This window comes from Garra rufa, chromosome 9 (assembly GCF_049309525.1).
Source record: "Garra rufa chromosome 9, GarRuf1.0, whole genome shotgun sequence".
NCBI lineage: Eukaryota > Metazoa > Chordata > Actinopteri > Cypriniformes > Cyprinidae > Garra > Garra rufa.
The window spans coordinates 4,407,298-4,460,400 of NC_133369.1; the positions used below are offsets into that span (position 1 = coordinate 4,407,298).

General features: G+C 35.0%; 2 protein-coding genes across 2 annotated transcripts in view; one reads left to right on the forward strand and one right to left on the reverse strand.

The window, feature by feature from the left end:
- LOC141342492 (protein argonaute-3-like) overlaps positions 1 to 7,255 on the forward strand; it is a 9,727-nt gene extending 2,472 nt beyond the window's left edge. The window contains exons 3-5 of the mRNA XM_073846951.1: positions 2,483 to 2,584; positions 4,806 to 5,005; positions 7,120 to 7,255. Coding sequence (XP_073703052.1) covers positions 2,483 to 2,584; positions 4,806 to 5,005; positions 7,120 to 7,228 — 411 coding nt within the window. The 3' untranslated portion in view covers positions 7,229 to 7,255. The remainder of the gene's footprint in view (positions 1 to 2,482; positions 2,585 to 4,805; positions 5,006 to 7,119) is intronic.
- A 6,255-nt stretch (positions 7,256 to 13,510) lies between these two features.
- On the reverse strand, positions 13,511 to 31,901 carry LOC141342496 (uncharacterized). The gene is made up of 8 exons (XM_073846954.1): positions 31,477 to 31,901; positions 31,315 to 31,374; positions 28,570 to 28,908; positions 26,166 to 26,402; positions 25,959 to 26,058; positions 22,171 to 22,230; positions 13,767 to 13,857; positions 13,511 to 13,681 (listed from the first exon to the last, which is right to left on the reverse strand). Exons 1-8 carry the CDS (start codon positions 31,481 to 31,483, stop codon positions 13,511 to 13,513), a joined length of 1,065 nt encoding a protein of 354 aa, XP_073703055.1. The 5' UTR covers positions 31,484 to 31,901.
- Positions 31,902 to 53,103: the final 21,202 nt, after the last annotated feature.

Consider the following 53,103-nt stretch of genomic DNA (forward strand, 5'->3'; position numbering starts at 1 on the left):
AGCACTTTATTGTGTATTTCTGTACACAATGTAATGTTAAAAGATACTAATTCACCTTTAAACAATATATGAATACTTTTTTTAGCTTAATATTAATTAACATTAATAAATGCTGTTTAATTATTGTTCATGTTAACTAATATAGTTAATGTTAACAAATGAAACTGGATGGCAAAATTGTATATATTGTGTGTATGTGTCTGTGTGTTGATTTTAAAGTTTAACCCTTTCAATTCTGTAAACTTTAAATCCAAACTGGCTGAGGGTTACTGTGAATGCATGTGCCAACTGGGCACCGTTTTCCTAATTGATTCTTTGTTAGTTACATAGCGCTTAAAAGTGATGTCTTATAACAGGAGTCACCTGCAAAGCAATATCCACACACAAATTGAACAGATAGGTAACGATGACATTTAAGCAGAAGTGGTGGACGTAAAGCAAGCAATAATAACATTTTGTTATCATCATAAATTACATGTTATCATCATCATCAGAATATAGTGAAAATGTTCCCTATATTGTGAACGGCTTTGTGATATCTTGAAAGATGTTGATGTGGTGATTTGTTGGAGACACTCCATAGCGCCACCTTTTGACAAAAGTTGGAGGGTTAGTTGTAGCTACAGACATCAAACTTGGTCGGTATATTGGTCTCATCAAGCCGGACAACTTTCTAATTTACACCCATTAGCTACGACCAACAGGAAGTCGACTATTTTGATTTGAATGTGGATTTTTGGAAAAATATAGCTGCGAATGAATTCATATCACTCATAGCAGAATCAGACATCTCACACCAAACTTTGTCAACATGATGCCAAAATACTCAAGATGTTAAATTGTGAATGGTTTGGGATATCTTGAACGGTGTTGATGTGGTGATTTATGAAAGTAACAATAAAAAAGATGAAGAGATATTTTCATTTATCTTTAAATTGCATTATTCTAACTCATAAAAACTTTTTACATATAAAGAACAAGAAATTATTAGGATATACGTGTAGTTTCAAAATGTTATCATGCTCAGAGGCCCCAAAAACATTAAAAGTGTCATTTAAATTTGTCAAATTAAAGCTCTAATACCAGGGATGAACACTAGAGGTCCTCATAAGATAAAGAATCGTTTGACCTCTAATGCTATTTAGCTCATTCTCAGTGTATAAGAATGAAAATAATCCATAGAATCAGTTGATATAGACTGTACTGTCAGTGTACTTTTACATAATTATTTTGTATAGGTGCTTAAAGAGCATTAAAATCTTTTTTTATCTTTTAAGGGAAAATTATATGATTTAAATACACATATATACACTCTCACTGGTAGAACAAAAAATCTTATAAGTATGACACTATACTGCTCAGTTCACTTAATTAGAATGAGAAACAAATACAAAAAGGCCAAAAAAAAAGAACTAAGTTAATATGTATTTATTTTTAATATATTTGTTTATAATTATCTCACAGATGCTTATAGATTATTAAAATAATATTTAAAAATGCTTGTAGACCATAAAACATGGTAACTATTTAAAATAGGGTCTCTTTTGTTAACAATGGTTAATGAACTAACAAACACGAACAAACAACGAACAATATATTTGTACTCGATTTTCTTCAAACTTCATCAGAATAATGTAAAAGCCCTGATGCATCAAATGCTGTTGCCATGGCAAATAAAAAAAATAAAAAATACATTAAAATATTTGTTTCCTGTGATATTTAAGGCAGATAGCGTGCTTAGAATTTCATTTTCCATTTTCAATTTTCAATGATTTTTATTCAATTTTCAATGATTTTATTTTCAATGATATTTAAAGTGCAGCATCCTAACTCGAAGCTTTTTTCATACAAATAACTATTCATTCTGATCAAACACAGTTCATTTCATAATTATACAAAACTCCACGAATGAAAGAAAAAAAAAAACATATCTGATCTCACTCTGCTCTGCAGGAGGAGAGACAGTAAGGGTTAGTCCAAAGGGTTACTGTGTATGCATGTGCCAACTGGGCACCGTTTTCTTGATGCTATCGGGATGGCGACTGCACAGACGGCGAGGGCCCGGTCATCGCTGCTTGCAGCTTTAATTTAGATTTTTTTTTTGTTTTTGCAACCTCAGATTCTGGATTTTCAAATAAGTTGTATTTCGACCAAATAGTGTCCTATCCTAACATCAATGGAAAGCCTGTTTATTCAGCTTTCAGATGATGTATACATCTTAATTTTAAAAAATTACTCTTATCACTGGTTTTGTGTTCCAGGCCCACATTTTAGTATTATTTATGTAGTATTTTTTATTATTTTGAATTTGCGTTTATTTTTATGTGTTCAGTTTTCATTCATTTTAGTTTAGTGCTTTTGTCATTTTTATTTTTTTTCAATACATTAGCTCAGCTTTTCAGTTAATTTTTCTGTCAAAAGCTAAAGGTTTTTTTTTTTTTTAAATGTTTAATGGTTTTTTTTCTGTTTATTTCCCACACAGGTGGGTCGCAGCGGAAACATTCCTGCTGGTACGACAGTCGACACGGATATCACACACCCCTACGAGTTTGACTTTTACCTCTGCAGTCATGCTGGAATACAGGTACAGACAAACACATTTTCACGGCCTGAAATGTCACTTTCAAGCCACCCGCTGGTCTGGTGTTGTGTGTAAAATGGCTCCTTGTTTGCTTGACAAATGATTTTGCACGCAGATTAAGATTTAGCAGCGAGAATAACCATTATGTAATCCAGTACAGGCGTCCAGTCAGAGTATAAAAGGGTGAATGTCACATAATTATACTAAAAAAACTCGAAAGAAAAATTTCTGGACACATCATAAAAATAATTAAAGAAAAGAAAAAGTTAAAGTATATGGAAGCTAATTTCCACCACAAATTAAAATAAGATAATTGCAACTGACCATATCCACAGAGCGTTCTTTAGAACTTCTGCATAATGATAAACCAGCTCTTAAACTTCCGCTGAAGCTCATTTTATATGTGCTATATATAGGTGGACGCTCTTGAGACTCCTCTACTGCCTTGTTCTTATCAGAAACTGAGAAAAATAATAATTGCAACATCGTAAATAATGATAACGGCATGAACATTCAGTTTCATATTATTTAACAACATATCATTTAAATGCCGAGCCTGTAATCCCAGGAGAGTACCTGCATAGTTGAACATTTAAATGCTGACAGCTAAACACTATCATAACGTGTTTAGGCTAACGTTAGCTAGCTAGCGATACTTCTCTTCAAGGATATCTTAATCGTATTCATTTTTTTTCTTTCTTTCTTTTTTAGTGAGCACAATAAAACATATATAGACAGCAACATAATGACATAGGCTGAGAACAGTCACAGATATATACACACATATGCAAATGAGGGAAGAACAAAAAACAAGCTGTAAATGTATGGATGTGGTAGTTTAAATGGGTACAGAGATAAGTTAAATCCATATTTTCATGAGTTGTAATGGTAACCATTATTATTATCATGATTAATTATTGAATAGGGAGCAATACAATATACAATAATAGTGATATTATAATACAATGTTAAACAGCAAAAGGAGCAGTAGATGTTAACCTCAATATAATGAGACAGATCCAGGATCCAATAATGGCAATGACAGATGATATCCTACTTTTTAAGTGACAGAAAAAATAACTAAGTGGAACCCTAGTAGAAATATAATAATATAATGAAACCAGTTGTGGACACAGGGGTGGAAGCAGTGGGAGCATCAATGATTGTAATAGTAATAGTACAATAGTATGAAATAGAATTCTTGATAATCAGTAACTTGCCTTCATAGTCATTGAACACATTTTTAAAATCTTGTAATGTTTTAAAGCCTTTGTTATTTTTCAACTCTACAGCTGTGCAATAAAATTCACTTCAAAGATTCACTTCTCATTCATAAAGACTATGTGTCTTCCGTGTCTTTTCATGGAAAACAATGTCTTTTTAAGATGAAAATGACATGAAATTACCCATATGACCAGAAGATGGCAGCAGAGGATCAATCATTGGCTGCAGCTGCCATTTCAACTCTCTAGTTTTTTCAAGACGTCTTGCTTTTCGATTTATTATAAAATTACTATTATAATAAATTGTAGTACTTTTACCGCACTCAAGTATGTAGTATAGCAAGAGCAGAAAGTCATTAAAATAATTAAATAAATAAGCTCAGACACAAACAGCCTATAAGGGTGAATTATTTAAATACTTTAAATAGTTCACTACAAATTAAATAAGTTAAATATTAATGGTAAAATAATTAAATAATGCTATCTATATGAATTTGAAATATTTTATATAATCTTTTAAGCTTCATCTTGAACTGTAAAAGCTATTAAATAGCCAATATTTAACCAACCCAAACTTGTTACTGCTGTAGTTTTGTTACTCTGAATTTAGTCTGAATCATTTAATGCACAGCTGTTTTTTTGACATCAGCTTGTCAGATGTTTCGTCCGGTTATTACTGTCAATCATAGCAATGACTCGCGTGTATTTAGCCGATTTACTCGCATATATATATATATATATATATGTTTTTTTTTTTTCCTTCTTAAAATGGACCTTTGGTCCTCTTAGACTAGCAAAACTCAGAAAAAAAAGTCAGAATTTTAAGATGTAAATAGAATTGTGAGGGGAAAAAAGTCGCAATTATTTTTATTTTTTATTCTGTGGTGGAAACAGAGTTAATATTATCTCACAGTTTTCTTCTCAGAATTGCAGTCTGAATTGCAAGATTCTGCCTTTAGCGTGAATTTGACTCCTCTTTCTCTTTGTTTTCCTCTCCTCAGGGCACTAGCCGACCCTCCCACTACCATGTCCTGTGGGACGACAACTGCTTCACTGCTGATGAGTTCCAGCTGCTCACTTACCAGTTGTGCCACACGTACGTGCGCTGTACCCGCTCCGTCTCCATCCCCGCGCCAGCCTACTACGCCCACCTGGTGGCCTTCCGTGCGCGATACCACTTGGTGGACAAAGAACACGACAGGTGTGTGTGCACTGCTGTCTTACAATACCACTGTTACTGGTGATATAGCTTAAATTATGTATTCATTGTACAATATATGTGACCCTGGACCACAAAACCAGTCATAAGGTTAAATTTTACAAAACTGAGATATATACATCGTATGAAAGCTCAATAAATAAGCTTTCTATTGATGTATGGTTTGTTAGGATAGGACAATATTTAGCCGAGATACTTCTATTTGAAAATCTGGAATCTGAGGATGCAAAAAAATCAAAATACTGTGAAAATCACCTTTAAAGTTGTCCAAATTAAGTTCTTAACAATGCATATTACTAATCAAAAATTACATTTTGATATATTTATAGTAGGACTTTTACAAAAAATCTTCATGGAACATGATCTTTACTTAATTTCCTAATGATTTTTGACATAAAAGAAAAATCAATAATTTTGACCCATACAATGTATTTTTGGCTATTGCTACAAATATACCCCAGCGACTTAACACTGGTTTTGTGGTCCAGGGTCACATGTGACAGGGACCTCAAAAGTAGCACGGGTATATTTGTAGCAATAGCCAAAAATATGTTGTATGGGTCAAAATCATCGATGCCAAAAATCATTAGGATATGAATTAAAGATCATGTTCCATGAAGATATTTTATAAATTTCCTACTGTAAATATATCAAAACCTTATTATTGATTAGTAAAATATGCATTGCTAAGGTTTTAATTTGGACAACTTTAAATACGATTTTCTCTATTTAGATTTTTTTTTTGTACCCTCAGATTGCAGATTTTTAAATAGTTGTGTCTCGACCATATATTATCCTGTCCTTTCCTAACAAACCATTCATCAATGGAAAGCTTATTCAGCTTAAAATCTTTGACCCTTATGACTGGTTTTGTGGTCCAGGGTAAAGAATTTTCAATATATTTCTCAGTTCCTACTTTAGCTTTGGCTGTCCCACCAGCATTTCATAATTAATAGATTGGTTTTGCAGTCTAAACGAATGATTTTGTGATGGTAATTTCCTGAGTTTTTTTTTTAATAATTAGGATACCAAATTTTATCATATTATATATGATATTATATGTACAATATTTATAAATGACAGAAAAAAAATTACTAAATGCTGAAAGCTTGTACCAAATTCTACACACTTTTAAACCGTAAGATATAGTTATTTTAATTTGACTTCTTTTTAGTGAAGCAAATAACCAACTGAAGTACAAAGATACAACTGAAATAAAAATTAAATTATAATAAAAAAATATAAAAAAAATAATAAAAAAGGAGAATGAAATAAAGTTTCTCATTAGGTCTGTCTAATCTTCTAGTAAGAAACTGAATAATTAAATGTAAAATAAAACACTGCAGTCTTCACTGTTTGGGGAAAAAACAGACAAAAAAAAAATTGTATAAAATAAAATATGAAATGTTGTATTGGCATCTAGCTAAAAAAGAAAATGTATTTATTTTATTTTTATATTAATTTTTAGGTACCGATTATTTTACTTCAAGAAAAGAATATAGTTTTTTCTGTTTTTAATTTTAGTTACAGTTTTAGTTTGTTAATTGTAATAACCCTGGTTTAAAATTAAGCTGATTTTTTTCAGAGCAATACATTTTAGTTTTTTTTGTTTTCATCCTAAATTGCAGATTATGCAGGATTGTAACTTTAGTTGAAGTTTTAGTAACCATGTTGAGTTTTGTCATTTTTTTTCATTTGTTTTTAAATTAAGTATGTCTATATAGTTTGTATTCATTTTGTTTCAGTTTTTAGTTTGTCAAATGAAACTGAATAAACATGAGAAATGTTCCCTTGGTTACTAACTGAAAAAAAAAAAAAAAAAAAAAACTGTAATCTGAGGGTGCAAAATAAAATCTAAACACTTTAAAAATCAATGTCCAAATGAAGTTCTTATCAAAAAAATGTACAAAATTAAATGTACAAAATATTTTCATGGAACATAATCTTTACTTAATATCCTAATGATTTTTGGCATAAAAGAAAAATCAATAATTTTCACCCAAACAATGTATTTTTGGCTATTTCTACAAATATACAAGCGCTGCTTAAGGGTCACACACATTTATAACAACCTGGCTCGCTCTCTTCTCTTTCAGCGCTGAGGGAAGCCACGTCTCCGGACAGAGTAACGGCCGGGATCCCCAGGCGCTGGCCAAAGCTGTGCAGATTCACCACGACACCCTGAGGACCATGTACTTTGCCTAAGCCAGCTCACATCCATCCCACGTTCGACTAGTCACGCACACCAACCCGACAACCGCACACACCCGCCGTCACACCTCCCAAAAGCCTGCGTCCCGAAGGGTCGATCTCTGTGGCGACGGAAGCGCGGCCCGCCCCGACACTGTGCAGCAGGATGAGGAAGGCCTGCTTTAATTCCACAAGTGGACCTCGGCACTATTATGCAATATTAAACCAGCCGGCTGAGGCCGTTCTGTCACATCCCCTCCAAAACCCTCGACGACAACCAAAAGGGAAGCCCGTCTATGTCCCCGCTCCTCTTCCCTGCCGTCTGTAGACGTACCGTTTAATTACTTCCCCTGCCTGGCCTGTCACGCCTTGTACCTCAACGTTTTCTAACAGCACTTTGTCCCCCGTTTGTCCTTCCCCCAAAATGAGATTCGAATGGAAGCGGATGGAAAGACTGAGTCTGGAAGAGCGAAAGGAAAGAAAGTTTTGGGGAACGCCTGCGCACAGAGGCGCTCACACTAGCAATGTACTTTCCTCCCGTTCTCAATTATTTTTGTAGCCAATGGTGACTTAACTACGTGTTAAAGTGTCAGTCGTGAAGAACCAACTGTGCGTTAGCGTTTTAAAAACAGAAGCTTTTATTGTTAGAGAAGTGCCATTGCAGAGCGTAAAAAGTCCTTTATGACGAACCCCGCCGGGGGGCAGAAAGATGAGTTTTAGTTTAAGCAAATTTACGCTCTTTCGTGTACTACAACGCAAAGTGATCATGTTTTGATGCTTTTTCTTCCTTTTAACACCCAAATTCCCTCCAATATTTATTCGTCTCGATCAAACGCAGCCCCTCCCGCACTTTGTCTCGATTTAGTCCGTGTTGTGTGACAGATCATAGTTTAGTGCAATAATCCGTTAGCAGGATGAGAATACCTCCTGTGTGCGATCGGGGGAACAAAAAGGCATCCGAAAGCGGTTGGTTTTTAAGATGGAGGTGTGCATGTTTGGCACTTTTAGAGTTTGTTTTTGCTGAAAGTGCAGCAGCGTTACCTGACGATTGACCTTGGTGCGTTAACAAGTGCCTGCGAGAAATGCAAGACGTCGGGAGGTCGGAAACGGAGCAAACGCACCTCATTTAGTCCAACCCAAGGGCACAGTTGTGGCCACTCTCAACTGTACGGCCTTAATAAAATCTCACGGTTTCAACGTCTCGATTTTCACTGCCCTGCCTGTTCAAAGGATTTCGCTGCTGTTGTGCTTGTTCAAGTCCGACCGGCGGGTTCATGCTTCAGTTTGCCTAAGCACAAGGGACCGTTTGAGCATCTGATTTGTTCTCTTTCACTGGAGGGCCACCAGGGGTCAGTATGGTATTCTACTTGAAGGGTGCAGTGAGCGTCGGGTGCCTCACCGTCTCTCCGTGCGCCATCTGAAGCATGTCCCGCTGTTTAAAGGTGATAATCTGCACTAAATAATGCGTAATGCATGGTGCTATTAGGTGCGGCCCGTGGCGGCATCAGCAATTGGCAGAGACTTAATGTGTAAGATGGAACATGGGATGCATAAACGGTGCTGGTTGCATGTATTTCTCACACTCTGAGGAGAAACCTTCTCATCAGGACAGACTTTTGGTCGTTTTGTATGTTTGTTTGTTTGTTAGATTTGCGTTTGATTTTATTGCATAGAAAGGTACAGCACTGTGGCCAGTCAGAATACGATTGTGGTCAAGCACTAGAAAAATAACCTTAATTTCAGTCCCTTTAAAATCCACAACTGCAGTTTATGCAATCAGATCAGTATAAGTAACGCAGTAGGCTGCTGTGATGGGTTTTCTCCGTTTTGTTTTAGAAAGTGTGCATTAGAGCCTGTTGAAGAAGGTACAGCATGTTTCATGCCCATCAAAAGTGGTTTAAGCGACAGCAGCTACTGAAATTGCCATCTTTTTTATTTCACCTTCCCGAATGAAACCGCTTATCGGTGCTTCAGAGCCTCGGAAGTAAAAGCGTCTGTGTGTGGATGCCAAACAGCTATCAGTTTCAGAAGCAATCTTAATGAGGTGTCATGCAAGTTTATTTTTATGTAGTTTTAACTTTAAATATATATATTTTACTAACCCTTGCCTCTAATTTAGGCAAGAAATGTGTCTTTAAAGGAATAGTTTGGTTATAAATAAATCTAAAAGTCTTTTTTTTTTTTTTTTTTTTCTCCATGCAACAAAAGTGAACGGATCTCAGTGAATATTAAAGTGAGAAAACGTTTAAAATTTTTGGCCAAGCGATTCCTTTAAAGCTGCCTCAGTATGTTTTAGCCGAAGATTGTAACGAGTGTTTGTCTTGTATTCGCAAGTAACTGTGGTAGCAGATGTTGTGGGTTTCGTAGCACACTTTTTGAGATTGAGTTCGTTGCCTGTCGTGGCTTCCGTTATCCAGAAAGCTAGAAAGAGTCGCTCGACGTGTTTTCTCCTCTCCTCTCCTCTCTCTCGTCTCGTCTTTTATTTTAGAGCTTTTGGGAGGGTCTTCTTTTAGGGTCTAAAACCTAACACGAGTTCAAAGTTCCTAGAAAGTGCCTTTCCTCTTGATGGTGCTGAATAATCTGAGACTAAAGTGAGAAATCAAAGAGCATATTAGTCTTACTCTTACCTTGAAGAAGGTGTTGCACACATGCGAACACACACACACGTTTTTGTCTCGATCGGGAGGCTCGTAACGGTGCCTCTTTGTATATTCAGATGTTCTAACGACGATGATATATGCCAAGTATACGAGCAAACGGTTGAGATACTGTATTAGGAGTCCGGACCAATGCAATGGAAGCGTTCATATAGGTGAATGTGCTATCTTTAGATAGATAGGGGGCAGAGCGGACACTCATTTGACACGGCCTGACCCTGGACAGGAAAGCCTAGCACAGCACTTTAAAGACTGCCACCCAAACAAGGAAACAAAGTCTCCTTTTTCTTTCCCCTCCCCTTCATAATGCTCTTTTTTCACGTACTCCAGCGAAAGACGGTCTCTAGTGCTTGAAATCTGCTGAGGTTAGGTTAATCGCGTTTTGAAAGGTTTACACGGGGCCTCTGTGACGTCTCTTTCTGGACTTCACTATGGCTGCTTAAAAATGTCATTGTTTGTCTTGCGGTGGTGGCTGATCGATCCCTCTCAATGTGCAATGGCCCGTAGAAACCTAGACACGTACAGTATGCGTTTTGACCCCCGTGGCCTGTTTATTTTGTCACATGGGTGCCCGTTGGTCCAGGAGGATATACCTCGAAGAGAGATCTCAAAACACTGCACCTCACTTACCTTGGTATGCTGCATATGTTATAGTGAAACTGCAAATGGGTGAATCTCATGGAAGAACATGTTCACGTTTCATGCCAACATCATGAGACGTTATGTTTCGCATAAAGAAAATCAAACCTATTTTTTGACCATTTTGACAGACAATTAAATGCGCTGCCCTACCCAAATTCTCATTATATATATAGTGAGTATCGTCTCCATTTAGATGATAAATTACAGTTGAAGGCAAAAGTTTATATACACCCTGCAGAATCTGCAAAATGTTAATTATTTGACCAAAATAAGAGGGATCGCACAAAATGCATGTTATTTTTACTTGCCTGAATGAAATATTTCACATAAAAGACATTTACATATAGTCCACATAAGAAAATAACAGATTAATTTATAATAATGACCCTGTTCAAAAGTTTACATACACTTGATTCATAATACTGTGTTGTTTTGTTTAGTGATAGCTGTTTATGAGTCCCTTGTTTGTTCTGAACAGTTAAACTGCCTGCTGTTCTTCAGAAAAATCCTTCAGCTACTACAGATTCTTTGGTTTTTCTGCTTTTTTGTGGAGGGACTCATATGCAACTATTACAGACAGTTCTAGAAGGAAAAAGGATGCATTGAGCCGGGGGTGAAAACTTTTGGAATTTGAAGATCAGGGTAAATTTAAGTTATTTTTGTCTTCTGGGAAACATGTAACTATCATCTGTATCTTCTGAAAGCCAGTACTAAATGAAAACAAATATGATCTTTAGGCAAAATAAGAAAAATATACACATCTTCATTCTGTTCAAAAGTTGCATCTTAATGCGTTGTTTTTTCTTCTGGAGCATCAGTGAGTGTTTGAACCTTGTGTAATAGTTGCATATGAGTCCCTCAGTTGTCCTCAGTGTAAAAAGATGGATTTCAAAATCATACAGTAATTTTTGGAAAGGGTTCAAATACATACACAAAAAAAACAATTTGTTGGACCTGAAGGATTTTTCTGAAGAACAGCAGGCAGTTTAACTTTTGAAACGGGGTAATTTTGATAAATTCATCTATTATTTTCTCTTGTGGACTATATGTAAACATATTTTATGTGAAATATCTTATTCAGGTCAGTACTAAATAAAAAAACAACATGCATTTTTTATGATCACTCTTATTTTGGTCAAATAATTAACAAGGTGTATGTAAACCTTTGACTCAACTTGTAGCTCAAAACTTTGAGGAAAATGTGTTAATTGTTGTGAAAATAATGCAAAAAGTCTGTTTTGTTAAATTAAGCTTCATTTTTCACATGTAGTTGTACTACACTCCAACAAAATTATAGAAATAAGCAGTTTAGTTTTGCATAAAGGAACAAAGCCTTTTTTTTTTTTTTTAGATTTTTTGTAGCTTTTTTTGACAATTTAACACATTCCAAAATCTCTAAATTCAATGTGAAAAATTATTCTAGTATTAAAACAGTTATAGTTTTATACATCCCAGTTGCACTGTATTTGTTGCATTGCCTTGCCTTCATGCATATTTAATTATTATTAGGAAAAATTATTCTATAATCACTGTAAATGATTGGGATTACAAAAAAGCTGTGCTTAATTGTCATGAAAACAATAATTGATAATGTTACGATAATTGCATTGGTTATTAAAATAGGCTACATTTTTCTCATGCAAAAAGAAATCTAGTTGTACTACACTCCAACAAAATGATAGAAAGTAGCACTTATGTTTTGCATAAAGAAAACAAAGCTTTTTTGTAGCTTTTTATGACAATTTAACACGTCTCAGTTGCACGGTATTTGATGCATTGCTATTCCTTCATGCATATTTAATTATTATTAGGAAATATCATTCTATAATCACTGAAAATTATGGAAATGAAAAAAAAAAAAAGCTGTGCTTAATTGTCAGTAAAAAATTGCATTGGTTATTAAAATAGACTTCATTTTTGTCTTGCAGATTCAAAAATGAAAATGAAGCCTGTTATTATTTTTTAGGCATCGTGGCCATATTTTAATGACATTTACAACACAAGCTCCTCTCTAAATTCTGATTAGTGTATTGCAAAAAAAATAATATATTAAAATACATAAACACAAAATAATGGTTGTTAAAAAAGGAGTGATTTTTCTCATGCAAAATATTATTTCACATTTGTCTTTTGATGTCGGAGGTGGATACGTTTTCTTGAGATTCGCCCTGATATTACTTGGATTACAGTATAATGCTTGACTAATGCCTGACGACAATATCCTTAACAATTTTAGAGTCTAATTGTAAGAGAAAAACCAAGTTGTTTTTAAATCATAACACGTATCTTTTTCTTCTTTTATTGAGCCAACTTTTATTTTGTTGTCCTATTTAAATGTGTTTTGTTTTGTTTTTTTCTTTTAATATATTGGAAATATATATGGGAAATATTTAACGGTGTATTTATTGAGGGAGTGCTTACGCGGCTGGAGTCTCCGCAGAGTTACGGGGGGCGAGTTTGGGGGTCGAACGGACGCCCTCGACATCCTCTTTCTCACACACACACACACACACACACACACACACACACTTACACAAGCACAACCACAGAGTGGGCCGAAGTGTTCGATGAAGTCACTTCCAACTTGATGGTCCACGTCTCCAGCGAAGAGGCTCGTCGCATCCCACTCGCCGCATCTCATCTCATCTCGTTACGGGACGGGACGGAGAACCACACTGACTTTGTTATTCCAAAAAGAAGATTTGAAAAGCTGATTGTTTTTCCATCCAGAGCTGCTAAACTCTTAGTCATACACGTTTTTTCCCCCTGGAAGGATGTGTCCGGTGCTTTACAGAAGCAGATGGTGGTGTTTGTCCTTCGTCATTTGCTTGAGTTCAATTGTCTTCGTGCCAGAGAGGGTCCCATTCCACTCAGATATTATATATATTCGAAATATATGAGCCTCAGCCTTAACTGTACTCTCGTTTCTTTCCGAGCGGACTTGAGACGTCTGTCGAAAGGCCTTCGTTGTGCGTAGAGAAGCATACTTACTAACTCCCTAGGCGGCATCTCGGTTCTCTTTCAAACCACTAACTGTCGCGAAGCGCTTGGAGATTCGGAGAAGAGGCCGCCGTCTGTATTTCAAAACGGTCACGTCGCCGTTTTCCAGGAGGACAGAGGCATCGGGCGCCGGACGAAGTTGCACCCAAATCGCCGAACGAGTCGATTCCTAAAAATGTTTACAAAACGGTTTACTGCAACGCAAAGCTCCAGCATTCCAAAAACGGACTGTGAACCATCCGATGCAACCGTACGGCGAGTCTGTCCATCCTCCGTTTCTGTCGCTCACGTCTCACGTCTCTTGGTACCGGAGGACGGCGCCGATGGCGGCGGCTTTCATCGACGCTTAGCGAAAGAGCCAAAGTTCGAGCCGTTGCGAGTCGGGATCTCCGTGGCTCTGTCCTCCCATCTCTCTCTCTCTCTCTCTCTCTCTCCGTGTTCGCAAAGAGTCTCTCTAATGTACCAAGGGATGTTTCTTTTCCTTTGAAATGTCTTTCTTTGTTTAATAATACTCTTTGTAGATCAATGGCCTTTTAGTGTTGCTTTGCTTCAGTTTGGAGTGTATCTTTCACTAATACTTGCAATAAAAAGCTTTGCTTTTGAAACACAGACCTGGCGTTTATTCATCCCTGCCGATTGAATCACAGAATTGATTTTGTGTCTTGCTTCGGATGTAATGTTTGCTGATGTACAGCTGTGTACAGTTCTACATCCACAGAACGGACCAGAGGAGGAGTTCACTTCCAGAACAACAATGTAGAGATGGTTGACTCACCCCCTTGTCATCCAAGATGCTCATGTCTTTCTTTTAGTTTTGAGGAGAACATTTTAGGATATCTTTTCATATAGTGGAGTTTAAACTTCCAAAATGCAGTTTTAAACACCGCTTTGAAGAGCTCTAAAAGGGTCTTATCTAGAGAAACAATTGGTTATTTTCTAACTTCAATTTTGAAGTTGGAGGGGAAAATGATAGAGTTTTTTGACATACCCTAACTGTCTTGAAGCGGAATACACAGAGTAGATGCAGAGCTAGACAAGACGAGCATTTGAGGTTAAAAAGTATATAAATTGTAATATTTTCACTAGAACTAGACTTTTTTTTTTAATTATTATTATTATTATTTTTTCAGCTGGGATCATTTAGAGCCCTTTAAAGCTGCATTTAAAGGTTGTATCAGTGATTTCTAGCCTAAAACATAAAGTGTAAATTCAGCTGACCTTTCTTCACGATCCGCTCGCTGCCTGCCCCATAAATTGTCTGTGAAAAAATGCGTCTCTCTGGTCAGCCTAGGGTCTGAGATATGCCAAAAAAACAATCGGCACTACCAACCTTTCCACACATAAACAAACAGTGTTCCAACCAATCAGCGTCAGGGGTTTGGTGTTGTGGACTTTCGCTCCGCCTCCCTCACATCCCTGCACCAGTAGGAAAGTCCACAACACCAAACCCCTGATGCTGATTGGTTGGAACACTGTTTGTTTATCTGTGGAAAGGTTGGTAGTGCCGATTGTTTTTTTTGGCATATCTCAGACCCTAGGCTGACCAGAGAGACGCGTTTTTTTCACAGACAATTTATGGGGCAGACAGCGAGCGGATCGTGAAGAAAGGTCAGCTGAAATTGACACTTTATGTTTCAGGCTAGAAATCGCTGATACAACCTTTAAGCTACATTTTGGAAGTTCAAACTCTGGGGCTCCATTGAAGTCCACTATATAGGGAGAAATCCTGAAATGTTTTCCTCAAAAGACATAATTTCTTTACGACTGAAGAAAGATGAACATCTTGGATGACAAGAGGGTGAGTAAATTATCTGTACATTTTTGTTCTTAAACTTCTCCTTTAACACACATTAAGGCATTTAGACTTAAAAATGAATATGTCTGTCCAATCAAATAATGGCTGTGTTTAGAAGTAAACACTACACTCTTAAAAATAGAGGTGCTTCCAAAGGTTCTTCAAGCGATGCCATAAGAACCATTCAGTCAAAGTTTCTTTAAAGAAACATCTCTTTCTTACCTTTTTATAATCTGAAGAACCTTATTTGCCACAAAGAACCTTTTGTGAAAGGTTCTTCAGATGTGAAAGGTTCTTTATGGAACCATTTAGGCAAAAAGGTTCTTCTATGGCATCGTGAAGCACCTTCATTTTTAAGAGTGTACATTCTGCCTCTTCAGTAAATGGTACAACAGTTTATAAAAACAACGTTATCACTTGACCTCACTTTGTTTAATTCAGTGAGTGTTATGCAGGTGTTTTATATTTATATAATCTTTTGGCTGCATTAAAGTAAAACGGCAAGGTCCGGTCAAGTGCATTGCGAAATACAGAGAATTTAGTTGGGTAAATAATCAGTGCATATAATAACCAGTGTTATTTTAGAATTATCATTATTTTAGTGTTTTCTTTATTTTTATATTCATTATTTAAATTTGAATATGTTTCTTTCATTCACTTTTAGTAATTTTTTTAAATGAACTTTTAGGGATTAAAAAAAAGTTTAAATAATGTTTTTATGTTTATTTTTTATATATGTTTATATTTTTTATTTAGATTTTGAGTTTTAGTAATTTTAGCACTTCAACTTGTTTTATTTCAGTTTTTGCCTGTTGCAAAATTGCATGACAATTTTGGTTTCTAATTAGAATTTTTTGTTAATTTTTATATGTATATGTTTTTTTTAAGTAATTTCTTCAACTTCCTTTATTATACTTAGTTGGCAAGCCAATATTTCTATTTTTTGTTTAAGTTTTCAAAGTTTAATCTCATATATTTATAATTTATTTCAGATTGCTGAGAAATTACTCAATTTGCATTTAGGTTTTCCAATGTTTCATTTGATTTTAGCTTCATTTCAATAACCAAAAATGATTTTTAATAGTTTTAGTTAAGATAACTGATAATAAAAATAGAAAATCAAATTTTTAAATATGTGAGCCAGGACCGTAAAGCCCAAAAAATCTGGAAATTGCCTTCAAAGTTGTCCAAATGAAGTTCTTAGCAATGCATAATACTAATCAAAAATTAAGATTTGATATATTTACAGTAGCTATTTTACAAAATATCTTCATGGAACATGATCTTTACTTAATATCCTAATGATTTTTGGCATAAAAGAAAATTACAAATTTTGACCCATACAATGTATTTTTGCCTATTGCTACACATATACCTGTGCAACATATGAGATGATATATCCACATTACATGCCATAGTGGCAGTGGCTTGATATTGCAAATTGGTGTTTTACCATATTATTTTAATGTATTATTTTAATTATGAACACTGCTTTGTAGTGCCAACAGTTTTACTGTTTGCTGCAAGTTGTTGTTCTCCTTATTTCCCTACAGTGGGTAATAACCCAGAAGTCTCACCCATAGGCTTACTTCCGTGTTAAAGAAAAAGGTGGATATATCACTCGGTAATAGTCTGAACTTTAGCAGCAGATATTAAAATCCTGTCGCAGTGATGGATAAAGTGACCCAGAGACTTATGAAGAAGTGACTTCAGTGTCCCTTTAAGGCCTGTAATGTGTGCTGTGATGGATCGCGATACTCTCTTATCTGTATCTTGTCAGTTGCTGTTGTCCGGCGGAAGTTGAGAAGCTGCTGCTGCGCGTGACAGATTGCGTGCGTCTCCAGGCTCGTCTCATCTCTCTTCAGCGCCTCACAAATGCCACATCAGGCTGATGCTATGGAAGGCCAAACGGTTCAAAAACACATACATTCACATGTGAAATGTGTGTTGTTTATGCATGAAAAATACATGCATTAAATACATGCAAACTAAATATATTTAACATGTGAAATACACATTACTCTCATAAGACCCAGGAAAACAATTTAGTGTAAAAAAATAAATAAAAATAGTATTTGTTATTGTTAGTATGTCGTTACATTGTTAAGAGCATTGAAAAAAAATTAAGCTATATATATGAAATATATTCCATTCATTAGTTATGTTATGTCTTTGGTAGAGGACACCGAGACCATTTTTTTTTATAAAGACATGAATGAACATGGAAAGGCAAAAACATTTTTTTTTTTTTTTAAATCAGCAATACATTTTTAGTTTTCAGGATTTTTTTTAACCAAACTTTGTGTAAAAAGTCTCAATAGCAGAATGATTTTATATACCATTTTTCTTCATGCAAAATGTGTGTAAAATTGCCAAAAACAGGTTTTCTCATTACATACAATGTATCTATAAACTAAATCTTATTTGCATATCAATGTGCTTTTGGGGCAACTGTGATTAAAAAAAGAGGTGTAATAATGGGAGTAATAATTGACAAGATTGTCATAATAATATATAATATTTCATAGGAATATTGAAATATAATTTCCTTCTCTATTCATTTTGTTGTGTCTTCCAAAATGCGTAATAAACATGCTTTTAGGACGTTTAATGTATGAAATTAACATCCTGTTTTGTAACAGATAGTTATATTTTGATTTGAAACCCCATAACATTTTCTTGAGATGTTGATTTATGACACATAGTTTGAGAAGGAGTCAGATTTAATGCTTCACGTTTAAAAAAAAGTGTTGTTTTCACATGAAAAATTGGTGCATTAATAGGAAAAAATGCAGAAAACATTTTTAATGTGTGAAATACACATGAACCTCCTGAGACCTGGGAATTTTTTTAAATAAATGTTTTTATCTTTTCATGCCATTACATTGTTTAGAGCATTAAAAAATATATATATATTTCATTCATAATTTATGCTGTGTCCTTAGTAGAGGACATCCGGACTCAAATATAAAAAAAAAGACATGAATGAACATCCATAGCAAAATAATAATAATAAATTAAATCACCAAGTTTTTCTACCAAACTTTGTATAAAGAGTCTCAACTATGGTATAACAGAATTTTAAATACCATTTTCTTTATGCAAAATGTGCGTAAAATGGCCATAAACAGGTTTCATTATATGCAATATATTTAATGTGTTGTTGATGTTTAAATTTACATTTTTGGACCATTTGGCCTTCCATATGAAGCGGCTTGTGTGGAGAGTCATCCAGACTTAAAACTGTGGCATTAGGTCTCAGAGAATACACTAAAATATAATGTCCACATATGAGAATGCAGGGTATCAGGAGGTAAATTCCGGTTTTGAACCATTTGGCCTTCCATATGAAGCGGCTTGTCTGGGCAAGACATCCGGACTTAAAACTGGCTTGTAGTCTAAGAGAATACACTAAAATATAATGTCCCCATTTGAGGATGCAGGGTCTCAAGAAGTAAACACATATTTTACTTTTTTAAGTTTTCAAAGTTTAATCTCGTATATTTACAATTTATTTCAGATTGCTGAGAGATTACTCGATTTGCATTTAGGTTTTCCAATGTTTCATTTGATTTTAGCTTCATTTCAATAACCAAAAATGATTTTTAATAGTTTAAGTTTTAGTTAACAAGATAACTGATAATAAAAATAGAAAATCAAATTTTTAAATATGTGAGCCAGGACCGTAAAGCCCAAAAACATATTTTTTTAAATCCACATTTTTGAACCATTTGGCCTTCCATATGATGCATCTTGTCTGGGAAGTCATTTAGACTTAACGGTGCACTGTGTAATATTTAAGATGATCTCTAGACAGAGGCGCAATATAATAGACATAACAATGTTTTCAGGGATGTATAAAGATCTTACTTAATGAACCATAATGTTTTTATTCCCTTAGAATTAACAGTTTATATCTACATGCACCGCGGGTCCGCTCACATGGAAGTTCAAAAATCTACACACTGCACCTTTAAAACCTTTAAAACTGTGGCATTAGGTCTCAGAGAGAATACACTACAATATGATGTCCTCATATGAGGATGCAGGGTTTTAGGAGGTAAATACACGTTTTATGTATTGTTGATGTGTTAAAATTCACATTTTTGAACCATTTGGCCTTCCATATAAAGCAGCTCGTCTGGCGAGCCAGCATGACGCCGAATATAGTGATTACCGTATCCAATTCTATAGCGCTAATTGGCTGAATGCAAACTTCCGGTGGCGTTTGGAAGCGCTTTTGTCTCTCTGGAAGAATATCAAAGCTAGATTAACGCTCCTCAGGGACTCTCTGACATTTCACGCATTGAGCTATTGTGCGCTGAGAAAAGAGCCGTGAATGTACTACAGCTTTCCATCTAAAGAACATAAACTATATAGAGTGGAGACATGGCGGATACAGGACAAGGACAAAAGATGAGATAAAAGTGGATTATGAAGAGCAGGAGTGAGGGACTTTTAAAGAACCCCTGATCTAAAATCGCCATTCTTTCCACGTCTTCCCCATTTGTGAACTTGTGGAGTTTTGACTTCGTAATTATGGAATACAAAAGAGCTCATTATGCTAATGTCATGCTGATGGAGTTTAGACTGATTACTGTCCAGAAGAACTCACACACTTGTCATCTGTAATGAAATAGCAAGGTTAAAAGACTTGTGGCGTGAGGTCTAGTCCACCTCACAGGTTCTTGTGATCAAAACCAGTAACTTAGACAGGATGAGACTGCCTATAGTTGACATTAAAGTGACCAGTCACTGTTATAGGTGCTGACAGCAATTTTAAATATGTAGCCCTATTATATATAATTGTATACTTTAAAAACAAGGATGTAGGTTTGAATCATAGAGTCTCTACTAAATTCTACACAAGTAATGTCAGACTTTGGTAAATATTGTTCTCTGCTTAAATATGAAGAGGTCAAAGAACAGATCCAAATTTCACAAAAAGCATATGGACTTCTTATAGTATAAGTTAGACACTGAAGTGAGTTGCTGTTTTTGTCAGATTCATTCACTTGTTTGGCAGTGTACCCGCACAAGAGACATTTTGATCAGATTTATTTCATGTTCATTCCATCTCTTTTCTGTTTTCTCTTTTCAGTGGCATTTTTTTAATCTTTAAAAGTGATATCCCCTTTTTAAAATCAGGTCATTCTCAGCTTTTTGTGGGTGTGACGACACACGACAGAGACCGCTCCCACGATGGTTGATTGACATGAGCACCTTACGTTAGACCCGCCCTCACCGAGCTGAAACAGTCTGAATCTGATCGCCATTGTGTGACTCAGGTGCAGAGGAAGACAAGGATGTCTCAGATTGAGTGACTGAGGTGTTCTGTTGTTGGATGTAAAAATGAACATAGCAGTAGACACTTAATCCCGACATCCGAGCCACTAAAGACGCAGAGGATTAACGTTACTTTCGTTTTTGAACGGAAAGCGCCGATCCCGATCTACATATGCGTCTATGTTTGTGTGAATTGTTCCTGATGCAGCTTCACCCGCAGCAGAAGTGAGTAGAAGGGGTTTTTATGCATCTATGCAAATGGGCTTTCTTAATAATGTGCTAGCAGCTAAATAGGGCTAAAGTAAACATTATGGCTCATCGTCCCACGACAAAGAGGGGCGGGGTGAGCAGAGCTCATTAGCATTTAAAGAAACATGCAACAATAACTCACTCTAAAAAGGGCTGATTTTGACAAGGTAAAAATAGTGTTTTTTGCACTACCATTGAGAATTTTTAACCAAAGTAAGACCCTAATGAATCATATCAACTTGTGGAAAATGGATGCAGCTCGTGTTAGATGTAGGGTTGCCAAATCCACATTTTTTCCACAGAACCGGACTGATTTTATGCTTTTGCAGCAGGTTGATTTTCTCCCGTGGGTTAAATGTTTGAAATATAGCATAAATTCCATTTGATTGAAATGCTTGTATTGATTCAACCTGTGACAAAACTGTGGTAGATGTTCATTTTGTGAAGGATAGCCACTGTGGTAGGAAGCTTTTTAGCTGTGTTTATGATCAATCTACATAACGGTGACTGTAAAATATGTCGTTTTGATATGGAAATGACATATTTTGATACCAAAACTAGGACCCCTTCCTGAAAACACTCTGTTAATGTGATGAGCTGCACATCAGAAAACCTGTTAGATGAAAACATTGTGCATTATGGTGAAGTTTGTAGCTTAATTTCATATATTTAAAATAGTTTGAGCACTGCAGTTCAGCTGGTGACAGTTCAAAGTTTTCACCAGTTTCAACTTAAAAACCTAAGTTTAGCAGCTGCCTTAAAATGTTAAGTTAAATCAACTTAAGCCATTTAAACTCACAACTCATTTTGATTGTTTTAAGTTAAAATGACTTGTAGTTTTAAGCTGATTTAACTTAAAAACTTAAGGCATCTGCTAAACTTCAGTTTTTAAGTTGAAACTGGTGAAAACATTTTACAGTTTAGGAAATCAGATGAAAGCATCTAGTCTTCTAATCAAATATACAGATATCAATATAAGCAATTAAAAATAAATAAAGAAATTAAAAAACATCAATTTATTGATGTAGGACAATGGTCAATTGATAGTTTAGCGGCCGTCATATTAATGTCAAAATGTCACAACTGACCAATCAGAATCAAGTATTTTAGAAAGGATTGCATTAACTAAACCTCCTGATGATGCTAGTCTAACTCGGTTAAATAAATATACATAAATATCTTTCCAGGAAGTCTAATATCATGCAAAAAATCTCTAACATGTTGATAAAGTATAAAAAGGATGCGCTGAAAGCTTCAAGCGACCGTCAGTCCATCAGCTCTCGTCAGTGTCACAGTACTGCAGTAAAACCGTTCTGAGATCAGCTCACAGAGGCTCTTCAAACGGCTCTCTCAGTCTCTCCCTCCTGTTGTATCGACGCCTGTGTCTCCTGCAAATATAGGAGAAAACAAACTAGAATAAATCATGAAACTCATGCATTTTCTTGTGCAATCAATTGCAAAGAATCAAACTGTGTTAAATGTGTAGTTTATGATTAATTCATTACCTGGCAACCATAAACAGCCCACAGTAAAATGAAATATTTTACCTAATTATTAACTTTAATAAGTGTAACTATTTATTACACTAGCTTTTTGGATCTCATATTGCTGCTGGGTGCATTTAAAGTCACCGAAGGTCATGCATTCGAGATTTCCCTACATACACTTCTTTAAATTGCGTGATTAAAAAAGATAATTTGATCACGGTGCGTTGACGGTAAAACACAGAACCTGTTTAGACGTCAGTAGCTGGAATGAGACGTTCACACGTCATCTCCACCCATCGCGTGTGTGACAGGAATGTTTCAAGTACAAAAAAACTTTTTTCATTCCATTCCATTCTGTAATGTTAATCAGCACAGATTTTTTGATTTGTTGCCAGGTATTTTTACAATTGTAGTAAAGCATTTACTGTGGGAACAGAGCACCACTCCCACCTAAATGACTCAGATCTCAACTTTATAATGACATGAATGCTTTAACGTTACCTCAAGCGTCATATTCCAGCTTTTAAGCCTTTTTGTACTGTATTAAGTGTTACTACACTCTTAAAAATAAAGGTGCTTTAAAAGGTTCTTCACAGCGATGCCATAGAAGAACCATTTTTGGTTCCACAAAGAACCATTCAGTCAAAGGTTCTTTAAAGAAACATCCCTTTCTTACCTTTTTATAATCTGAAGAACCTTCTTTCGCTTCTTTATGGACCCATTTAGACAAAAAAGGTTCTTCTATGGCATTGTGAAGCACCTTTATTTTTTAGAGTGTAGCTGGGACATTTGATCAAGGTTAAGTAACTAAAACTAAAAACATAAAGCTTTTATTTAAAAAAATATATATATTAAAGCCAAACTTGTTTTAGCTAGAAACCAAGAAAACATTTCGTATTGTCATTTAGTTTAATGTAAAGCTCGACTTAAATTAATAAAACTGCACTATAGACGTTAAAAAAGACAAAACTAAATGAAATGGCATATAAACAATATACAAATAAAAAGCTGGTTAAAACTCTTAAGTGATATTAAAATAACACTGGTGTACTGAAAGCAGTTCAGACAAATGAATGTTTTTACCCACAGCATGTTTCAATACAAAACTATTTAGGTTCTGTTCATTGTATAATGAGTACAATGAAAGAAGAAAATACTTTTGATTTCGTTTCTCATGTTATTTTTGCAGTTGCAATTAAAGCATTTAAAGTGGAAACATTATAGTCCACTAGACAGACTTAGACTAATGGCATAAATGCTTTAACAAAGATTCAAGCTTCATATTTCTGCTTTGAAACCTCAAAGATGTTTACTGTAGGTGTATTATTGTACGCGTGATGTTTAATCAGGGTTATTATAGTTTACTAAAAGCATAAAAACTTTTGTTAGTTAAAATACAATTCAATAAAATAAAATATTTACAAAGATAAAGATATTTTTAAAACATTTGCCAAAGCAACACTTCTCTCTCTCTCTTTTTTTCTTTTTTTTTTTTGTTTGTTTACGTTTTCATAGTATATCAAGTCAATCTAAGTGAAAATGAAATAATGTGGCTTTAATAATTTAAATTATAATTTAATAATTGTGGAACTAGTTGAAAAAAAAGTGTCACTTTTTATATTTATCTCATTTCATTTATTTTAAGTAATAGATTTTTTTAAATAAATTAAAATGGTTTCAATTTAAATTGTTTTCTTAGTTTTGCAACATTTCTCATTTTTACTTAAACTGATTAACTTGATATACTAAAATAACAAACTAAAATTTAAGAAAATTAAGAAAAAATTAAAATAACAGATTAAAAAAAATCTTTGTTATTATAGTTAAAACCACACTATCAGTTTCTGACTGCCACTAAAGTTTCTAAACAGTAAGATTTTTAATGCTTTTTTAAAGAAGTCTCTTCTGCTCACCATTTATTTGATCCAAAGTACAGCAAAAACTGTAAAACATTTAAATATATTTACTATTTAAATTTTTTTTTTCTTTGAATATATTTTAAAATGTAATTTATTCTGTGATTTCAAAGCTGAATTTTAAGTATCATTAATCACATGATCCTTCAGAAAACCTTCTAATATTATGATTTGCTGCTTATAAAACAATTATTATTATTTTTCAGGTTTACTTGATGAATATAAATTTCAGAAGAACAGCATTTATCTGAAATGGTCATTTTTGACCAATTTAAAGCACTTTGCTAAATAAAAAGTATTAATTTCTATAATTTCTTTCCTCAAAAAAAAAAAAAAAACTGATTCCAAGCTTTTGAATGGTAAAGTGTATAATATTAAAAAAACTTTTTATTTCAGATAAATGCTGATCTTTGGATCTTTCTATTCATCAAAGAAATGTACTCAAATGTTTTAAATATTGATACTAATAAAAATGTTACTTGAGCAGCAAATCAGCATATTAGAATGATTTCTGAAGGATCATGTGACACTGAAGACTGCAGTAATGATGCTGAAAATTCAGCTTTGATCACCGAAATTAATGACATTTTAAAATATATTCAAATAGAAAGCATTTATTTTAAATAGTAAAAATATTTCACAATATTACTGTTTTTTTCTGTATTTTGGATCAAATAAATGCAGGCTTGGTGAGCAGAGACTTCTTTAAAAAAACATAAAAAATCTTACTGTTCAAAAACTTTTGACTGGTAGTGTAGTTGCCAAGCCAAAATTTCATTTTCATTTCATGATATACTAAAATAACTAAAATAAAAATGAATAAAAATACTATATAGACTGTTAATAAAAATGACATGTTTTTAAAAAAAGAAATAAAATAAAAAAGTCATGAAAAAATAAATAACTAAGAAAAAACTATAAAAATCTGGGTTATTATAGTTAACTAAAACTATCTATATTTGGTCCCACTTTACATTAGGTGGCCTTAACTACTATGTACTTACATTTAAATTAATCATTTGGTACAATGTACTTATATACTGCGTATTTAAATACCTATATGTAATTACATTTGCAATTAATTTCTGTCTTTCCTTAAGTGAAGCAAAAGTGATTTGCAATGCAATATGACTACATTAAGTACATTCTACTTATTTTTAGATGTAAGTACATAATAGTTAAGGCCACCTAGTGACCATATATGTGATCCTGTAGCACAAAACCAGTCTTAAGTCGCTGGGGTATATTTGTAGCAATAGCCAAAAATACATTGCATGGGTCAAAATTATTGATTTTTCTTTTATGCCAAAAATCATTAGGAAATTAAGTAAAGATCATGTTACATTAAGATTTTTTGAAAAATTCCTATTGTAAATATATCAAAATGTAATTTTTGATTAGTAATATGCATTGTTAAGAACTTAATTTGGAGAACTTTAAAGGTGATTTTCTCAGTATTTAGATTTTTTTGCACCCTCAGATTCCAGATTTTCAAATAGATGTATCTCAGCCAAATATTGTCCTATCCTAACAAACCATACATCAATAGAAAGCTTATTTATTGAGCTTTCATATGATGTATACATCTCAGTTTTGTAAAATTTAACCTTATGACTGATTTTGTGGTCCAGGGTCACATATTTAAAAAAAAAATACAAAGATTAAAATTAATTTAAAATATCAATAAAAATGTGTACTTCTTTTTAAACCCACCTCCATAGTATAAAGACCAGAGCTGCGGCTACAAGCGTCAGTATCAGCAGCAGAAACACAATGACAGCAGTCGTGCTCCTGTTGGTGCTTTCACACGCCTCTGAAACACACAACATTGTCACTGAACCTCAGTTGTTGCATGCTCTAAACCTCATGAAAAGTAATGTTCCTGTCATTTATGACGCAGCAATGGGGTGAGAGCTGTACCTGCGTTGTATGCGGCTGAACTGTGTCCCAGTCTGTTGCTCACCACGCAGGTGAAGTGTCCGCAGAAGGTGCCGGAGACGTGCAGAGACGTCCCATCTGCCGAAACGTGACCCACTTTCTCCGTCACGACCACTTTCTCGTGCAGCCAAGTGAATATAGGTTCAGTTCCCCAGGCCTCCTTACAGTGAAGAACTGAGTGAGACACATTCACCATCACTGACACCTGATGCACCGCCACTGACACACACACAGAGAGAGAGAGAGAGCTTAGTTAGTGAAGACATGCACAAGGACACAATGAAGACAGAAATGGGTCACTGCTATTATGGAGTGCATTTTTCCCACCAAACTGAAGAACATTATAAATGTTTATACACTACCTGTCAAAAGTTTTAATGTAAAAAAAGAAAGAAAAAAAAAAAAGAAAGTATTTTCTACTCACCAATCCTGCATTTTTTCAGCAAAAACAGTAAGAATTTTACTATTTAAAACAACTGTTTTTCTATTTAAATATGTTTTAAAATGTAATTTATTCCTGTGGTTTCAAAGCTGAATTTTTAGCATCATTACTCCAGTATTTAGTGTCACATGATCCTTTAGAAATCATTCTAAATGTTTCGATTTGCTGCTCAAAAAATATTTAATATTATTATTATGTTAAAAACAGCCGAGTAGATTTTTTCAGGTTTCTTTGATGAATATAACGTTCAGAAGATCAGCATTTATTTGAAATAGAAATCTTTTGTAACATTTAACTTTTTTATCACTTTTATCAACATTTTTTTTGGGATGGTATCATGTTACAAATGCTGATCTTTTGATCTTGTACTCAACTGTTTTAAATATTTATAATAATAATAATAAAAATAAATGTTTTATGAGCAGCAAATGATTTCTGAAGGATCATGTGACACTGAAGACGGGAGTAATGATGCTGAAAATTCAGCTTTGAAATCACAGGAATAAATGACATTTTAAAATAGATTCAAATAGAAAAGATTTATTTTAAATAGTAAAAATATTTCACATTTTTTACTGTTTTAGCTGTACTTTGGATTAAATAAATGCAGGCTTGGTGAGCAGAATAGACTCCTTTAAAAAGCATGAAAAATCTTACTGATCAAAAACTTTTGACTGGTAGTATATATATATATATATATATATATATATATATATATATATATATATATAAGAGGTGTCTTACTAGGAGGTGTCTTTTATCATGACAAGCTTTTACCACATTTGATTTGCAAAAATTAAAAGTGTCAAAATGCGACATCATCTGCCAGAAAGCGACATCATTTTGGAGGGAAATCAAGAGGACAAACATCTGTAAGTATTGTCAATGTTTCCAATGAATTCTTTGATATTTTTTGTGCTATTATTTGCTTTGTGTGTCTCTAAACCATCTATCCTGTTGGATTAAATCATACAAATCAGTTCAGAAGGTTTTCAGGTGTGCATTCTAGGATTAAAAAGGATATAAAAAACAAAAATAGCAAACCTGAAATCATACAAATCTATGAAATTGGAGAAATGTAGCATTGCTCTGTAGTGAATGGGTGCCGTCAGAATGAGAGTCCAAACAGCTGATAAAAACATCACAATAATCCACACCACTCCAGTCCATCAGTTAACATCTTGTAACCAGAAAACCAACGTGTTTGTAAGAAACAAATCCATCATTAGGCATATTAACTGTAAATCTCACTGATTAAAATATGGAGTCCATAATCCATAATAATGCTCCTGTTGTCTCTCACATCAAAATCCACCCACATATTTGTTTAAAGCTGTTTTGGCTTGTAAACGGTGCTTGATTTGTGTCCTGATTCAGACCAGATGACTGTTTATTATGGACTCATATTTTGGCCAGAAGTGACAGTTTTAAGTTAAAATCATCTTAATGATGGATTTGTTTCTTATAAACACAGATTTTGGCTTTTTAAGATGTTAAATGATGGACTGAAGTGGTATGGATTATTGTTATTACACATTTCTCCAAATCTAATGAAGAAACAAACTAATCTACTTGTGGATTATTGGGATGTTTTTGTCAGCTGTTTTGACACTCATTCTGACGGCACCCATTCACATCCATTGGTGAGCAAGTGATAGAATGACACATTTCTCCAAATCTAATGAAGAAACAAACTAATCTACTTGTGGATTATTGGGATGTTTTTATCAGCTGTTTTGACTCTCATTCTGACGGCACCCATTCAAATCCATTGGTGAGCAAGTGATGGAATGACACCTTCCTCCAAATCTAATGAAGAAACAAACTCTACATCTTGATTGGCGTGAGGGTGAGTAAATTTTCAAAAATGTTCATTTTTGCACAAACTATTCCTTTAAGTGCATAAATTTGTGAAAGTCTGAGGAAGGCTTAAGTTGATCTTACGATATTCTTGAACGGTTCGCTGTGCAGATCGTCTCTGTCCTGTTCGGTCTATAACTGTGACCATATAGACGCCGGCGTCTGCTGCTCGATAATCTGTGATCTTCAGTGTGGTTCCTTGTTGTTCCAGTGTCATTCTCCCATCTGAGACTTTACGAGGAAACTCAGCTATTGTTGAAGTCTTTCCAGAAGTCTCTGCAGCATGGTCCCATGTCACTTTAGCAACATGTTCACCATCGAGCAGCTCAATTTGCGCCTGTAGGATCAGGTTCTGGCCATTGATTACATACAGAGACTGCTGGTTTGTGAAGCGGACGGACAAACACTGGCCACTCCAGAGCCCTGAGGTTACAAAATACATTAGGAAACATACAGTCATATCTCGAATTATGATTACACGAGCTTCATACTAAAGCATGTAACTGGTAAACACAGCAACATTCAATAAAAATAATATATATATAAATGTTAAAAAAGGAAAATATTTGAACAAACAAAACTAATGATGAGAATGACAATAATATCAATTAGTCATTTGACACTCAAGAAACATTTTTATCAATGTTCAAAACAATTGTGCTGCTTCATATTTTTGTGGATTGTTTGGGAGTATAAAGTTAAGTAAATATACCTGAAAATATATTAAATAATTATTGAAATTACAGTTTAGTAATCTAACCATAGTCTGTTTGGCAATAAATGTAAATGTTAAAAAAATATATATTTTATTTTATGTTTTTTTTTTTTTATTATTATTGGAAACTGTGATAATTTTTTTCAAAGATTCTTTGATTAATAGAAAGTTCATAAGAATTAAATTTATTTGATAGATGAATAAATAAATAAATAATGACAACACTTTCGATTTAAACATACATTTTGATGTAATAATTATTTAAATATTATAGTTATTTAATCTAACTGTAGACTGTTTATGGTTGCCAAGAAATGTAAACGTAAAAAACTAAAACAGTATTTTAAATAATGGTGTAATGCTCAATTATCTTATTTTATTTTAATTATTATTATTTTTTTTTTTTTGAAAACTGTGATCATTTTGTCCAAGATTTTTTGTTGAATATAAATTTCAAAAGAATAACATTTATTTATTTGCTAAATAAATAAATAAGGACCAATTTTCAATCACATATATATTTTCATGTAATATTATTTTTTTAAAGTATAGTTAATTAATCTAACCTTGGACTGTTTATGGTTGCCAAGAAATGTAAATGTAAAAAAATATATATATTTTTTTTTTATTTTGTTTTTGGAAACTGATAATGTTTTCCAACATTTCAAATTTCAAAAGAATAAAACATATTTGATAAATAAATAAATAAATAAGTACATTAATTTTCAATCAAATATTATTTTTATGTAATAATTATTTAAATATATAGTTATTTAATCTGACTGTAGACTGTTTATAGTTGTTAAGAAATGTAAATGTTAAAAAAAGTATTACAGCATTTTGAATAACACTGTGATGCTAATTATTTTATTTTATTATTTTTTAATTTAATTAAATTTGATATTGTTTGTGAAAACTTTATGAATTTTTTTTCCAAGATTCTTTGATAAATATAAAATTCAAAAGAATAAAATATATTCATTTAAAAAGTTTTTGTTATTAAGTATAGTTAATAATTTTTTTCCTTAGACTGTTTATGGTTGCCCAGAAATGTAAATGTTACAAAAAGAAAGAAATGTAATTAATTTTTTAAAAACAATAATATAATTAATAATAATTAATATTTTTGGAATTCATCATACTGTTTTACTTTGATTCTTTGATGGATAGAAAATAAAAATAGCATTTATCTAAAAAAAAAATACAGCTATGTTTAATAAAAGATACATTTTAATGTAACAATTATTTAAATAATATAGCTGTTTCAACTGTAGACTGTAAATCTAAATATTGGAGGCATTATTTACATCCCCAATAATATCTGCTCAAAAATGATTTATTATTATAAGTTATGAATTATTTGAGTTATGTGGAAACATAATGTTTTTTTTTAACATGACAATGCCTATTTTAACATGACAATGCCTTTGTGTATTAGGCAAGGTTCATAGAGAAATGATTGATTCAGTCAGTGTGCATTCTGCATAAAGCCAAGTCCTAATCCCAGTTGAACACCTCTGGAGTGACTTTAAATGCAGACCTTAAGCCAAAAACTCATCAACAAACACCAATGACTTGTACATATGGGTACAGTCATTTTAGACACTTCTAAAACTGATGCAACAGAGATGGAAATACAATTTTTAAATACATGAATTATGTTTCCATCTTTGTTGCCACAGTTTTGGAAGTGCCTTTTTCTGTTCTAAAGAAGGGGGTGTCCCAATACTTTTGTCCATAGTGTATGTACAAGAGTTTTTGGCTTAAGGTCTGCATTTAAAGTCACACCAGAGGTGTTCAACTGGGATTAGGACTTGGCTTTATGCAGAATGCACACTGACTAAATCAATCATTTCTCTATGAACCTTGCCTAATACACAACGGCATTGTCATGTTAAAATAGAAAGGGTCCTGTCCAAACTTTTACTATAAAATTAGAAGCACACGATTCCCTAGAATATCATTACATGCTTAAACATTAAGATTTGTACTCACGGAAATTACTAAAGTAGTCAAACCTTTTCTGTAGAAGAGGGTGTCCCAATACTTTTGGCAATATAGTGTATGTATATATACATAAAAACAAAGAATAGAAGACATGCAGAATAACTCACAGCAGACGTGCAAAAGCAGGACAGTCCTAACGAATTGCTGTAGACGTGGTTCCATGTCACCTAGAAAAAAAAAAACAGCTGCAAGTCTGATATTCCACATGCATTACACCAATGTATGCGACCAAAGTTCAGACGCATTACTGGACGCTTTTCCTGACTCACCTCTCATAACTTTCTGACAAAGACGCTTGTATCCTGAAAACTTAAACACTAGAGCAAAGCTCCCACAGTAAACATGTTTGTATCCGTTCAGGACTGGTGTATTCTGTGAACTTGTGTGTTCTGTGTTTAGAGTTCACCGAGTTAAAGGTCTTTAGGCGTCACCGTGTTTGCAAACTGAGCTGTTTCCTTTTTCCCTTTCCTGTGGAGTAAAGCCACTATTCTCTATTCAAACAAGCAGATTCCATACAGTAAAACCCTCCCATCACGCTCCACTCTCAAGATCACTTTGGAGAATTTTATTCTCTGAACAAACTTGCACATCAGTTCTTACAAGAATATTAACAAGAACAAATGAGGTAGAGAGCAAATAAATAATTTTCCTTTTGTGAACAAAACCACTTATATCTTGTATATATAGATCCAAAGTAGACATTTTAACATTTTCTTAATTTCACCTAAATAAGAACTCAAATCTACAGTCTGACTGAACAGATAAAAGTGCAGAGAAACAACTGAAAAAGTTTACCTCGTGACAGTAAGAAAATATGTTTTCCCTTAAGAACATAACTGAGCAGCATTTTTGTTTAATGTAATCACAGTGATGTAGTACATAAAGATAAAATAAATTAAACAAAAAAAATGCTACAAAAATAGTTTAAAAGTAAGCTTATAAGTAAATAAATAATGTCAAATATTCTCTGTGAGTGTCTGTGTGAATGTGGACTCAGGTATTCCTGGTTATTAAACTGTAGAGTTTTTTAGAGCACATCTTCACAATAATCAACCTGCAATAAAAATGTTGATGTGAAAGGTAAGGATGCACAATGTTGACTAAATATTATATATAAATACATTGTATTTTAAAGATATTTGATGATATACTATATTTAAGGGGAGACACTGCAGGCAAAAACACTGTTTTTTATGCACCTATCAAGTTTGAGATTTTGGGCTTTTTGTTTTTTCAGACTAGTGGAAAGAAAACATCCAAAAAACACTGTTAAGTGTTTCTTTTGAAGTATGTTCTATTATGTCAATAGATTTAATTACAATGCATATTTTTAAAGGCCGTTTTCTCAAAATTAGTTATTTCTTCTACACTGAACCATAAATCTCCACTTCAGTAACACTTTACACCAAACCTTACATTTTTATTCCTTTCTATATCCTGAAGGTTTTTACAGAGGGATTTGTTCATATAGAATTTGTTTGATTTTATTTTTTTATTATTCCCATAAAATGGCAAAAAAATATAGAGTTTCCTGCCTGTTCTAAGTTTTTTTCTGAATAATGGAGTGACGAAATGAGACCCCTCTGTAAAAACTTTTCTAATATTCTAATGTCAAAGTTAAATAAGAATTTTGAATTCTGACTTCATCCAGTGTTTAGATTTTTGTACTAGAAATGTATGCAAATTAGCGCATGTTTAATTAAATAATGCCTCATTTGCATATTTAAACCTAACATTTAGAAAACCTGTAATATAAATAATGTTTGCAGTCAAAGTAATCAATCAATTGGGTACGTGAGGTAATGACTATTGGTGATTTTTTTACCCTATACACCTGCAGTGTCTCCCCTTAAAAAATGCCACACAGAGACTTCAATAAATGCAAAAAACGAAAAGCTGAATCAGATTACTAAATCAATTCAATTAATCAAACTTGCCAACTCTAACACCATTTGTTTTACTGAACAGAGATTAGGAACTTACCCGGCCACACAAAGTCCTGCTATTACTGCAAACACAATCAGTGCCACACAACAGGTCTGAGATTCTGATGAGAGTCAAACACAAAACATTACAACCAGCTGCAGACAAGCTGACCGACATTACTAGAAAACATATAAGTGCAATCCACTTAGATGCTTTATTCTTTTGATTTCATGTGCACTGCATTAAGCATGTTTGAACCTCCTCTTCATCCTTTCATCTTTTTTTCTTTTTTGACAAGACTGCTCTATCAAAAAGTGCATATTTACACACACACGCTGGTTATGATGTAATGGATCAACAAAAGTGTATCTCATGAATATGAATTAGGATGTGCACAAATTTTGCAAATGTTTTTGATGAATATACATCTGAAAATTGTCACTTGTCATATGCAAAATGTTTGGCAACACTTTACAATAAGGTGAAGTAATGTGAACTAACAATGAGAAAATAATTTATTAACATAGATAATTTTATATTCACTAATGCATTATTTAAAAATAATTATTAGTGCATAGTTTTGGCACTATTTACTTCAATGAGGTGCACAAGCTCAGATCAATAAGGCCTGTGATAAAAAAAATCTACAAAATCTATGCTGATAAAAAAAATCGAGTGTCTATTACACTAAGTGCAAATACTATTTTTCTGTTCATTTTAGGCTTTTTGACTGATTACTGGACTAAGCTATCTTTCCCGTTTGCTTCGCTAATACTATCAAAAACACACTAGGATTACATATAAACACATTTGGTTATTTCTAAAGTGAAAGTAAACTGTTGAGAGAAAAACAGATCCACACCTGTATATTAGATGCGTGCAGCTCTTAAAGTGATGGAGCTAATCTTGATGCCGATTGTTATTAAAGGGACAGTTCACCCAAAAATGTCACTCACTCACATGTTAGTCTCGCGTAGCCAGACCTTCAGACTGACGGCTAAAGGTCTGGTATTCATGGCAGCTTTCATTGGCCAAGGCCCGCCCATAAGGCCGTTTGACCGACATGTCAAACAACCAATCACAGTTCGTTCGTAGAAATGCCCCCACAACAACAGACTGGCATGCAACAAGTCAGTCATTGAAATAACCAGCATTGAAAGTTAACGAAGAAGAGGGAGAACAAGCAGTAAGCCAGTAATTTGTTCGCGAATGTCGCAAATGTGTATAACAACAATGGCGTCAGCATAAGCACCTTTTAGCAAAATGCGAGTAAATCAGTCTGCGCTTTGTTTCCCGGCGGACCGAAAATAAACGCGACACTCGCGTGTTCCGGAAATCCGGTCAAATTCAACTAATCAGATCACGACTTCGACATTCCTGAAGTGTTTCCAGTTAAGTGTACCATATGCATCAGACGTTTAGCCAACGTTCCGTGGGCGTGACGTCTGAGGCTGAGACTACTCACATGTTGTCACAAACCTCTATTAATTTTTTCTTGTGCTGAACACAAAAGAAGGTATTTTGAAGAGTGTGGATAACAGTAGCTGGTAGCTGTTTGGTTACTCACATTCTTCAAAATAAATTATGTTTAACATGTTTTATGTTAAAAAAAAATAAAGAGTGAGTAAATAATGACAGAATTGTCATTTTTGGGTGATGGTAGGCTAATGAAACAAAGAAAAATCACTCATTGCTCTTGGCTGAAGAATACAGCTGCTTAAGAGTCAATGTATAATTTATGTATATAGTGTTTTATTTTTATATTTGTTAATTCAATTTCTTGAATGCTGCTAAATACATCTACTGCACCTGAAAATTAAAGTTTGTTTTATTTGTATATTATGTGTATTTGTAACATGTAGCCTATCTTTGTTCTTATTTTTTAATAACAAAGATTTAAAAAATTACAAAATGACAAATTTTTCGCTCAATTAATTTTTTATTTTAAATTTTGTTACCTTGTAAGGCTTTAGTTTTAAAATATGGAAAATAGTTTAGCTGTACTGCTCAGACATCTTCAAAAATAGTAAAACCAACATGACAAAGAATCGTGATAAAACGTGAAATTTATGAAAAATAATTGTGATATGATATTTTTGCCATATCACCCACCCCTACTTATACTGTCCCAATAAGGTGGCATCCATTAAATAATTTGAATAAAAATTATAATTTACACATTTACAATTTGTTCTTATTGCATACTCTTTTATAATCTACTACAATGATGAGGGACAGATAATTAACACTATTTGTAATAAATCATTTAAATAGTAGAAAATCTTACTACCTATTGCTCTTTGCATTTTTTTCTTGCTGCCTAAGAAAAAAAGTTGATAAAAAGACTGAATCCAATATTTGGTAATAATATAACATAATGAGAAATGTAATAATATAATAATAATAAGCAAGTTATTGTAGGTGGGTCATTTTACTGGTGTAACAGTAAAAAAATAGTATAAAAGTATTAAAAAAAAAAAATTGTTGTAGATTTTAGTCGAATTCAATAGCAATAACTGGCATGATCCTCTCTAGGTCAAAATCACCAAAACTCAACATGAGGCTTAAAATTTAAATTAAAAAGTTATTTCTATCAATATTATTTACAGTAAAGGACCTGAGTTGATGTGAACTAAAAACAGTTGTATTATTATTAACTACTGTTAACAAAAAATGAATTGCTCATTGTTAGTTGCGTTAACTGACATTAACTAATGGGACTTTTTTGTAAAGTGTTTCCATTTTTTTCACTCTTGATATTTTTTGCATGGTGTGGTGAACATTTTTATGGTGAAAAATTACCTTTTTTTCATCTACATATTCAAAAATGACATGCGTTCTTGACACTGAACAATACCTTTTGGCATTTCAAAATGCGTAGTTACTGTCCCCAGGCTGCTTTTGATGATGCAGGTGTAATTAACACCCTTAACCTCAGAGATATCCAGTCTGCTGCCGTCTGCTAATAGGGCGGTTTGATTGGTTACTGTGACGCCATCAACCAGCCATGAATATTGAGGGCTGTCCCACTGCGTCATGCCATGATTATCCACGATACACTCCAGCACACGTGTGACTGACGCCTTTAGAGATTCCACTGAAAACAAAAGAAAAAGTATCTAAGAAAAACTATCCTGTTCAACTAGTTTCTTTTGAGCTATGCGTGACATGCTGCCTGTAAATTCAAATATAGCCATGCATGAGAAGATAATCAAAACAGCTAAGACAGTCGTGCATGGGTCAGTCAAAAAAAAAACATTTGCATAGTTAAAATGAAATGAAAGGTTTACCTATCTTTCGCACTTCTATGGAGTCGTGCTGCTGGTATCCATTGCTATCAGTAACAGTGACCTTGTAGATCGCAAAGTCCTCCTCTGCAACATCAGTGACTTGCAGAAGTGCATCTCCTTTGCCCAAAGATACTCTGTTTCCATGTGACAGTCTGAGGTTGTCCCTTCCTCTCTCGCGGTCCCACGTCACCATGTCTATCTTGTCGTCTGGGTCCTTCTCAAATATGGCTTCCAAAACAAATGTCTGGCCCAGTGCAACGTAGATAGGTCGTTCAGTCTTAAAGTGGACCGATATCGCTCCATGGAGACAAACAGGCACTAATGGTAGTTATTTGAAAACAATTAGCATGTTATTAGTTTTTCAACTTACACAAAGGGTTGAATGAGTAGCCAAATGACCTAGTTGAACAACTGACTGGTAACTATTTATTTTGACCCAACCCATCAAAATGATTAAAAAAAAACGCAAACAAACAGAAATCAGACTTGTCTTAACATGAACTAGCAATAAAAATAATTAGTTAATTAGTAAATTAGTTAATTTCAACACATTACTTTTTTTTTTAATCAAAAGTATCTGTTTATTTTTATTTGATCAGAGCTGACTTGAACTAACATCGAATAATTGTATTTTTTATACCTAACATTAATGAAGATTAATAAACAGTGTTGTACTTTTAAAAGTAATGCATTTTAAATATTGTGTTACTCCCTAAAAAATTCAATTTTTAATGGAAAGTAATGCGTTACGTTAAAACTGGGAAGGGCTTGCTTGTTTGTTTTTATATAAAAAGCCCTTTCACACCAAAAATTAAATGAAAAAGCCTCAGGCTGTAGGAAAAATAAATTAACGTCTGTACGACAAAATGCAGGAGAAGAAAGTTCAACACTTCAGCGATAATAAAAAATTCAAATCAAATGTTATTAAGACACTGGTTAATAAAATGAGATTAAATACATAAAGGACATTTGTGTTATTTAATCTCATTTTAGTTTCGAGCTAATGTATATACATATTTATTGTGCACAGACATTTATTAATTACATAAGAAATCCAGTTTATTGTTAGAATGCATCATATAGGCTAATCAAGCCAACAACTCTCGTCTTTTTGTCATTTACCCTACTTCGGTTTTACATTTGAGTGCGTTTTAAATGGCTTGATTTGATTTGAGTTGTACAGAATACTTTTGCATTTGATTTGGCATAATAAAGTTTGATTTGTGATCATGAACAACATTGCTTATTATTGCTGGTTCAGCTGTTAAATAAATTAAGATATTTTACTTGCTGATTTTTACTTTATTCACTGAGGAAAATTAACTAAAATGTTGCATGGGCTATATTAATTTGCACTTTAAAAAGTTGGCATTTAATACAATCAAGAAAGCAAATGATTATCATCCTCCGTATATATAAAGGAGAAGTATAACTTTGAAGTATTCTCGTAATATTTCGACTTTACTTTTGTAGTATTTGGACTTTATTATTGTAATATTTCGACTTTATTTTTGTAGTATTTGGACTTCATTCTCATTCCGGCTTTATTACCGTAATATTTCAACTTTATTTTTGTAGTATTTGGACTTTATTATTGTAATATTTCGACTTTATTTTTGTAGTATTTGGACTTTATTATTGTAATATTTCGACTTTATTTTTGTAGTATTTGGACTTCATTCTCATTCCAGCTTTATTACCGTAATATTTCAACTTTATTTTTGTAGTATTTGGACTTTATTATTGTAATATTTCGACTTTATTTTTGTAGTATTTGGACTTTATTATTGTAATATTTCGACTTTATTTTTGTAGTATTTGGACTTTATTATTGTAATATTTCGACTTTATTTTTGTAGTATTTGGACTTTATTCTCGTAATATTTCGACTTTATTTTTGTAGTATTTGGACTTTATTCTCGTAATATTTCGACTTTATTTTTGTAGTATTTGGACTTTATTCTCGTAATATTTCGACTTTATTTTTGTAGTATTTGGACTTTATTCTCGTAATATTTCGACTTTATTTTTGTAGTATTTGGACTTTATTATTGTAATATTTCGACTTTATTTTTGTAGTATTTGGACTTTATTATTGTAATATTTCGACTTTATTTTTGTAGTATTTGGACTTTATTATTGTAATATTTCGACTTTATTTTTGTAGTATTTGGACTTCATTCTCATTCCAGCTTTATTACCGTAATATTTCAACTTTATTTTTGTAGTATTTGGACTTTATTATTGTAATATTTCGACTTTATTTTTGTAGTATTTGGACTTTATTATTGTAATATTTCGACTTTATTTTTGTAGTATTTGGACTTTATTATTGTAATATTTCGACTTTATTTTTGTAGTATTTGGACTTTATTCTCGTAATATTTCGACTTTATTTTTGTAGTATTTGGACTTTATTCTCGTAATATTTCGACTTTATTTTTGTAGTATTTGGACTTTATTCTCGTAATATTTCGACTTTATTTTTGTAGTATTTGGACTTTATTCTCGTAATATTTCGACTTTATTTTTGTAGTATTTGGACTTTATTATTGTAATATTTCGACTTTAGTTTTGTAGTATTTGGACTTTATTCTCGTAATATTTCGACTTTATTTTTGTAGTATTTGGACTTTATTATTGTAATATTTCGACTTTAGTTTTGTAGTATTTGGACTTTATTCTCGTAATATTTCGACTTTATTTTTTGTAGTATTTGGACTTTATTATTGTAATATAATATTTCGACTTTATTTTTGTAGTATTTGGACTTTATTATTGTAATATTTCGACTTTATTTTTGTAGTATTTGGACTTTATTATTGTAATATTTCGACTTTAGTTTTGTAGTATTTGGACTTCATTCTCGTAATGTTCCGGCTTTATTTTTGTAGTATTTGGACTTTATTATTGTAATATTTCGACTTTATTTTTGTAGTATTTGGACTTTATTCTCGTAATATTTCGACTTTATTTTTGTAGTATTTGGACTTTATTATTGTAATATTTCGACTTTAGTTCCCTTTCGATACTTTCACTCGTACTGCGTCTGTAAAGACGCTTATGGGGAAAAGCTCCTTTTCTCCTGAGACTGAAGCATTTCAATAACGCAGTGTAACTGCACGGCCATTGGTTCGTGCAGTGTTAAAGAAACGAACCAATGGCTCGGCAGCGGAGATGCACAAACCTATGGCGATGATTCGCGCCCGATCGCGCCAAAAGGGGCGGAGCATCTGGCTATATAAGCGAGCATTTCGCCATAGGGAACTCAGATCCTTCTTCTTCAGCGACGACTTCTGATCTTCGCAGAGACTGACTACGCAGACTTCGCTCAAGCAAGCCTCTTCTTCGCCGTTGACGAGCCTCGCAGCGGATCTTCACTGCTCGGCGGATTGACGCTCCGGAGCTGATTCCCTGCTGCTATCCGGCGAACATCTAAAAGAGCAAATTAAGAGCAAATTTCTACGGCGTTGTTTCAAATGCCACGGCGTTTTTGTCGCTCGTGCAGAGCCCCTCTGCACGCCGCTGACACTCACGCTGAGTGCGTCTCGTGCCTGGGTCACGCCCACGCTGAGGCTGCGCTCAATGAGACGGAATGTTCCCACTGCGGGAATATGAGTCTCACTTCCCTCCGCTCGCGGCTAGCTTTCTTTTCAGAGAGCGACGCCGCTTCTCGCGCCCTCCCGCTTACTTCCTCGCAAGAGCCTGCTAGGAAGAAGCAGCGGGGCAGGAGAGCTAAGAGCGCGGTGACAGGCGAGCTCACGCCGGCTCAGACCCCGCGTGCCTCGCCTTCACCACATGGAGAGGAATCGCCAGTTCTCTTCCTGCATCCTGACCAGCGTCCCTCTGCGGCTGCGAGCGATCTGGTCTCCTTCGGAGGAAGTGAATGCGAGGATGACAGCATGTCATTGGCCGCATCTGACGCAGAGGAGTTGTCGGGCTCTTCCCATGACCCCGCCCCCTTGCCGTCTGCACAATCCAGCGCCGCCAGCGCCGGTATGGACGCCGAACTGTTCCGTGTCCTATCTAAAGCTGTCGAGGAGCTGGATCTTCAATGGTCTCCTCCCGAGGAGCCATCTAGGAGCCGGCTGGATGAATGGTTCCTGCCGGGGCGCCGCCAGGCCCCTCGTCAGCGAGCTTCACCATTCTTCCCCGAAGTCCACGACGAAATATCTAAGTCCTGGCGTGCTCCATACTCCGCCCGCCTTCATACTTCCTCTTCTGCTGCCCTCACCACGGTCGATGGCGCTGAGGAAAAGGGCTACGAGAAGCTGCCCCCGCTGGACGAGTCAGTTGCTGCGCACCTTTGCCCGCCCACCGCTATCGGTTGGAAGGCGAGGGCGTCACACCCGTCTAAGCCTTGCAGAACGACCTCTACCCTCGCTGGACGAGCGTATTCGTCTGCTGGACAGGCAGCTTCAGCGCTTCACTCTATGGCGGTACTCCAGGTGTACCAAGCAAAGCTCCTCCGCGGTCTGGACGAGTTGAACCTGGACGATTCCCCGCTCAGAGAGATACGTAGCGCTACGGATTTGGCGTTACGCGCCACGAAGATGACGGCTCAGGCAATCGGGCGATCGATGGCCAGTTTAGTGGTGCTGGAGCGCCACTTGTGGCTTAACTTGACGGAGATCAAGGACGCGGATAAGGTCGCCTTCCTTGACTCCCCCATCTCGCCGACCGGCCTGTTTGGCCCAGCTGTCGAGGGTTTCGCGGAGCGCTTCACCGCGGCGCAGAAATCGTCCCAAGCCATGCGACATTTCCTGCCCAAACGCTCGAGCTCTGCAATGGCTCCTAGTCGCCCCAAGCCGGCGCCGACTCAGCAGCCTGCGAAAGCCACGCCCCCAGTTGCGCAACCAGCGCCTCAGACGGAGCTCCGTCCTCGGTCACGCCCAGCCAAGCGCTTTCCCTTCCCTAAGCGTCAGGGACCTCGGCCAAGAGTGGTGCTGGACCAGGCGCCGCCAGCGTCTTCCTGATCTCAACAGCAGGAAGAGGGAGGGGCCAAGTCTCGCAGCAGCCGGACCAGCCCCCAAAGTGCCTCTTTTAAGCCCTTCTACACTCCGTTCTGTTCCGGGTGTAAGGGAACTCATGTTTGTGAAAAATGTAGCTGTAACTCACGGGCCCTTTATATCAGCGCCCTTACAGCAAACCGCTGTGATAGCGGGAAAAATAAAAAACAAACATTTTCAAGAAAAGAGCAAATTTCCTCTTCCAATGCTTTCAGACAGCATACAGCTGTGCGAACCATTGCAGCCCCTAGCGACACGATCCGCGGCATGGCAAGCCATCCCCGGAGTGTCAAAATGGGTTTTGGGTATAATAGAACGAGGCTATGTACTCCAGTTCGCTCGAAGACCTCCTCGCTTTCATGGTGTGATCACCACCTCAGTTCGCAGCAAAGACGCAGACGTCTTGCGATTAGAGGTAAAGAATCTGTTGGCCAAGGGCGCCGTGGAAACGGTCCCCCCAGCACAGAGCGAGTCAGGTTTTTACAGCCGTTACTTCCTCGTTCCAAAGAAGGATGGCGGTCTACGCCCCATCCTCGACCTCAGACAGCTGAATCGCGCCCTCATGAGACGGCCGTTCAGAATGCTTACACTAAAACAGATCCTCTCGCAGATACGCAAAGGGGACTGGTTTTGTTCACTGGATCTGAAGGATGCATACTTCCACATTCAGATCGCCCCCCATCACAGGCAATTCTTGAGATTCGCCTTCGAGGGAGTGGCATATCAATATACAGTCCTTCCGTTCGGACTGTCGTTAGCCCCTCGCACGTTTACAAAGTGCATGGACGCAGCACTTTCCCCTCTGAGACAGATGGGAATCCGCGTCCTGAACTATCTGGACGACTGGCTCATCCTAGCCCAGTCAGAGAGCGAGCTAACACACCACAGAGCCTTAATCCTCAGCCACTTAGAGTGCCTAGGACTCAAGGTCAATTTTGCCAAGAGCGTGCTGTCTCCCAGCCAACGCATTGCGTTCCTGGGAGCAGTTTTCGACTCACGTCAAATGAAGGCAGCAGTTGCGCCGCAGAGAGCCCAAGCCATTCGCAGGCTCGCGGCTTCCTTCAAAATAGGAGCCCTTCGCCCTCTCAAGGTTTTTCAGAAGATGCTCGGCCTTATGGCCTCAGCATCTCCAGTACTTCAGTTGGGTCTGCTTCAAATGCGCCCCCTGCAGTTCTGGTTGAAACCAAAGGTTCCTCCTCAAGCGTGGCGTTTGGGACGCCAGCGCATCAAGGTAGATCGGGGCTGTATAGCAGCCCTGGCTCCTTGGTGGTGCGCTCAATGGATGGAACAGGGCGTCCCCCTGGACTTGGTGGTCAGAAGGAAAGCGGTCTCGACAGACGCCTCCAACTTAGGTTGGGGGGCGCTGTGCGACGGCCAGCCTGCTTTCGGCCTATGGTCGAAATCGGAGAGTCGCCTTCACATCAACTGCTTGGAAATGCTAGCAGTATGTTTAGGCCTTCACACCCTTCTACCTGCGCTGAAGGGTCACCATGTCTTAGTCCGTTCGGACAGCATGACAGTGGTGTCCTTCATAAATCACCAAGGGGGCCTCTCGTCGAGACGTCTATTTACGATGGTAGAACGTCTCCTGAAATGGGCTCAGCTGCACTTCCGCTCTCTAAGAGCGACGCATGTGCCAGGCAAACTGAACCAGGGAGCAGACATGTTGTCTCGGAGCAACGTCTCCTCAGACGAATGGACGCTTCACCCTCACACGGTTCAGCAAATATGGGCTGTCTTTGGCAGGGCGCGAGTAGATCTTTTCGCCTCAAAAGACAATCATCACTGCGCAATTTATTTTTCGAAGGAACAGGACGCATTGACCCAAGAATGGCCCAATCTCCTGTTATACGCATTCCCTCCTATCGCTCTGCTGCCACAGGTCATCAGGCGAGTGCGGGAACAGAAACTCAAAGTCCTGTTAGTGGCTCCATTCTGGCAGAACCAGCATTGGTTTCCAGATCTTCCCAGGCTGCTCTCAAGAGCACCATGGGCCGTGCCACTGAGACGAGATCTCTTAACACAGGCGAACAGAACGATATGGCACCCCCAGCCGGAATTGTGGGCGCTACACGTTTGGGCTCTAGACGGGAGCCTTTAAGTCTCCCTGAGTCGGTTTTGAGTACTATTTCACAAGCTAGAGCACCCTCTACGAGGCGGCTCTACGATCTCAAGTGGTCTGTCTTTTCCGCCTGGTGTTCCACCCGCGGTACGGACCCAATTTTATGTGACATATCTGTGATATTGTCCTTCTTGCAAGAGCTGTTGGATAAGGGGAGATCCCCTTCTACGCTCAAGGTCTATGTTGCAGCTATAGCGGTATTCCATGACCTTGTAAACGGTCAATCTGTGGGAAGGAACGACTTGGTCGTTCGTTTCTTAAAGGGGTCAAGGCGGATTAATCCCCCTCGCCCCATCACGGTTCCGTCTTGGGACTTACCCACAGTGTTGAGGGCCCTGAAGGGCCCTCCCTTCGAACCGCTTCAGTCCATAGGCCTTCGCCCCCTGACGTTGAAGACTGCCCTGCTATTGGCATTAGCATCAGTCAAACGCATGGGTGATTTACAGGCGCTCTCTGTGAGCCCCGTTTGCTTGGAATTCGGGCCAAATGACTCTAAGGTCATCCTGAAGCCAAAGCATGGGTATGTTCCCAAAAGTCTCTCTACACCCTTTAGAGACCAGATTATTTCCCTTTTGGCTCTTCCTCCTACGGAGCAAGACCAGGGATTTAACCCTCTCTGCCCTGTCAGGGCTCTGAGATGTTATATAGAGCGTTCTGCCCCTTTTAGGCAGTCAGAACAGCTGTTTGTATGTTTTGGTGGCCGCACCAAGGGGTGTTCGGTCACAAAACAGAGATTATCCAAATGGATTGTGGAAGCCATCACGCTGGCTTACTCCTCTTTGGGCCTACAATGTCCCATGGGAGTAAGGGCCCATTCGACGAGGGGCATCGCCTCGTCTTGGGCGTGGTCTAGTGGGGTTTCCATTGCAGAGATTTGTGCGGCGGCAGGCTGGGCCTCACCGTCCACATTTGCTAGATTCTATAACTTGGACGTTCCAGTCTTACAGACTCGGGTCCTTTCCACATAGTGGTATGTGTTACCAGTATGTTATATATAGTGCGTCTTGGCCTCTGTGGAGCTCCAAGTGTACTTATTCCTTGGAACGGATGTTTATCAGGCTACCTGATCGAACAAATTGGCCCTTATTAGCCCTTTAGTGCTAGGGTCATGTTAGTCGTTCCTCTACCTTAGCAACGGCGGGATTGTACTGGTTCCCCATAAGCGTCTTTACAGACGCAGTACGAGTGAAAGTATCGAAAGGGAACGTACTCGGTTACTTTCGTAACCTCGGTTCCCTGAGATACGGGAACGAGTACTGCGTTGCTGGCCGTGCTAGGTAGCTGCACGACTCAGTCGTCGCTTCAGTCGAAGTACCTGAGTTCCCTATGGCGAAATGCTCGCTTATATAGCCAGATGCTCCGCCCCTTTTGGCGCGATCGGGCGCAAATCATCGCCATAGGTTTGTGCATCTCCGCTGCCGAGCCATTGGTTCGTTTCTTTAACACTGCACGAACCAATGGCCGTGCAGTTACACTGCGTTATTGAAATGCTTCAGTCTCAGGAGAAAAGGAGCTTTTCCCCATAAGCGTCTTTACAGACGCAGTACTCGTTCCCGTATCTCAGGGAACCGAGGTTACGAAAGTAACCGAGTACGTTTTGTAGTATTTGGACTTTATTATTGTAATATTTCGACTTTATTTTTTGTAGTATTTGGACTTTATTATTGTAATATAATATTTCGACTTTATTTTTGTAGTATTTGGACTTTATTATTGTAATATTTCGACTTTATTTTTGTAGTATTTGGACTTTATTATTGTAATATTTCGACTTTAGTTTTGTAGTATTTGGACTTCATTCTCGTAATGTTCCGGCTTTATTTTTGTAGTATTTGGACTTTATTATTGTAATATTTCGACTTTAGTTTTGTAGTATTTGGACTTTATTATTGTAATATTTCGACTTTATTTTTGTAGTATTTGGACTTTATTCTCGTAATATTTCGACTTTAGTTTTGTAGTATTTGGACTTCATTCTCATAATATTCCGGCTTTATTACCGTAATATTTCAACTTTATTTTTGTAGTATTTGGACTTTATTATTGTAATATTTCGACTTTATTTTTGTAGTATTTGGACTTTATTATTGTAATATTTCGACTTTATTTTTGTAGTATTTGGACTTTATTCTCGTAATATTTCGACTTTATTTTTGTAGTATTTGGACTTTATTCTCGTAATATTTCGACTTTATTTTTGTAGTATTTGGACTTTATTCTCGTAATATTTCGACTTTATTTTTGTAGTATTTGGACTTTATTATTGTAATATTTCGACTTTATTTTTGTAGTATTTGGACTTTATTCTCGTAATATTTCGACTTTATTTTTGTAGTATTTGGACTTTATTCTCGTAATATTTCGACTTTATTTTTGTAGTATTTGGACTTTATTATTGTAATATTTCGACTTTAGTTTTGTAGTATTTGGACTTTATTCTCGTAATATTTCGACTTTATTTTTTGTAGTATTTGGACTTTATTATTGTAATATAATATTTCGACTTTATTTTTGTAGTATTTGGACTTTATTATTGTAATATTTCGACTTTATTTTTGTAGTATTTGGACTTTATTATTGTAATATAATATTTCAACTTTATTTTTGTAGTATTTGGACTTTATTATTGTAATATTTCGACTTTAGTTTTGTAGTATTTGGACTTTATTATTGTAATATTTCGACTTTAGTTTTGTAGTATTTGGACTTTATTATTGTAATATAATATTTCAACTTTATTTTTGTAGTATTTGGACTTTATTATTGTAATATAATATTTCGACTTTATTTTTGTAGTATTTGGACTTTATTATTGTAATATAATATTTCGACTTTATTTTTTGTAGTATTTGGACTTTATTATTGTAATATAATATTTCGACTTTATTTTTGTAGTATTTGGACTTTATTATTGTAATATTTCGACTTTAGTTTTGTAGTATTTGGACTTTATTATTGTAATATTTCGACTTTAGTTTTGTAGTATTTGGACTTTATTATTGTAATATAATATTTCGACTTTATTTTTGTAGTATTTGGACTTTATTATTGTAATATTCCGGCTTTATTTTTGTAGTATTTGGACTTTATTATTGTAATATTTCGACTTTAGTTTTGTAGTATTTGGACTTTATTATTGTAATATTTCGACTTTATTTTTGTAGTATTTGGACTTTATTCTCGTAATATTTCGACTTTAGTTTTGTAGTATTTGGACTTCATTCTCGTAATATTCTGGCTTTATTACCGTAATATTTCAACTTTTGTAGTATTTGGACTTTATTATTGTAATATTTCGACTTTATTTTTGTAGTATTTGGACTTTATTCTCGTAATATTTCGACTTTATTTTTGTAGTATTTGGACTTTATTCTCGTAATATTTCGACTTTATTTTTGTAGTATTTGGACTTTATTCTCGTAATATTTCGACTTTATTTTTGTAGTATTTGGACTTTATTCTCGTAATATTTCGACTTTATTTTTGTAGTATTTGGACTTTATTATTGTAATATTTCGACTTTAGTTTTGTAGTATTTGGACTTTATTCTCGTAATATTTCGACTTTATTTTTTGTAGTATTTGGACTTTATTATTGTAATATTTCGACTTTATTTTTGTAGTATTTGGACTTTATTATTGTAATATTTCGACTTTATTTTTGTAGTATTTGGACATTCATTATTGTAATATTTCGACTTTAGTTTTGTAGTATTTGGACTTTATTATTGTAATATTTCGACTTTAGTTTTGTAGTATTTGGACTTTATTATTGTAATATAATATTTCGACTTTAGTTTTGTAGTATTTGGACTTTATTATTGTAATATTTAGACTTTATTTTTGTAGTATTTGGACTTTATTACCGTAATATTTCAACTTTATTTTTGTAGTATTTGGACTTTATTATTGTAATATTTCGACTTTATTTTTGTAGTATTTGGACTTCATTCTCGTAATATTCCAGCTTTATTACCGTAATATTTCAACTTTATTTTTGTAGTATTTGGACTTTATTATTGTAATATTTCGACTTTAGTTTTGTAGTATTTGGACTTTATTATTGTAATATTTCGACTTTATTTTTGTAGTATTTCGACTTTATTCTTCTAATAATTCGACTTTATTCTCATAGTATTTCGACTTCATTCTCGTAGTACTTTGTCTTTAATCTCGAAATATTACGACCTTAATCTCGTAATCTTAGATTTTTTTTACGTGGCATATAAAACGCTGTCCTAGAAATGCCTGTTGGCTCATTAGTTAGAACATGTCCTTAAATTAAATCATAATAAATTATATTAAATCAAACTTACAGCACACAATCTACAAATGAAATCAACAATCTAAAGGAATAAAAAAATAAAAGGAATAGGGATGGGCATATCGATCCTAAAGTATCGATATATCGATACTGATGCGAGTATCGAAAGTATCGATGCTCAAATTATAAATATCGATACTACGGTGTTTTATTTACCAGTGGTTTTGTTTATTTAACAAAAAGCAAGGCGTACAGCGCGCATTTAATTGGACTTATAACCTATGTTAGGGAATAACTGTTCACGATTTAACAATTTTCCTACTCATCTAAACGCACGCAAATGTTGCAAGACTGAACCAATCAATCACAGAGAGCATTCACTCACTTCAGACAGTGCATTCAAACAGGGCTGCGTTTTCTAAAAGTTTCATAAGCATTGATGCTTTTGGGAACGGCAGCCCAGAACAATGCTTATCTGAGGACAGAAAAAAAAACTATTTCATAATAAACAAACTGAAATTGTAGCCTACATAATTTGTGCAATTACATTTCTTTAAATTAACACTTACCCCCGGTTTCACAGACAAGGCTTAAGCCTAGTCCTAGACTAAAATGTAAGTCTGAGCTGTTTCAACTGAAACAAAATTGCACTGATTGATCTTAAAATATATCAGTGCCTTTGTTTTGTCCAGGGGCGTTGCTAGACCCTTTTTACTGGGGCACGTGCCCCAGTAAAAATTTGCTGTGCCCAAGTAAAATCTTAAATTTGAGTCATAATTTACTTTGCTTATCCCGAAATAAAGACATTAAAATATATAGGAAAAACTGAATCAACCCATCTAAAAGCAACGCAGTTTAACCGAAGACTATGCACGCACAAATCAATGCCCGTTAATTGTGTTGTAAATGCAACTGGCTTTCAAAAAAGAAAAGTGATATGAGTAATGGGGGGCCTGTGCCCCAGTAGAACTTTAGGTCTAGCAACTCCCCTGGTTTTGTCTCAAGATGCACACCTGTAATGTTTTTTTCTAAGCATGTTTATAAAAATGACTTAAATGTCCTAATTGAACTATGGCCTAATCCTGGCTTAGTCTAAGCCCTGTCTGTGAAACCGGGCCTTAAAGTTCATTGATCATGTTTTGTAGTAATGTTAATATAAATTATACACTGTCAGAATAAAAATGTTGTATTTTATGTGTGCAACAGCCTGTCACTGGCAGCCCCTTATGAAACTAAGTATTTTCAATTATAGGTTTTGTAGTTACCACTACAGTAAACATATTTTAACCATGTGTAAAACATAAAAGTTAATTAATTGCAATTAGGGCATATTAAATGTTAAAATGCATTTCAAATGCAAAGTTAATGGTATAATTACATATTTTACTCTTATTAATTTAATAAATGTAGTAATTTATGTTAAGTTTAGAAGTATCGTATCAGTATCGATATCGATGATACTGGCCTTAAAAGTATCGGTATCGTATCGAAAACAAAATAAGTGATTTAGCCCATTCCTAAAAAGGAATTAAAAAAAAAAACTTTGACGCTGAATTTCAATTAATTTACGTTAACGAAAACAGTTTATATGGTCCAAGGAGCACTAAAATTTTTAGTGGCGCTTTAACATGAAACAGGAAACTCATGAATATTCATATTGAATATTTTTTTTACATCTACACCAACCCTAAACTTAGCCCTTACTATAATAAAAAAAACCTGTTTTATTGTTGTACAATGTGATACCAATAACGTTAGATCGATCTGCGCATGCCCAGTAGCGAAATATGTCTCCCTTCTAGACTTTACCCGAATATTTCAGAACACCGGCTTTGAGGTAATAACACATGACATGTCGAACTGCCCAAGGAGCTCTTATAGTTTAACTAGTAACTAGTATTTCATTTAATAACAGCAAACTCACTCAAAGTGGTACACACAATCCAAACCAGCATCCATGACCCCATGACACCTGACAAATTAAACATCATTAGAGAGATAGTATGTCTGCCTTTTTTATTTCTGATTAACGTTAACTTATCCACACAAAAAAGTCTCAGTCAGGTAACTTGCACTTTTCTGACTCCAATGTTAAATAATGCCCATAAAGTCGAAATAAACAACCTTACCTTGACTTTCGTGGTTTGAATTCCGTGTTTAGGCTACTGTCTGCCGTATTAAGATCGTATTTCCCTTATTACCATAAACAAAGTGAGTCATAGCTACCTGTATGAAAATTTGTAAATACACCTGCACGCACGTGTGACGTCGACGTCTACGTCTTTTGAACGTGACGTCAGCAGTCAATACAATTTTTTTAAACCTCATGATTTATGAAAGTTGAAAAAAAAATCACACATGTAAGAGCCTACTAATGTCAATTCGTTAAAAAATAAATTCTGGTTGATTATAATTCTTATGTTTTGTCTTTGATGGAAAAAAAAACAACAACTAAAAAATCATTCAATGTCAAAAATTGCTTAGCCTATGTATTTATTTAGCTTATTTATGTATTTATTTTACTTTCCATGTTGTATTATTTTTTATACTTTAGATCGTTATAGCTATGTATTTGTTATAAAGTATTTTGGCTTAAAAAAATAATTATTAAGAAATCTTAAAAAAAAAATCGTTTGTAGTATCGCAATTATATCATTTGATTTAAACGATGAAAATACTAGATAAATTTAATATAATATAATAAAAAAAATAATGTAGGCCTATTGTTTTTGTTAAAAAGGAAGTAGCAAACACATAATTGGTCAAAAACTAATTTTGGAATACGCTTAAATTTATTTATTTCTATGTATATATATTCTTTTAGAAATAACTGACGAAGCTCGAATCTGCCGAAGAGAAATTTTAAGGTGGGCGTGTCGTTCTAGAAGTAAACAGTAGACATCAGGTGTGATTTCTACGTATTAATTATTTAAGGTACTATTTAAAAAACCCTCAGGGTGAAAAAGTGATCGTGTTTATTTCTAAATTACTTTATTTTCCACATTTGCAAAATACATTATTTCATTCATTCGCAGTTGTTATGATAATGCCGTGAGGTGAGGCGTCAGACAGGTAAATCAGGAAGTGATTGAGAAAGCAACCTTTCATCCTGTTGTCGAAACCAAGTCGGACACGAAAATGAAATCCGATAGAAGACTGCTTAGTAAGTGTATATAACATCTTTATTTTCTCATTTTAATGCAGCGTAGAACTAAAACCATTGTAGACTCTGTCGTTGTGCTTGTTGTTAATATGCATTCCCATATGAGACAGAGATGGATGTCAGTATCTCTTTTAATTTGACAGAATGTCTTTTAATATGATTTATATGCTTTAATATGTGACAGAACTAAACATCTGGAAACTAATTGAATGTTTTTGCTCAGGCCCTCCAGACTGACATGAACATACTGCTGCATCCTGTTGTGGTTTTCTCACTGACAAGTAAGTTTTGCCTCTTGATACACAGGTGAATTTTACAGTGATACGTCTAAATTTGATAAAAACGACAATAATACTTAATTTGTAAAGCACCTTAGTCACTTAAAATACATTTGAATCGTATGGATGACATGTTTACTGACTTTTGTACCCGATAAACTTTTTTTTAAGCATTCAAAATTATAAACATCTTAAGCACATTTTCTATATCTTGAAAGACAGGAAATGTAGGTAAGCATACATCTACAAACCTAAAAATATAATACATCTTTAAGATCAAAACGCAAACATCAAATAGACGCCTACATGATGCACATGTGTTATCAGGGTACTTTCATACTAAATATATAAGACTTAAGCATAAACAAATGCAACATGCAATAGATAAACAATGCAAAATAAATAAATGCATAAATAAAACACACATTTTGAGCTATATACTGTATGTAAACGAGATATAAACTCTATTTTAATATATACAATTATATGAAATCAATCGAGTTACATAATGATCATCACCTTATTGTTAGGTATGTCTGGGTTGTCAAAACACTTAAAAACAAAGCAGACAGTTGTAAGAGATGTTTTAAAGGTTATGAAGAGGTATATAATCGTCACTCATTGTTGAGTACCTGTTTTGCAGCATTCCCCATTTTGTTTGAACTGCTATTTTAAGATGTTTCACATTTTATACCGCACCCATTTGAGCTTAAAATTCTCTCATTCGGATGTATTTGCATTTAAACTTTCTTTTATTGCGTTTGTATTGTATGGTTTTCAATTTATTAAGTGAGCAAATATAATGAAGAAAATATTTAAATAGCTTCAAATAACACTCATATTTTTTGTATCTAATCCAAATACATTTTAAAGTGTGCTGTAACTGAACAAATAACTCTGAATGAAATGTTAAACCAGCTTTTACTTTCTTTCCATCCAACTCTCCGTAGGTTTCCCTTTGGTCGTTTTGTGTCTGAATCCTGTTCCGGTTCAGTTCGAGAAGACACCGGTGTTGGTGGCATCGGGGAAAGATGCCATCTTTACAGTGCAGACGGCGTCTGATGTGTCCCTCATCAGATGGACCGATAGCGCAGCGACTACGCTGGCGATGTGGGCGAACGGAGGCCCTGTCGTAATGTCCGTCCCGCAGTTCCAGGGCAGAATCTCTGTCACCGCCACTCAGCTCAAAATCACTAACAGCCAGATCCGTGATTCTGGAAACTACAGCGTCTCGGTTGAACCCTCTGCTACCACTGGACTCGGTGTGAACAGCGGTTCAGTGCAGCTCAAGGTGTTTGGTATGATCAAACAGTGCAACACATGTCCACAATGCTGACATAAAAGCAAAATGCTGAGAACAGCTTTCGAATTTGACAAAAATCGTCAGTATAAAAATTGTAAAGATTTATGTTAAAATAGAAACAATCTATTGTAGATTGACAGAGACCTAAAAATATAAAATATATGGGAATAATAATTCAGTTATATTCTATAATCTCTATTGTGTCATTTCTGTTAAGTTAGGGGTTACTTTTTTTGTTCAAAATTATCTATCTATCTATCTATCTATCTATCTATCTATCTATCTATCTATCTATCTATCTATCTATCTATCTATCTATCTATCTATCTATCTATCTATCTATCTATCTATCTATCTATCTATCTATCTATCTATCTATCTCTCTCTCTCTCTCTCTCTCTCTCTCTCTCTCTGTCTCTCTATACATCAATAAGTATTTGATCACCCTGAGATTTTGCAAGAGATTTTGCAATTTATTTATTTATATATATATATATATATATATATTTTTCATACTTGTAGTGACTTCTCACACAAGTATA

Excerpts from the sequence above, each read along its gene's own strand:
- LOC141342496 (XM_073846954.1), bottom strand. Across the intron at positions 26,059-26,165 it reads TTCAGCCGCATACAACGCAG|AGGCGTGTGAAAGCACCAAC; the intron begins GTACAGCTCTCA and ends TGTGTGTTTCAG. Across the intron at positions 13,682-13,766 it reads GGAGGATGGACAGACTCGCC|GAATCGACTCGTTCGGCGAT; the intron begins GTACGGTTGCAT and ends AAACATTTTTAG.